General features: G+C 39.4%; 2 protein-coding genes across 17 annotated transcripts in view; one reads left to right on the top strand and one right to left on the bottom strand.

The window, feature by feature from the left end:
* GRIA3 (glutamate ionotropic receptor AMPA type subunit 3) overlaps nucleotides 1-7,250 on the top strand; it is a 433,486-nt gene extending 426,236 nt beyond the window's left edge. For 7 of the 12 annotated variants that reach the window (XM_021405730.1, XM_021405731.1, XM_021405729.1 and 4 more), the window contains 3 exons: nucleotides 3,181-3,295; nucleotides 5,291-5,538; nucleotides 5,944-7,250. In XM_021405730.1, coding sequence (XP_021261405.1) covers nucleotides 3,181-3,295; nucleotides 5,291-5,536 — 361 coding nt within the window. In that variant the 3' untranslated portion in view covers nucleotides 5,537-5,538; nucleotides 5,944-7,250. The other 5 variants (XR_002441456.1, XM_021405727.1, XM_021405728.1 and 2 more) reach the window with 5 other exon arrangements.
* Nucleotides 12,993-66,716, bottom strand: THOC2 (THO complex 2). Of its 5 annotated transcripts, none has more exons than XM_021405968.1 (39): nucleotides 66,538-66,716; nucleotides 60,760-60,818; nucleotides 59,811-59,902; nucleotides 58,013-58,064; nucleotides 55,883-55,953; nucleotides 54,118-54,239; nucleotides 53,113-53,246; nucleotides 51,345-51,511; nucleotides 50,409-50,501; nucleotides 47,849-48,004; nucleotides 44,384-44,556; nucleotides 44,018-44,213; nucleotides 41,391-41,432; nucleotides 39,279-39,409; nucleotides 39,087-39,188; nucleotides 36,830-36,914; nucleotides 35,905-35,998; nucleotides 35,388-35,468; nucleotides 35,070-35,166; nucleotides 33,159-33,276; nucleotides 32,199-32,378; nucleotides 31,400-31,564; nucleotides 30,453-30,728; nucleotides 29,510-29,651; nucleotides 28,725-28,882; nucleotides 27,370-27,498; nucleotides 26,714-26,845; nucleotides 26,448-26,632; nucleotides 25,522-25,706; nucleotides 25,133-25,235; nucleotides 24,349-24,785; nucleotides 23,452-23,510; nucleotides 21,917-21,952; nucleotides 18,400-18,537; nucleotides 17,982-18,051; nucleotides 17,742-17,899; nucleotides 17,075-17,148; nucleotides 16,928-16,975; nucleotides 12,993-13,893 (listed from the first exon to the last, which is right to left on the bottom strand). In XM_021405968.1, the coding sequence occupies exons 1-38, from the start codon at nucleotides 66,597-66,599 to the stop codon at nucleotides 16,948-16,950; spliced, it is 4,782 nt and encodes a 1,593-aa protein (XP_021261643.1). In that variant the 5' UTR covers nucleotides 66,600-66,716; the 3' UTR covers nucleotides 12,993-13,893; nucleotides 16,928-16,947. The 5 variants fall into 5 exon arrangements, 3 of the variants coding, with proteins under 3 accessions (XP_021261643.1, XP_021261644.1, XP_021261645.1); XM_021405969.1 differs by having other exon boundaries at nucleotides 17,742-17,896; XM_021405970.1 differs by lacking the exon at nucleotides 41,391-41,432.

Raw genomic sequence — 72,089 nt, 5'->3', positions numbered from 1 at the left:
CTGCAAAATGACGCTTTCCTGGCAAGGCTGGCAACGGAGATGCTCTTCTCGTAAACTAACAGCACCTTTTCCAAGGACCAGTTCAGCCTCAGCCGTTGTTCGGCAGCGCGCTGGCACATCGCTGCAGCGGGCAGGAATGGGAAGCTGGGCAGTGCAAGTGCCAGCCTGGCGGTGCTGGCAGCCGTCCATGGGGATTCACTGCCACGTGCTCCTGCAGCATGCAGAGCGACGGCACTGGATGACACCTGGTGCTGAGCATATGTAGGTGAAGGTAAAGCCACCAAAATGAACGTAAGAGCTCATTAATCAAATTAAAAACCTGTTGCGATTTATATAATTTGTGAAGCGCGTGCATTTTGCCCGCTAACATTTGGGACTGATGAAGAACTGTTCCTTTGATGATTCATTTACTTTTCTTCAACTTCAAATTCATTCTGGCCAGAAAGAAAAAATCACCATGCCACAGCCCTTCTTAACAGAACAAAAACGACTGCAACTAACCTGAAATGGTTCTGAGGCACTGCAGCAGGAGCTGGGCAAGTCCCTCACACAGGGAGACCATGTCAGGAAGAGAAGGAAGGAGAGAGAGGAGATGGGTTCTGTGTCAAAGTGTTCTCCATATTCATGGCACGAATGGAAAAATAATCAGATAACAAAGCAGAAACGCAATAGAAGCTCTGCAATTTGCACATAGCAGCTCTTCCTTCTGAGGGATTATCACACCTGTAAGCGTGGGGGACGTGCTCAGGCTGGAAGCCAGGCCGTGTCTGTGCCGAGAGGGGGCAAGGAGTTGCTGCAGTGATTCCGACATTCAGAGGGGCAAGTAGCCAGGATTTTAAAACTGAACCAGAAGCCCAAGGGACGCAGAGCAGGGGGTGGTTTCAATGAGTGTAAGTACAGCTCCCTTCAGAAATCACACCACCAGCACTGTCCTGTGCCCTGGGCAGACAGCAGCAGTAGGTGAAGCAGGATGTGGGGCTGGCATCCTGAGCCAGGAGGGGCTGAGAGGCGCAGAACAGAGCCTGGGGGCTGAGCCCCTCACGGCCGGGGAAGAGCGAGTGAGTGCCTCGGTGGCACCTGGCCTGTGGGGACAGACCAGCACCTCTTGTCTTCTGGCTGCAAGGGGCGGGTGCTCACACCAACACCCGCATGACCAGGAACAGGGAAACAGAACTGCTGGTACGTCAGTGAAAAGCATCTCTGTCCCGGGTGTGAAATAGTGTTTGCAGCAGACTCTTAGAAGAAGCGAAGGCTGCGAGAACGTTAGGCACCAATCTTCTTAATGGCAAGCCTCCCTTAAATAAATCAACCGTAGCTAATGGCTTACTTTGCCAGTGGGGCACTGGTGTTCAGCATTAGGCTGTTAGTACCATTCCCCTCGACTCAAGCCTTCCAGTCCTCAGCAACCAAACGCTCAGCAGCATTTGGGAAAGCCCAACAGCCCCAACCTCACGTGGTTACTCTGAGCTCAGCCAAATCTGCTTGTAAAAAACCCACACAATCAAACAAAAAGTCCTTCGGGTATGGAGGAAGAAAACCACAGCAAGTCTGTGCCCTGAGCACTGTCCAGTACCACGGGAACGCTGCCGGCATGATCCCCCCTTGCCACGGCTCAGTTTACTGGGAGAGCAGAGCACAGTAAGAGCAGGAGCCCTCAACCCCTGGAAATTTCACTTTGATAAAAGCAGCCAAACTAATCAGCAGCTGGTCTGGAAACCACGCGGGGAAGATGAAAAAGAATCCCATCATAAATTAAAGGCAGAGGAAAGGCAGCCGAAGCCACCAGGGAAGGGGCTAAGGACCTCACAGAGCATGCCGTGCAGCCCCAGAACAGTGACCTAATTAAAGCAGCAGCTGGAAAGCACAATATTATCCCAGGGAAAAGATGAAGAAATGTCTTTGAGAGAGAGACCCAGGAACAGCACGGGGATCCCCTGAGCCACCTGCGTTGTGCCCGAGGCTGTTGGTGGCTTGGATGCAGCCTGCCTTGTTCAGACGGTGCCAGGGCAAGCTATGGAAAGTCGCCTTCCTGCAGCAAGCACAGAAAATCCCTCCTGTGCCTTCAGTACCAGGAAAAACCTGAATCTGCCCCCAAATCCCAACCCTCTCCAGCACAGGGGAAGGGCTCTTGGTCCAGGTGGGTGCCCACCATCCCACACCCGCGGTGCTGGAGCCAGGGGAGCAGAATGCCCACCCGGGGCCATGACCAGCACAGACAAGTTCCCTCTGTTTAGTTAAGATAATTGTAGTTTACTTTTTTTTATATACTTCTTTAGCAGTTGCGTGCGCACAATTAACTGCAATCTTGGCTTTAAGAAAAATAATAAAGCGCCCTAATTAGCATGTTAAGCCTTCTCATTTCCCAATACTGTATAATGTTGTGAAAGCTAATTTATAATGTATTGGATGTTATGCAAATTCTCTGTGTTCCGTGAGGGGTTTATAAAGGCATGCAAATTAAAAATAGTGTTTGGAATGGGACTAGGGGGAGGGGGAAATTTGCACGGTAAAATATGCAGGGAGCGAGAAAGGTGCTTATAGCCTTCTCCCCATTGTTTGTGTATTCTCAGCCGCACGATGCTTTTCAGAGCAGGGGGATGCGTTGCATGAAACCTCTCCGAATGGGATCGTTTGCAAACGAAATCTCGAAGGAGAGAGCCGCCTTCCAAGCAGCGAGCCCCCCGCTCCCTGCCTGGGGGCTGGGGCCTGGGGCTTGCAGCGCCAGGTGACGCTGCCTGGGGATGCTGGGACCCAGCGGTCCCCGCGCGGTGTTGGCACATGAACTCAGCCTCCCCTCGGCCACAGAGGGGTTTGGTGCAGGTCTGCGTGCCCCGAGGCTTGCTGTCTGTTAGTGCCACCGAGGTGCTGCTGAACCGGGCCCACCACCGCCACAGAGCTACTGCCAGCGCTGGGACTGGGCAACGGGGCAATTGGGCTCGCTTTGTTCCTCCTACCCTCATTTAACAGTGAGTGCCGATTACTCAAAGCGATATGGGCAGGACCTGGTAATATAGCGTTGCTGTAGCATTAACTTAAGGGGATGATCCAGTTGCCTGCAGTGTAAATACTTTGTGGCCAGGAACCCTGCTTTATCGCTTTGTATAGTTTTAAAGTAGTTTAAAGCTTGAATAACATAAAATAACATAATATAATGTTATTTATGTTATTTCCCACGTGAAGAACTCCTGTAAACCTTGCAGTATTGAAACTCAGTGAACAAGGCATCTTAGACAAGCTGAAAAACAAATGGTGGTACGATAAGGGTGAATGTGGAGCCAAGGACTCCGGAAGTAAGGTCAGTCGCTGAAGGTCTTTTCGTACTGATTAGCAATCACGTTTTGACCCACTGTTTGTGTATACAGAGAATGACTTTCAAAAGTTGCTGTTTACATTCTGAAGGTTGAAAGAAAAGAATAGCAAAAAAAATTGTTAAAAGTCTCCGAAAATGAGCGCATTTTTTCTTACGTGCAGTAACAGACTTTAGTTGTAAGTACGTTTTGCTATTTAGTATTTTGCTGCAAAGACATGGAAGGAGAGTCCCCCAAAGCGCACGGAGCTGCCACCCTCATGTGAATTTGCAAGCTCCCTCTCAGTCAGTGTGTTTTATTCAGGCCAGCATCTTTTTCCTTATGTTATTTTCAGTTTGATTGAACGCCTGCATTTTGTTTCAAAATTATAACTGAGATCTGTAGGGGTCAGTCTGCAAACAGCCGCGTGCTTGCAAAGGGTGGACGAGTAGAGGCCAGGCCCCTGGTGAGGAAGCAGCGCCCTTCCCGCCCTATTGCCCGCCTCACTTGGACATGTGTTTAGCTGCATTTTGGAGCTGCTGCTGGCGCTGCTGTCTGCCATTCCCACTCCACCTGGACCCGTTTTGCTGCTGCACGGCTGCTGCCAGCCGCGTGCCCGGCCCCGTGGGGACACTGCGTGGGCAGGGCCGGCTGCATCAGCCAGGCTGGGTTTGCAGCAAACACTCATTTACGCCATTCAATTTAAGCCATATTAGGATGTCGTATTTTTTTTTAATGCCTATATAGCCGCTGAGGATAAAAACACCAATGTGCTGTGCTTGTTGGAGTGAAGGATGCTCTCAAAGACATCTCTGGTTGTCACCCCGCTGACATCAGCACTGCTCCCCTGGTGCCTTCCAAGGGGCAAAGCACTTGCTGTAACTGTTCCCCCCAAAATGCTCCCGATTTGGAGGCCCCTGCCCATGTCAGGCCCCATGCCAGGCGCTGCCCTGCTTTCAGCTGGGCTGGGGGCTGCGTGGGGCACAGCCCCAGAGCTGCTCTGGGAGACAGAAGGGATCTGAGCACAGTCCCGCAGCAATTGGCAAGAGGCAGAAATGGGCAATAGCTTCAGCTCTCAGTGCAGGCTGTTTGCTAAAATGTGAAACACAGACACGTACAAGGTACATCCTCCCAATTCTGAGTACACGGAAGGGTGGATGCCCCTGGAGGCAGCCACACACTGAGGTCTGTCTGGGCACACCTGGGCTCACTTTGCCTCTCAGCTCAGGCGTGAACCAGCAGCCCCTCCCGCGTGCAGCAGCAAAAGGGTTGTACTCTTCTTTAATCTGATCACAAAATCCTGTTTTTTAAAATGAAAGCCTTCCCCCCCCCCCCATGTGCCACATCCTGAGGGGATGCAAATCCCAGGCAGCATATTTTGTGCTGCAGTGATGCTTTTTGCTCCCTGCAGGTGCTGGCTTAGCTTAGGGCTCTCCTGCTGACCTTAACCTAGCTGACCATCTTCCTAGGACTGTTTTTTTTGTTTGTTTTTTTTTAAGACTGTTGGAAAAAAGGCAGAAAAGTTTAGCAGCATCTCACTGATTGTATCTACATTCACCAAAGCCAGGCGCCTAGTGGCTTGGGTTTTTCTTTTTACTTTCATAATGCAAGAACTTGCTACTTCACATAGCCCTGGCCTGTCTGATAGAGCTCCCCAAAGGTGCCCTGGCCTCCAGCTTCACCCCGGGGCAGTGAAGGCCTGGGGAAGCCAATGGCAAAAATCCCATTGACTTCCACATGGCTGAGGTTTTGCCTGGCGACCGGCGTGGGACAGAGCAGCTCCTGCTGCCCTCCCTGTCCCACGGGGCCAGCGGCACCGGTAGGGTCACACAGTGTGAGCGCAGCGGGTAAGGCTGCTGGGTCGTGGGGGGGCTGGGGGGATTTGGAGTTGATCAGAAAGTTTGTGCCGTGTGTGGTCGTTGTTAGGACTGAGTGCAAAGTAACCTGTTTTCTGTCTGCCTTTTTCTCACAGCAAAACTAACGGCGTGGTTCGTTTCTCTTAGGACAAGACCAGTGCTCTGAGCCTGAGCAATGTGGCCGGGGTTTTCTATATTCTTGTCGGAGGCCTCGGGCTCGCCATGATGGTGGCTTTAATCGAGTTTTGTTACAAGTCTCGGGCAGAGTCCAAGCGAATGAAACTCACCAAGAACACCCAAAACTTTAAACCTGCGCCCGCCACCAATACCCAGAATTACGCTACGTACAGAGAAGGCTACAACGTGTATGGCACAGAAAGCGTGAAAATCTAGGGGTATGAGTAAGGTCCAGTCAACTAGAAATCCTCCTCCTTAACTTCTGTGTGTTCTTTTAACTTCTGTGGGGATTTAAGTCAGCCCTTCCCTGCACAGGAGCGGGCTGCGCCGTGGGCTCCGGGCTGCAGTGAGGACACATCTCCCCAGCCATCTGTGGCTCACTCAGCCCACATCTTTTGCTAAGAAACAGCTGTGCAAGCACCCGGGGAGAAACGTCCCAGGGGTGAGAATGCCCCGGGCGCACAGCGCTGCGTGTGCTGTGTGCGGGGAAGCAGGACGGGGGCTTCCCCCTCTGGGCGCTGCCAGAGCTCCGTGCTGCCTCCTGTCCCGTGCAGGTTGGTTCGTTATGGTCTCATGAGGGCTCCTTCTCAGAGGAGAAAAATGAAGTCTTGTTTTTGTTACAGATCCTCGCTCTGACAGCGTGCAGGAGGAGAAGCAGCAGAGAATGTGGCTACTTCACGGATTCGGACCACCTGAGCCAGTCGCACTCTAGCCGAGGTGTCAGGCATGGCACGCATTGATGATGGTGCAATGAACTTTTAATAGGAAAAACTGATTTTTTTCCTTCAGTGCCTTATGGAAGACTCTGAGACTCACAACAATGCAAACCATCACCGAAATATTCTTGCTTTGCTTGAAAAAAGAAAAAAAAAAGAAAAAAAGGAAAAGAAAAGAGAAAAAGGAAAGAAAGGAAAAGAAAAAAAGGAAAAGAAGGAAGAAAAGAGAAGAAAAAAGGAAAAGAAGGAAGAAAAGAGAAGAAGGAAAAGTAAAAGAAAAAAGGGAAAAAAAGAAAAGAGGAAAAAGAGAAAAGAAGAAAAGGAAATAAAGTAGAGAAAAAGAACAGGAAAGGACTGGTAACAAGATCTTAGTATGTGAAAAAAAAAAAATCTTGTAAAAAAATCAGTGCAACAAAAGCCATTCTTTGATACCACTGCACAGAAACTGAACTCGAGTCCCGAGCGCAGGCGGCCGCGGTGCGGTGCTGGCAGCTGAGGGCACGCGGCTCCAGCAGCATCGCACCCAGCGCGGCCCCGGCACCCAGCGCCCGTGCTTCCGAGCCGCTCCCGGCTGCCCGGCTCATCGGAGCTGTTCTGTCCATCGGCGAAGAACACCTGAAGGAAAGAAAATGTGCGTTGAGTACAGCTAAGGTCACTGACTGTGAATCTGTAAATCCGAGAGAAAGCAATCTGTGGAACTGCATGTCCTGCTTCCAGACCAGTACATTCATTTCCTTGACAAGGTAGCTAAGTGCAGGCAGAAATATTGTATTCCTTTGTTTTTCTATCATCGGGCGTACCTACAGGTGCTTTATTAAAACAATATTGGGTGGCTTTCAAAAAAAGCAAAACAAAAAAGCGACGTGCTGTTTAGGTTCAGACCATAGATCTCTTTTCTTGCCGTGCGTTTGCATTTTAATTCAGTGTTTAATATCAAGCAAGGAAGCAGGAGCAGCGCAGGGTCGTTCTTCCCAGGCCTGCTTCTGCCTCGCGCCGGGCTGCTCCCCGCTGGCAGCGCTCCGCTCTCTGCTTCTCCACCAGTTCCAAACCGTGGTAGCGAACAAGCCCCCGAGCGCCGGGACACAGCGCGGCCCGGCCCAGCGCCCGCAGCCTGCGCCTGGGAACCGCGCAGCGACATCGTACAGCAACGACAGCCGCGACAAAAAAAGGTTAAAAATAATAAAAAATGAATACAAAACAACAGGTGAAACTTAGTGTCCGTCACACGGGAAGCGTTCGGTGAGATATCTGCGTACTAATTACCTCTAATACGACAAGGCGTTCTTTCTGTAGTTTACTATAGAATTTTGTTTCGTCGGTAACACACGGCGCAAAGAAGCTCATTTAAACCAGGCTGACCCGTAGGCGTTTAGTTTGCTGATGATAGAGTCGAACTTCTAATAGGATTTAAACAGCAACAAACACAAAGAAAACAACAGACTGTATGGGCAACGTCTCGCTAAAAATACGTTATTTCCAACCAAATGTAATATAAAGACCATTTTAACGGCTCATAGGAGATTAATTTATTGTTCCAGTTTTTAACGGGCGATCGAACAACACAGTTGTGCTTTCGGTTTGGGTTCTTTTTGTCATGAAACTCTGATTTTTTTCGCCTTCTGAGCGCGATCCGCCCCCGGGCAGGGCGTGCGGGAGCGGTGCGTTCCTCCGCTGGGCTCACAACAGACGCTTTTCGTCAAAGCTGTATAAAAATGTGTGGTCATCAAATCCATTTTTCCCGAGCGGAGGCTTCTCACCAGCGAAGGCAGTTTGGGAAACAGGTCGATATTTTTTAAACTTGCATGTAAAGCTAAAACAAAACGTGTTGATTGCTTACAAACCCCAGCTACCAGCTCCAAGCTATGGGACGTTCGGCGGTAGTCTCACGACGCTGTTCCGATTTATTCTTTTCCTTTGTTTTGCTTTGGGATCTCTTGGGTTCTTTCCTTTTTTTTCTTTCTTTTTTTTTAGTATTTTTTTCTGTTTTCTTCTTTTTTTTTTTTTTTTAATTTGTAATTTAAGTTCCTATTTTTGGTCATTGAAACTGCACTTCAGTGAGCAGAAAAATTGCCAAGCAAACTAATGGCTGTAAAAGCATAAACTGCATGTGTGGGCATCAATTACTGAGCCTCATTTTAATGAGGTGTTGTACAAAGAGTTTTAATACATTTTGTAAATAAAACTGTAAAGAAAAAAAAAAAAAAAAAAACCACGGAGAGTTCACTGATGTTTTCCCCAAGGAGAGGCACCACTGTGGCCACAAAGCTCTGCTCTGGCTTGGGATGCCCAACATTTGTTCTGTTTGGGGAAAGGCTTTGGGGCACATGGCTTAAATGAAGCACAGAGCTTCAGGGAAATAGGAATTTGGGGTTTGGCACCCTGAAAGCAAATGGTGCTGCCCAGAGCTGTGGGTTCCCATCCATGGAGGTGCCCAAGGCCGGGCTGGGTGGGCCCTGGGCCCTGAGCTGGGGGCAGCCAGCCCATGGCAGGGCTGGGGGCTGGGGGACCTGTAAGGTCCCTTCCAACACAAGCCATGCTGTGATTCTGTTGGCATGATGCAGGCAGGGTATGTGGGGGGCTGAGCTGGGGCAGTGCAAAACCCACAGGGATGGCATGGAGAGCCATCTACATATGAGACAAACACTGAGCCCACCAGCAGGAACTGCTCAGCACTGAGAGGGGGCAAAGCCTTGGGTTGGCATGGACATTGCCCATAGCCCATGCAGCCGTGTTCCCCAGCAGGCAGCACAGCTGGGGCTCAGCACTGTGGTGGCACAGCCCCATGGCACCCCACAGAGGGCTGGTGCAGAGCACCGCAACTTGTTTTTTTAAAAAAAATACTTATTTATGGTTATTAAAATAATAATAATAATTCATGGTTATTAAAATAAAATTACAAATTTTCCCTGGTGCTCATATTCATTGCCTCAGTCTGGAAAATTGATTCAATTTTGCAGGCAGCAAGACATAAACAAAGCTCTAGATAATGATAGCTCTATTCAATTAAACTAAGGGATTTAAGTACAGTGATAACATTTTCATGGATGTTATAAATTTCAAAGCACTGTTAATTCAGACCATGCCCATCTACAACTACTACTGGGGACAAAACCGCCTGCAGCTGCTGCCGTCCGCACCCGGCCCTGTCTGGGCAGCCGGTGCCAGGGCCCCACCACCCTCAGTGAGAAACTTCCTCCTCTTATCTAATCAAAATCTCCCCTTTTTTAGTTTAAAACTGTTTCCTCCTTGTCCTATTACTATCTGACCATGTGAAAAGTCAGTCCCCCTCCTGCTTATTAGCTTAAGTTCTGGAAGGCCGCAATGAGGTCTCCCTGGAGTCCTCTCTTCTGCAGGCTGAACGAGCCCAGCTCCCTCAGCCTGTCTTCTCAGCAGAGCTGCTTCAGGCCTTTGAGCATCTTTGTGGCCACCTCTGGACCCAGTCTAACAGCTCTGCATCCTTCTTGTGCTGGGGATCCCCGGCCTGGATGCAGTACTCTGGGTGGGGCCTCACGAAGGCAGAGCAGACGGGGACAATCCCCTCCCTTGCCCCACTGCCACCCCTCTGTCGATGCAGCCCAGGACAGTGTTGGCCTCCCGAGCTGTAAGCGCACACTGCTCTGCACCCCCAGGTCCTTCTCTGCAGGGCTGCTCTCCAGGAATTTTTCTCCCATTCTGTACACATATCTGGGATTGCCCCGACCCAAGAGAAATATCTTGCACTTGGCCTTGTTAAACCTTGGCATCCCTTCCTTCTGTCCTCTCAGCTGCACCACTCAGCTTGGTGAGTGCAAACTTGCTGAGGGTGCATTTGATCCCGCTGTCCATGTCACTGATAAAGATACTGAAGAGCACTGGTCCCAGTACAGACCCTGGGGGACACCACCTGTCACCAGCCTCCACCTGGACACGGAGCCATTGACCACAGCCCTCAGGCTGTGACCATCCAACCGCTTCCTCACCCACCGAAGCCCAGGAGGCCAAGGCCCCGCTCCGCAGCCATGTCTAAGAAGAGAACTGCAGGAGCGATGGGGCCGGGGCAATGTGCTGCTGCCAGCTGGGGTGGGGCTGTGCCGAGCCCGCAGGGCCTTGGGCTGAGCTGCAGAGCTGAATCGGGACTGCAGCGTAAAGCAGCTGAGCTTTGGCACTGGTCTGGCCCTGTGGGGCACAGCTGCTGTTGGGTTTGCTGCAGGTTCAGGTTGTGCCTTACTTTAGTTTCCAGCAGTGTGAAAGCAGCAGCAAGGAGCTGAACTCAGTGTGAACAGAGCAAAGGCCAAAGGGAAGCAGCCCTGGGCAAGGCCCGGGAGGCACGGGGCTGCGGGCAGCACAGGGCTGGATCTCCACGGCAAGGATGGGGTAAGGCCCGCAAAGCCTTTCAACGTGTAACATCTGCGTTAGATAACGTGGAGCATACAAATAAAGCAAGTGACCCATTAATGAGCGCGAGGCAGATGCGTGATTTGCTGTAAACAGGGAAAACAGCTGTGATATCACACACGGACCGGACCGGATAAGCTACAGGGGAGCTGCAGCCCGCGCTCACCGCCCGCTCCCGCCGCGGGTTCCAGGCCACAAGCGCAGGGGCGGGCAGGGCCGCTCCTCCCCACACGCGGGGCTGACAGGCGCCGCTGTTCTCCGGAGCAACACTGACATGCCGCGGCCAGCCGGGCCGGGCACGCTGCTCCCAGCAGCGAGGCAGGCGGCCCCGGGGGGGCTGAATTCCAGATACGGGCTGAGCAGCCTAATTACGGAAAACCTACAACGTTAACGTAAGAGCCGCGCTTTGAGCTGAGGCAAATAAATATAAATGGTATTTATTTAATATTCCCCTGCCCTTTAAACGGGGGAAGTTTGCCATCTTCAGCAAAACAGCTCGTTTGGAGCCGTGCGGTGCCAGCACCCAGCTGCTTGCAGGCAGCACAGGCCAAGGGCAGGTACTGGGCAAAGGGGAGAGGAGGGCGGGAGAAAGCACTACAGCTCTGACAGGACCTGCACGGAACCACCGCACTGAGCCCAGTGCCCAGAACGAACGGGCTGTGTAAGTTTCTGATGTCATTCATATTTCCTCGTGAGCTTTTAATACGATAGGACACACAGAGCACCGAGCGTTGAACAGAACAAAGCGCGTTTCCCAGGCAAAACATTAGCATTTGTGTGTTCTAACAGAGCTGCGTTTCACACGCCTCCCTGGCAGCAAAGGGCAGGGCAGGTCGCTAAGCACTGATATCTCCGCCCGAACCTGAGTTTCAGATCGCTTTCAGCACTAAGCACCACCAAAGCTCTTTCCCAGAAGTGAGGGGCAGCAGGAGCAGCCATGGGGAGGGCTGCTGCCATCACTGCACTGCTACGCACAGCTGAGCAGAACTAAGGCACAGAGATCAATAGGGAGCATGGCAGCAGTAACACAAACCAAGGAGAACACAGCTTCTGCTGCTCAGTCCCAAAGCGCAGCCTTGAAAATCACAATCATCCTTTTCTGTTAGAGATCACAATGGTTCAACATAGACGGCCTTACAAAAGCCCTAAGGGGCTGCCCGTGCAGGTGATGCAGCATTCGAGGGAATGCACGGCTCCTGCAGGAAGCTCTGCCTATGAGAAACCTCAGTCTCCGTTACAAAGATCACCTTATAAATCTTACAAATCCTCTGCTCCTCTCAGAAACTCATCTTAAACTGGCACAACTCCATCTTTTAAAATAATTATTCAAATTAACTATTCATTTTGTCTTTTTTTTTTTTTTTTTTTTAAAAAAAGGACAAAGATGTTTTCCCCCCGTTGCACAGCAGCTGCAATAGCTGGCAGTGCTTCCCCTGGCCGCCTGCTGGGGCTGTCAGGTTGCATCGCTCTGCTCGTGCTTGTCTTCAGTGTTGAATACTTCTCACTGCATCCAAGTCCTCTCCTCCACACCCAACTCTTATTGCAACAACCGAAAAGACAGCAGATCCTCGCCAAACGGACGAGGGACAGAACTGAATTGTAGAAGGACACAGAAGATGCAGTAAATACAAAGGCTGAAGAGGAACCATTCAGTGCAGCATTACAGTTCCACTGACGTGATGCACAGGTGTCACCAAAGGGGGAAGCGGGGACCTGGAGGAGGAGAGAACAATTTGTTCACCATACCCACTGGCTACCAAAGCAGAAGAGGATGGGTTACAGAATGCTGGGCACAGGGCTGCTGGTAAACAGAAGGAACAAGCACACTCACAGCTTCAGCCGGTCCAGGAGACTATTTGCTGCAAAGAAAACGTGACTGATGCACCATCACCAAAATTCAACACCAATCTAGTTGTGGCGTATCTACCTAAACTGCTGTACCCAGGCCAAAAAAGCTCAGCTTCCAAGATACCTCTTTAAAAAGCAAACAAGGCATTTGGGCAAGACATTGGAGCCACTCCTCCGAAGAGTACAAACTGCTATTATTTCACAATCCCTGTTTTCTAGCTGAAACTACTCATCATTTTCACTTTGGGACATCCACAGCTCCAGGGTGAAAAAAACAATTAGTCATTAATATGAAGCCTTCCTAACTCAAAGATTTCTTACCCCAGTGAACATCAAAGTGAGCTGCCATGCTATGTCAGAAGCCAGGCAAAGTCCCTTTTTCTTTGGTCAGGCATTCAACTAAACCACTGAAACTAAGACATTTTAATGTCAGCCTCATTTGACTACATTAGGAAATCGAGGGGGTAAAAAGTGCCAAAGATTCTTAGGAGCTCTGGCTCACAGACAAACGTCTCAAGACAAACTTGACTGAATTCAAGAAAGCAAGCCTTCAGCTTCCTGAAAACGCTGCAGAGCTAACACATCAGTCACCTCACGGGCAGCGTGTTACAGCCGGGTTGCTGCCTCAGGTAAAACACAGTGCTAGAACAGTAACCACTCTCCCCCAATTCCAACTCATGCACAGATCTCCATAGCGGTCATGAAGCAATAAAGCGACCACACACACACAATGATTTACGACCCATTGAGAAAACTATTGTTTATTTAGAAAAAAGGTTACACTGGTAGAATTCAGCAGATAAAAAAATTCTGTTTTTTTTTTTTTCTTTAAAAATGTCATTGTGAAACTTTTCAGACTAAAGTTTAGCGATAAAAAGCTCCTGTAGCTGTAATTGAAATTTTATTTCGTTTTTGAAGAGAGCATTTCCAATTAATCTAAAAACAACATGACAAACAAAAGGTGTGGCAAGGGACAACTGAGCACAGGTTTAGGTTGGGATGGAGGGATCAGGGTTTGGTTTTTTGTTTTTCTTTTTTAAACAAGCCAACGTTGTACACATAATATACAAATAATCCCTAAGCATCACATGAAAACAGTGCTCCCACTTCGTCTGGTGTTTTTCGTGTGTGTTTTTTTTTTTTCTTCTTCTCTAAGTCACTGGTATTAAAAACAGGCCAAGTAATAAATAAAAACTGAGTTTAAATGAGGTAAATTCAAAAAGGTTCAATAACTGTTTATTTGTGGTTTTCAAACATCTAAAAGAACGCATTTCATACTGAAAGAATTACTAAACTCAGGCAGTATTTTAGACAACCTAAAGTGGAACTCTGTACACATGAAACCTCCTTTGCACTATGGCAACTGTTTGTTTGCAGCACATTGTGCTAAAATATGGAATAGGTAACACTTTCAGCCAGGTACTGAAAATAAATGTGTAAGAAACTAAGCAACAAGTTAAAATACAGTAATGTACAACTCAACAATTAAATCTTCAGCATGGGGAAATAAAGCAGAGAACTGAATAATTTAAGGAGATGCAGATGGGTCCTCTTCATTCACAAATTTCTGTGCAATCTATACTCTGGAAAATACATTTCTGGTCACAGCTGGATATCTTCTCATTTCAATCTCACCTGCAATGAAGGCACACACAGTTGGAATTAGATGCTGCTCAAACAAATACCTGTCTCACAATGTAGTATTTTACTCTATTCACAATTCAAAGAATGTGAATGTGTACCCTTAGGCCTCATTTGTTCCCTAACTATGGTTGATTCCGTAGCAAGAACTACATTAACGTAAGCATTTCATTGTAAATACTGAAATACTCATTTAAAGACAGAAATAAGAAATAAGTAGTCACTCGTCAAGGGAAACTGTGGTGCAAGTACACCCTCCTCGAAACATTAGTCTCTAAATTAGACAAAAATAAAAGCATCAATCAGAAGTTGTTCATTAGGAAGGATGTTATAAAAGATTCAACAAACAGGAACAGGGCATTAGATTCTACAACTACAAAGGGCATTTTTCTGTACTTCTCTATGCAGATTACAGGGTGTGATTATTTTACAACAGATGCTCGGGTTAAGCTCACTGCATACTGGATGTTTCAATGTGAAACTGCATTCACTTATGCCCTTGTTAGCATGGTCACAAAAACACACTTGTGCTTTTGTTACTAACTACAGTTCTTCCTTGACGTTGAATTGCTGGTCAAGAAAAAAATTCTAATTTCTGTTCAAGAAGCTGCAAGTCCTCAGTAATGGGCTTCATCTGCCAGAAGTCTTTTTTTAAAAACTCTTTTAAAGAAATAAACCAGAGATCAGACAATAATGGCTATGAAAGAGTTCAAAAACAGTATCATGAAATCCCTTCTAGAGGCTGCTCTTTTTTTTTTTTTCAGTTTTTAAGCTACTCACAAAAGCATATTCTATTATTTCATCAAGATAAAACAAAACTAAATACTAAGCAGCAATAACCTTAACTCCTACCATTCTTCTCCTACACCAACACCCTCCACAGAGTGCAAGCAATCACTGCAAGCTTTCTGTTACCCAGAACCCCTCTACACATTTGCATTCAGCTTCAGCAGCAGAGTAATGGCACCAAGTGAAACTCTTGAGATCTTTTTCCCAAACAAACAATCCCCTCAGTTCTTCTGCGAGGCCACAATCCAAATGAGGAGAGCATCTTCAGGAGATGCTTCTGGATCAGAAGATTTCAGGAAGTTTCTTCCTCTACTAACTGAAGAGTTAATATTGAAGAAGAGAAAGCAGCTTTCCTGAGCCACTGTATTTCTGTTTCCAAAGCAAAAAGCATTTGTCACCCTAGCAGAACTTCGCTTTTATTGTTTTGGATTTGGGTTTTGCTCATGGTGGTAGGTTTTATCTGTTGCTTTGTTTTTAAAGACCCAAGCAAAGCACAACTGCAGTCCCTTGCAAGGAGCCTCATTTACATTACTCCAGCCACAACCCCTAGGCCTCCTGAAAAGGAATTCTCAAAGAGCAACGCATTTGCACCATTCAGATTTGGTCTCTGTTGTTTTAAACAGTCGGATGCAAACAGAAGAACTTGGGAATATCACAGTCTCTCTTTGATGCCTAAAGCAAATACAGCCACTCCAAAAAGCAGTGTTAATTCAAGAGTCCACAACCAGTAAATACCCACAGTAAGTTTTGGCACAGTCACCTTAGGTACAGATATTCTCCAGCATTGCCTAGTCCAACTCCCCTGCTCAAAGAAGGATTAATTACAACAGGTTGCTCTGGGCTGTGTCATGCCAGGTCAGGTTTAGAATACCAAGGCTGGCAACACCATACCTCTCTGGGCAGCCTGTTCCAGTATTTGACCACTCTCAAAGATTTCTGTCCTTATTTTTAAATATAATTCTTATAAAAAGTGTTTGTAAGAGGTTTCTCTGCTTTCTAGACCAGCTAAGAAATAGGACAAATTCTCAGCCTCATTAACCCTTCTTCAAAATCTGAGACCAAGAAGAACCTGTACATCTAAAAAATGTTCTCCTACCTCCCTCTGTAACCATATCAGTTTGTTTAATAAGAAAAACCTGTTTGCCTTATGTACTTTTCTGCAGTCAGAAGAATATTACTCTGAGAATGCAAATAGCTCAAACTGATAAAACATGCAGCTGAAGAAAATGATACTTAATTTTGTTTGTAGGTTCTGTGAGCTCTCAAAGTGAACACAAGGAGAAATTAAACAATTCATCAGTTCTAAATAGTGAACAAACGTAGGAATCATAAAGCACTTAGATGATTTGGAAACAGAGAGAAGTCATTCTTTAATATTTGTTGAATCCTAACTGGTTATTCTCATATTTACCCAATATCTACACACTTTATAAAAATACCTTACTGGTCTACACAGAAAGATTGGTAGCGATGCGTGGCTCAAGTTTAGTAGGTCAGGTGAACTAATTTTAAATTGAGCGAGGCACCGTGCTTCTCAAACTACTGAAAACAAGATTGTGAGACTGTCAAAACTGCTAGACACAAAAGTGAGAATACCACCCTCATCTCCCTACAGCTAACTTTAAGTCTTTGCATATTTGTAGAAGTATTAAAAAAAATCAGAACACTGACTGCTTCAAATCACTATTTATTTTTCTAAGCTACAGTCACTCCAAATACTTGACTATTTACCAAAAAAAGGAAACTTCAGACAATGCATTTATGGCTTCTTCCTCCTCAAATAAAGTGGAGATGAAGAACTGACTTACTACACGATAGCAATTTGATTTAGCCAATGCTCTCTGTACAGATAAACTGAAAGAAAGGATCTGAGGTTTCCAATGCATTAGGCAAGGGTATTCTTCACTAACAAAGTTGATTATCAAGGCTGGCAACTTATTGGGATCACAGTGGTTTGTCTTCAGTGTTGCTCTTGAAGGAAGTGCCCAACAGTTGACACCATAACCACATCACCCTCCCCCTTTTTTTTTGCCAAATAAGTTTAAGTACCTGCTCCAGTTCTGCACTGATGCTGGGGAAAGCTACTTCCCCCGGACAGAATTATTTTTTTTTAATTGTGTAGTTTCAAGCTTTTACCACTCAGGCTGGTGTGTGAGAGTGTATCCTTTACCAGTCAAGAGGAGCCACAGTAGCTATCTATTTAAAGAGGACAATCAATTTTTTTTTTTTTTTTTTTTACCTTGTCTGGAACATTCTTCATTATCTGTGCTTGTCTGAAGATTTATGAGTAGATTCAGCATTAAGGAAAAAAAACATTTTACAATATGTAATAAAAGGAAGCTACTTTTTTGTATTTTTCCTGAAATGCTGACATGTAAAAGGATATTGTTTCTTTTCTTCTTTTCCTCCAGTGCTGTCTCGTTTTTCTTTCTTCTCTTTTTCTTTGTCATGTCTCGATTCCTTAAAAAAAAAACAGAAGAGGTTACACTAGAAGTAGTTTATTACAGTATATGCTGTACAGTCAGACTGTAAGTATTATATTGCCCATGCCTAAAAATTGATCAGAATACCAGTAATCAGCTTTTAAGATTGTAACTTTGTCTAACAGCTCTGTGATAGCCTCTATCAGTGAAGAATTACAACTGGAAAGTAGTTACAACATACTTATCTGGTTTCACAGAAGTAGTTGTGACACATGCACTCGAAAACAAGCAGTTTGTATTTAAATATGCCCTGCTTTTACGTAGCTGCAGTCTGCAAATATACTTGAAGTTCTGAATACTCTAGCATAATTTCTGAGTTTTCCTGGCTATTGCTCAAAGAGCTATTCCTCTAATTTATCTTATCAGGAGTGACCGCTGAAACATTTAGAGCCACAAGAAACTCCAGAAGCATTTCCCTACAAATTCAAGGCATGTATTTTCAGGCCATAAACAAGCATTAAAATGAGGGAAAGGTTAGCTAATTCTGTCAAAAGCAAACAACAACAAAAAACCTAACACAGGCAAACAAACCAAAAGGAAAAAAAAATGAATAATAGTAGCTTACTTTACCTTTTTGCTACCAGAGGAGCTCTTCTCCATCTTTTCTGCTTTAATTGAATCACCTTTTTCTTTTCCTGAAGATTTTGATTTGCTCTTCTCCCTCTCTTTTTCATTTGAGCGAGGAGAATCAGAAGGACTTTCGCTTTTACTATGTTTTGAAGAACCTGCTAAAAAAAAAAACACAACAGAAAGTTTTAATTCCCAGTGAGTAAAACCTTAGCATCCATACACACAAAACAAAACACGTACTTGTCCCATTTTCCTCTTTGCGGCGTTTGGTTGAATCCTGTGGCACCTCTCGGTCACTGTTGGAATGATCCTGGCACCAAACACAATTATGCAGATATTAGCTGATTAACACGTACTGCTAAAGTAGGCACCTGCTAACAAGGTTATTCTGAATAACTTTTTTTGAATACTTAAAATGTAATGGTGTTATTACAGCGTGTGTGAAGTTTCTTAAGATCAGTTTTGAAGGGGAAAAGTTGAGTCAATTACTCTAGATCAACCTTTGGAAAAGGTAACAGAAGCAAAATCAACCCTGAGATGGATTGCTTCTATTTGGATAGGCTGTACCACCAATCATTACTGCTAAAACTTGAAATAAAAAGCTTCCCACGTATATACCAAACCTTCTATACTACTAGTTCATAAAAGTTTCACCAACCCTTTTTCGATCTTTCCTGTCCTTTTCCTCTTTCTTCTCTCTCTCTCTGGATCTTTCCCTTGACTTGTCCAAATCTTTCTTGTCCACTTCTCTCTCTTTACTCTTGGACAGTGTTGGAGTAGTGTGGTTAATGTAGTGCTGTTAAATTAAGGCAATATCACCAAATATTAGTATGTATTCCTAGATGTATAAATAAGAAGTCTTATTCTAACAAAACAGATCTAGCTCAAAAAGCAAGATTTATCATTACTACTTTTACTGACAGAAGAAGTGATTGAATGCACTTTTGAACAGGTCATCTACCATTTAACCTATTGCACTGAAAATTCAAGAACCTTTCACTTAACTGGAAAGTTTCTATTACATAGATACAGGTTTGTTTACCAGTATTGTTTGATACATCAGAACTAATCAGCAGTACTACTGACACAGGACATGCAGGTTCTTGGACTTAGCACTTGCAAATTCTGCCTGGAATGAATGAATGGAGACAGTTTCTAATTCATTTTTTAAAAATAATCTTATTCCACAAAATACTTAGAACAACTTTGAATAATGTGTTTTTCTGCTAAAGCAATACAAGATCCCACCTTAAACCTGAAATTTCACGTGATAAAAGTCACTCAACATGCAACTGTGTGTTTGCTTTGTAACACGTTCTAGGTGGTTATTGCGCTCCCTCTCCTAACCCATTTTAGTAAGTTCTCTAAAACATACTAGTTTCACAAAGCTGAATATCTCTAACATTAACTTAATAGGGAGAGAGGGGGACAGCGAGAAAAGGTCACAGTAGCATCAAGCATAACACCTGACAAAAATAAGAGACTATAACACGCATACATAAGGTAGTACACTTAGTTATTGGAGTGCATTCATGTTTTTATAATGATTATGTATTTTAAGCATAATTGTATTTCTTAAAAAGATCAGATTATAAAATGCTTCTCATAAAAAACCAATTAAGAAAACATTTCAAAATGAAAAATGTCTTTGTGGTATTTCATATCTTTAAGTTACAGCAACACACAGAATGAAATTAGTATGCTATAGCATCTCCTTTAGCTATCAATTTTATCTGAAAAATATTTTCATTAAAATGTTCTCTGTACTTCTTTTTAGAGAGGCATTTTGTTTTAACAGTACCGCAAAAGGAAAGATAAGCACAAGATTCCTTGAGAACAATCTAGAAACTATTAGAACCAACCAAGCCAAATAAAAGAACAAAACTATTTGAAACAATATTTCAGTTAATCCTGCCCTTCTACAATTCTAGTAAATGTTTAGCCTAAGATCAGCAAGCTCAAGTTTTGATGAAAGCCACCAGCAGCATTAGGTCCCTTTTCCTTTCAGCATGTGCCAGGATGCTGTAATACATTCCCAGGCCAATGCTCCCAGGAGCCCTTCCTTTCTGCTCTCTCCCCTCACTCATCTTCCCGTGGCTTTTTTTCCTGCCTTTATTCCCCAGGTGACTTTATTCTTATTCCCTGGTTTGCTGTCACCTTTTAATAGTGACTTGCAACAAATACATTTTTTAAGCAGCCTCATTTAGCAGTTGTCACCCACAGATACTTTCCACACTTTGCTCTGCTTTTCCTCTTACTCTGCTTCTTGCATTCAGATGGTTGCTCATGACAGATCCCACTGTTCTCCTACCATTCCAACGGAGAGTTAAGGAAAGTTTCATTCCCTCCACCTCTCCTTACAAGAAAAGCCAAGATCGGCTTGTCAAATTTTATCAGCTGGCTTCTAGAAATGCTGCTAGCTGAAACCACAGGAAACCTGGGGCACTGCCATATGCTGTACAACTTGGACAAAGGCCAAAGAATAACACAAACCTAACTCAAGTCTGACAGCGTGTACTTTACAACCTGCAACGTAAAACATCATTTCAATGGTCTGCCCCATGCCCTCATCCTCCTCCTCAAAAAAAAATATCAGCAAAGTGAGAAATAAAGAAACTTTGTCAGCACACAACAACACTTGACTTTTACTAACTCTCAGTAGGAGCTGAACTCAAATCTTACAAGCTTCTGAACATCACATCCTTTCCCTCAAACACGTACGTGAAGTTAAGAAAAGAACTTAACTTTTGTTATATCATATACAGGGAACACAGTCAAGAGTTATAAGTTCAAGACAAATATTATACTTTTCTAATTAAAAAATTAAGCGCACAAAATATATGACAATCCAATCTAAACACACTATCATTTCATCAATTTTAAGCCTAAGAATCAAAGGATGCCTCCTGTGTGCAAACCCCACACAAACAGGCACAGCTGGTACTGGACAGATCCAACTCAGAGAAGTTAGCAAGCATCCCTTAAGCAGCTCAGGGCTATTCTGAATTGAAACAAGCCAAGTGTTCTCAATGCTTTGTTTCATAAAAGAGAGCTACAAGTAACACATAGATACCGAGTATAATAGAGGCTAGAAAGTGATAAATCCTTTGTGTATTTTAAATGTAATTTTAGATAAACCTACAATTTAGCCAGAAAGTCCAAGTGTTCAACAATTTCCAAGTGATAAGCATTTGTGCTACTTGCATACTATTACTGACTGCATGACCCAAAATCTTAACAGCAGCTTTAGAAGACTTGGTCCATTTCTGACTACTGGTCAGATACAATTAAATATATTTTAACCATGTCCAAAAGAAACAGCCAAAAGCTATCTTAACATCAGTTCACAGTATTTGTGATTGCCACTATATATTGAAAAAGCAACACAATAGTTGCAAAATCTGCCTAAAAATTTCATATTCTGAGATGTCACTAAACTCTCAGAAGTATTCTTTGGCACACATTCTTGTAAGATACTGTATCTGCAGTGTGTTTACAGGAAGCAAATGCAAATATGATTATTTAGAAGGTTGCCTATCATATGATATAATAGTAGCAAGGGGAAAAGAGTACTGCTATACCAGAGGTAAGCATCAAATATGTTTTTGCTTTAAAATAACTATTCTTTAATTGGTATAAAAAATAGAAATAATACATCTAACTAATCTATTATCTCTTAAGTCATTTACCCAGCCTATGGACTTTTTCTTTTAAATAAACATACATGTTTCCATGAGGACCACTAAAAAGTTCATTTTGATCAGAACATCCAAAGTCAGCTTTTACTTTTTTCAGCTTTAATTGACTATTCAGATGTATAATTTTGTTTACTTGTCTGGAAATAAGTGAAGCCAAAGACACTAATGACAGTTGTGCTTCTTTTTCATTCTTTTAGCCTTCTACAGGCTAGAACTGAAGGAGAAGTTACCAGCTATGAAATAAAATCTTTAGAATATTGAGTGAATGTTCAATTCCAGGACTTCCTTAATGTTGCTTTCACCTAACAACTCTCCCTATCTCTCCTGTACTGAAGTTCCACATCCCTCTGATACTATACTAGGATTTATAGGACTGGAATTTGAATTTTCTGTTGTAGTTTGCCACAATACCAAGGCTACGCTTTCTCTGCAACAAAGCACTAAAGTAAACTTTGGTGGTTTCTAAAAGATTCAAACCTTTGTCGAAGAGTCCTTGAGTTCGTTGAGATTGTCCTGTAGAAAATGAATGGAGATGACACGTAAGCTGGAATAGTTTTCAGAAACCAGAGGAACTTTGGGAAGCATGGCCGCACCCTTGAAACAAAACACAGCTACTCCTTCTGGAACAAATCTTAGGTTAATATTTCACGCAGAATAAAAATCTAGAAACTGGTTTTTTTTTTAAAAAAAGGAAGAAAAAGGACATATCTATTCTCTACCCAGTTATTAACTACAAAACGTGTTCATACCCAGTTCTTCATAGAACACTGAAAAACCACTCCCCCACCAAGATAAAACAAAGAAAAATAGCCTTAATTCTAAATACTGCTGCATCACAGTTGAAATAGGCTTAAAATGCTTTTAAACCTGTATCTTCTCCACTTTCAGTTAACTGTGGCAGAATTCACTCTAGAACTTTACGTTGCCATTTACAAAAACAGGCAAGAAAATTTTTAATTCTGTTTCAAGTAGTTATCCCTGCCACCTGCTTCCTCAAAATTAATAAAAGCTACTCCAGTTCTTCAAAATTAGTCTAAATCTTTTAAGCAAATCTTACATAGAAAAAGATACACTCTTCTGGGAAGAAAAAAGAAAGAAAAAAAGAAAAGCTTGTTCTAAAGTTGGTAAGACGATGAAGTTTAAAAGCCCACATAATCCATCACAGTGCTCTTGATGAAGTATTAGTAACTTACAGTTTTAAATGTTCAACGTACTGCAAATTCAAAGATTCCACGAACATAGGTGGTTTAGAAATAAAACAAATATAGAGCAAGGAATGGCTACCCTGAGTCTTCAAGTAGGCTACGCCCAAGGTATTGTGCTGCGCTTGAATGCTTGGGGTTTCTCTTTGCTGGGTAGTAGGCTTGGTTGCCACATCTGGTTTTATCGTACCGCAGGGCTCAACATGGTGGGAACCCATTGGAAATAAACAAACCTCGAAGGGAAGGTACGACAGAAGCTGCATGCTCACTGATTATACACAACTACAGGAGAACTGATCACCAAGGAGACTTTAAAATGGAACTCCTTTCAAGACTCCTCCTTAGAAGGCACATATCGGTATGACGCTCATCAAGAAGCCTGATGAATTCAGAGGTATCGTACATCCCGTATCATCCAGGAATCTTCAGTGTTATAGATTCTTCAGTGAAGTGCAGAAAAATATGCTCCACTCTGCTGCAAAGACTCATTTGCTTGTAGCTACCATTGCACTCCAAAAAAACTGACCGTTTAAAACAATGAGGCACTTCTGTGTAAAAATTCTCTTGCAATTTCCAAACAATTTAGGAAATTTGTGCTAGGTCCTTGAAGCTTTACTTTGGTTAATAAAAAATATTTTAATAGAAAAAAAGACAGTCCGCCAATAAAGAAAAGGAATGCATTTTCTAATGCAATATAAAACCTCCAGTGGTTCCAGTGTATACTTGGCACAAAACTTGAAGGAAGTCGGACATTGGCATCCCAAACTTGTGAGCCTAACATGGGCGCTGCCTTCCTCAGGCTATACTAACCTTTACTGTTGAGGAATGTGATGGAGAAGAATGGATATCAACTTTGCGGCGTTTTTGTTCTGAAAAAAGGGAAAAGAACAAGAGCGTTATTAAAACACATTTAAAAGAGGATACGACTTTCTGAAATACTGACGTGATCTGAGTTAAAATTAAGTTTCATCACTAAGCAATATTTTGTTTTGAAGGCGCCAGCATGCCTTTACCTCCTTATGCAAGTTTGCAGGAAAATAGCTAAATATGAAGAAACTGCTGCAAAATTGTGCTCAAAACTTTTTTTTTTTTAAATCTGTACCAGAAGGGGTGAACTGAACAAAAAGCATTCCAATCCAATTGCTTTGCCAGAAGAAATGCAAGTATAAAACTAACATCGGCCTCAGTTTATGTGAATTTTAAACGTGACATTAAGGACCTGAGTTCTTTAATTTTCAAAGGAACTAATAAAGTTTATTCTGTCCTTAAGGAAGCAAATGTTCCACATCTTTTGTTTTCTTTCAATTCAAAGGTTAAGACCAAACTCTCAGAGCATACTATTCAGGAGGTTTGCATTACATTTTTTTTTTAAAACAAAACTTGTAAGGCCACAGTCACATAAATGCATTCTAGTAAACAACCATTTAGAATAATTCTTAACATGTTACTAATATGCATACAAAGGTTCTTAATTGATAGGCTTTACAAAAATGAGCAATCACTGAAGATGTGAACTTTATACATTCACATCCTTCTCATTTTGGAGATATCATGAATACTTTAGGCACTAAAAAGTCATCACTACATAACAGCTAGCCTTTCTTCTCTCCGCCAGGGCTGAGGCGTTGCAAATATTGGCATTCAGTGATTTTCTAATGATGTGTTCTTATTGTTCTAGAAAAGAAAAGAATATACAAACAGACTTACCCCTCTCACATTCTGATGCTTCTGACCGGGGAACAGGAGACTTCAAGGACCCAGCTACTGGAATCTTTTCTCCTCCTTTAGTATTTTCCTTGGATTTCATATCCTTTGCTACATCTTTTTCTCTCGACGGCTCCTTTTCTCTCTCCTTTTCTGCAACTGACTTTGACTCAATGGTGGTAACAATTGTCTTGGATTTTTCTTCCTTCGAAGCTTTTTCTTCTTTCTTGACCTTCTCCTTCTCTTTGTCAGATTTTGGTGTTTTCTCCTTGATCTCTCTTGGTTTATCATCTTTGTTTGCCCGTTCTTCCTTTGGCTTATCTTTCCCATCCTTCCCAAGTGCCTTCGTCTCTGGAGTGGTAGCTGGAATCTTTTCTTTCTTTTCTTTATCTTTTTCCTTCCCGCTTTTTTCTTTATCATCTTTCTCTTTAATAATTTTGCTGCATCAAAAACAAGAAGGCCAATTAGCAGACAAAATACTAGCCCTTGTGTTATAGGAGAGTCTTACTCCTGATTCGATAGAACTTCCTCAGTCACTGCCAGATTATTTTGCTATCACTTCATCAGAACATCAACAAGCAAGAGCACTAATTTGTTTTTCGTTATTTAACTAAAACAGAATGCATTTAATAAGTGTGTCAGCTTAGGACAGCTATGCATTTTGGCAGAAATCTTATTTATTACACTGAAGAAATGGGAACAAGTCAAACAGCACGTGAAAGGACTGAAAAGATAGGTCAATTTCAAGGAAGACAAGAGAATATCAAGGAAGGAGTAGATTTCTCACCTATTAGAAGCACTGTTTCCATTGCTTGTTGTCACCTTCGGTGCAGCGTTGACAGTTTTGTTAATGACTTTCACAGTACCCTGAGACTTCTCCTTTAGTTTATCTGTTTAAAGAAAGAGAACAACTTTATTTCAATAAAATACATCCCACTGATTAAAACAAGTATCACAGCACACTCATGCAAAACTACGTGTAACTAGTACTTAAAATAGGTGATTAAATGCAGACTGCACTCCTGCAAAACTAAGGACCAACTACATAAAGAATACATAGCACATATTGACGTTACTTAGGCTCACACATGATTATTTTTCTTTTTAGTTTAACAAGCCAAGTTTTGAGACAGTAGCCAGTAAATATCAATTCAACTAAGAATCAAGCTTGTTTACCAGTCTCTTCAGCAGCGTTTTCCTCCAGTTTCGCTGTATTTATTGTGAGAGATGTGGGCATCCCAGCACCACCTGGCCCATTTTGTACTGTTGCAGCTACAGCATTCCTGGCAGGTGGGTCTTTGTGGTGGAATTCATTTTCAGGTATCATAAAAGGCTTCCTACTTTTCAACTGCCCAGAATAGCTGCAAGTCGCACAGATTGTTAAATATGCACAAACATAAAGCAAAATATGGGTTGAATTTTAAATGAGGACTTAATCTAACAGTTCCGTCTGTTATTTTTCACAGTTTTTCCCAACTGATATGCAGTTTCTTCCCCCTTTATCAATAAACTCAAAATAAAAAAAATAAAAAGGAACAAACAAAAATGAAAAACCTCACAACAGAAGCAGCCCTACCTCAAAGCCCTGTATGTTGCTCCCACCAACACACACACACACTCCTGCCAAACACACAAAAAATAGCCCACTGTTAGCACAACCTTAACTACCCCTCAAGCATCCGTGGATGATTCTGCATTCAGACATATGAAAAACATAATTAAGCATTTTAGTTTAACATTTTAGATTTCTATGAACTTCTATAAAATCTACGCAATCTTGCAACAATAGCCCTTGGCTTTCTCCATTTTACTCTCCCTTTTGTCTACTTGCTGTTATACTATCTCCCTACAAATAAGCTATGCTCTTGTGAGTGAAAATCTTTACTATTAAATGTGTTTTACTAGAGTCTTGAAAAGGAAATTAGTGATCATCCAGCACGACATGAAAGTTTTCATTCACAATGCCAGCCCTGAGATGCAGGATAGTGAAATCTTCTGTGATAAGGTAAAAATCAAATATGTTAGGACTGTAAGAGTTCCAAGTCTTTAGAAGCCTTTCATGATCCACTTTTAACCACTTTCTTAAAGTAAGGTGTTGTTACCCCATAGCCAATGCATATAGATCAGGTCTCTTCTCTTTCTCTTCCTGACATATCTTATGCACTCTTCTTTCCAAGGCTTGGCCCAGGTTCAACACTTTCGGATACCACGGAAGGATTTTGGTCAGCACAATCAGGATATTTCTGATATGTGTATATTCACCAGTTTCAAGGCAGTGTACAGAAGCCTAGAACACAAGTTAAATCTAATCAATTCCTTTTACTAAAGACTCAAAAAAATAGCTAAGTTTTTCCGCCTCTTTAATTACCTTAGTTAATTTATAGTGCCATTTGTGTACCACATGTCTAAAATTCTCATAATCCAATTGATCAGCTTTATTTCCACCATCAAATCCAGTTGCTCGTAATATAGTTAGGAAGCCTGGATAGTTGCCACATTCCTATGTGTGCACAAAAGTAAAAACAAAAATTTACAATTTAAAATACTAATCTTTTCCAGGATGCATTAAAAAAAACCAAGAATGTTGTAATAGTTAATATAACCGAAGCACTTCTTCACTGACTCTGCTACAGACTAAGACAAGAGCAAACTTTGTAAGGCTGGAATATTTATTTTTTAAAAGTTAATCTATGTTCAAGCCTTACTTGTGGGTGAGGAAAAGGACTATTTGCAATTTAACTAGCTTTTGCAAGGAATTCCCATATGCTACCTAAACCTTCAAGAAAAACTGTAAAAAAGGTCAGAATTCATTTCTTTTACTTTTGACAGTATACCAAACTAACTCTGTTAAAAGTACATTAATTACAGAATCTCGTTCTAACATGAGGCCATCAGAAAAACTAAATCACAACATTTTTAAATCAAGTTAATGATTTCAGTGAATCCAGTTTTATTGGGCTGTATTATACAAGTGGTTATTCTATAATGTTTCACCAGCAAACATGTTTCAATAACTTCACATACCTTTTCATATATGACTCTGTCACTGTGCCATCTAGTCACAGTCTCCAGCATACAGCATAAAAACCTGCCGTATCTACTAGCTTCATTTTCAGTACAACTTGCTACTGTATATATAATATCAGAGAAAACCTGTGAACAGCAGCAGTAAAAAAGTTACTTTGACTTCATTGAATTACAAAGAAGTATCATCAATAATTTCAAGTTGTTCTCATCCAAACTACTGTTAGTAGGGTTTTTAAATTTAGAGGAGATTGGATTACAGAAATATCTGGAAGCCAAATCAGGTTTACTCAGAGAAACAAAAAAAGGCTCTTCTGCTGAACCTGCTTAAGAAATATTCTGTTTGTTTTCAGGTCTTTATTATCCAATTACTAGGCCTTCATTCTTAGCCCAGAATCCAGGTGATGCACGTATCTGCCTCTGACACAGGGTCTTCCACAGTTATATTCCAATCATCCAAGATAACTGTTATCACTCTAAACTGATAATTTACTTGAGCAGGCAAAAATAAACACAATACAAATTGTACCTTTGAGTAAGAACACTCTTTTGGACCCATGAAATCAGAGCAGATCCCTACTTCAAAAGTCTCAAAGGAAACCTGACAATTTTTAGTGGAATGTTCATATAAAAACTATGGGGAAGAAGTCGCTTTTTTTTTTTTAAATAATAAAACCCCATATAAATCCTCTTAATAAAAGGTTATGGCACAATCTGTTGCAACCATACAGATGATGGTTAATAACTAACAAAATAATCTGGCTTCTCACAGCAGAAAGTGCCAGAAAGGTTCTGACAGTCCAGAATGGTGCAGTCACCTGGTACTGTTGGAGCTGTTTGACCCAGAAAATCACGCTAGTGCAAATATCAGTACCTTCTATGTCATCACATTTCCACATCTTAACAGTAATAAAAATTAATCCTGTGTCTGTCACCAGGGTCAGAATGTCCCAGGGATGATGCTTGTTAGGGCAAGCTTAAAGGAATTTGCTTCTACAGCAGCACAGCACACGCAGCTGAAATTGGAGGGTTAGACAAAGCCATAGAAATGCAGAGCACTGCAAGGTTGTGAAACGGGAATGTAATTCGTATGACTGCTGACGACTTTCCCCTAGTTTAGCTGTCTAGGATAATTCAGAAAAAAAAGCTTCTTGAAAATAATCCTCAGAAGCTCTAGGAGAACTTCATTTGTAGAACAGGAAGCAAAAGGGGACCTTTTGATTGCCAGGAAGATTGTAAGATTAAATATAAGTAAAGATTTTGTTGAGATCTCTCTTGGAAGGCAAAAAGGATACTAGTTTTGAGTGCTTGTAGTAATTAAATACATACCCACATACAGAGCTCTAAATACTTACTCTATCATAACAGAGAAGCGTGGAGAAGTTGGGTGTTTTCTGCTGATGAACCAGTTCTACAAAGTGAGCACAATAAACCGCATCTATCGCCGAAAAAATGCAGCGAGGAAATATACATAACTGCAAAAACTTTGTGATAGTCTCATTTTTGGTAGACTCTTCAAAAGCAAAGAAATGGAGAGAGAAAAGGAGAAAATCAGTACATTAACAGGAAAGCAATTAAACTGCTTCTCTCAAGAAATTCAGTTATTTCACATCATGTTCTCCAGTTTGTACTCCTGACATTTTTGACGCTACTCAAGGTCAAAAGCAGCTTTTTGATTTCTGAGGAGCAGGCCAGAGGGTAGAAATAGGGAAAAGTCTTTTGTTACAATGGAAATAAAGCTCAGAAAAATGATCATGAAGTGCTTCAACTATTCAGATTCCACGTATCACTGTGCTCAAAGTTAACTCCAATCACTCACTGGGAGTTTACATTTCCACGACCTGCACCACAGAAACTGATGTGCAAACCATCTTGTTACTACAACCTCACATCAAATCTGTCAAGCTCTTATTTTCTAAATCAGCAAAATATTAAATAGGCCTTGCCATTGCAAGAAGCAAATAAAACATCTCCCTAAAAAGGAACTACTCTGCATTTGCAAAGACACATTCTAATGAGAAGTTTCTTCCTGACAGACCTTAGCATATCAAGAAATCAAATTCTACAAATCAGCATTTAGCATACTAGTGCAAGCTGAACTTTTACTTCTGGGGACAGCAGTGACTATACACACACTTACTTGCCAGCAGCCAGTTATCCTTCTCTAATTTCAGTCTCTGTAAAACTCTTTGCACGTGCTCTAATTGTTTCTTCTCCTCTTCAAGGAGCTTGTCCTGAAGAGCAGTGCAACGTTCTTTCTCTTTTTTCTTTTTATTTGGAGGCTGTAAAATGTCAGCGCAGTTCATTTAATATTACACTAACACTTGTGACAAAGCAATTGAATTCCTGGTAATGCTAAGAAGTACGCAAAAAGCTATTTCACTAAATAACATTCAGCTCCAGTAATCAGCTGATTTATTAACACTGGATAACTAATGACGTAAGTGAATAGCAGAAGTACAGATACAGATGTCAAAAGACTGTCATCCGGAAGATAGATTTTTCCAGTAATTTTTATTCAGTGGAGCTACTGGTACTGTTGAAGTTGTAATTACAAGAACTCTATATTATACAACTGAGAAATCAGAATGGATGAATCAGCTGAAATAAACCTCTCTCCATGGACCGACTTATACAGAGCTAACATGGGTTTAACTTTGGTTAGCTTAACCCAAAAATATAATTACACAAAATAGGTGAAACTCCAATTAAATGACTAATTCAAAACAGTACTTCAGTATCCTGCCACACACTACAAATCAGCAGTTCATTCTTCGTAGGTTTCTACTAGAATAAATGCCCACACACCACCACAGAGGCTACCTTACTCTACGAAAGAGGGCAAAGTTTAAAATGCAAGTTATACTGGCACATGCATAACTCGTAGCTGCAGGAAGGGTGTAATCTCTGCTGGGAGACAACCAATAACGGTATTGGAGATATCACCGCACGCAGATAACACTCTCTTCCTTAGCACAAAGAAGTGCATGCAAAAAAACTTATTTACTTATATCTTAATATAGGATTTCACGAAAAAAAACTCTTTCAAGGTGAAACTGGAGCAAAATATTTCGTAAACGTACCATTTCCTGATTGTCATCTATGGCTTTCATCTGGATTTTAAGTTTATTGACTTCTCTGTCATAGCTACTGTGTGGGACAGCAAGGTCATACATCGTCAGAGACCAGAATGTGGCATAAAACTGAGGACTGATGTCATCCCAAACCTTGGGAGGGTGCAGTGAGATCACAGCTTCGTGAACAGGAGCCATCACCAGTTCACATGCTGTAATGTATTTGTGAACTTTGTGTTGCTGTTTATTTCCCTTTTCGGCTTTTTTAAGTTCATCATACTTCGACTGCGGATAAGAAAATGAAAAAACAAAAATTTGTCATCTCCGTACATGAACCAAACATAATTCAGCCTCCCAGAAACTTTTCTACGTAAATCTTCACATAATAAATTTTATTTATGTACATAAAGCGCCTGAGAACATCACAGTGAACTTTTAGTATGCATCCATGCTGGATATGGGTCATCCTTCACTGATGACATCTTTCAACTCATCTCTTCTCACAGCAAGGTATTATACTATGCCAACTGAAAAATTGTTTTCAATACTTGTCCCTGCAACTAAAGTAAATTTATCTTGACACTTCCTTATACACCTCACCTTTTGACAGCTGCAACATTTTCCTCCACAGCAAAATAATCTAAAACATCCAAAAAAACTTACAGACTTGGGGAAATCTAGGTGGGAGAACTCTTGATCACTCCAATTATCAGAAGAGATGAAATCATTAGCTACAACTGCTATCACTTATGCAAAAGCTGGCGCACAGACTATATTTTCAATAAAGATAAAGTAGAATCTCTTCCAAACCACAGCTTCTGTTTCTACCTCAATTCTTCAAAAAGCATCTAGAACTCTTATTTAGCAAACAATCTTTGCAGGAACCTAACACTTACAGCTATAATATGTAGAAGGGCATCTCTTAACAGCAGAGAAACAAAATGAGTTCTACTTACTGAAATCTGGTGTGCATACATGGGTCTGGAGAGGAAAAATGCAGCATCGTGAGGTGTGTGAAACTCATTGCAAAGAACGTCAATTGAAGGCACTCGCTTAATGTAATCCTCTGTGCTCAGATTGGATGCTAAAAACCCACCAAACTGTACCAGGGTGTCATGGCACTATATGAAAGATAGAAGTTAGAGAACAGGGTTTTTTTGTTGTTTAGAAATAAAGCTTGGGAAGGCTTGAACAATCCTAGTCGTTTCTTTTTGTTTGTTTTGTTTGTTTGGGTGGGGGCTAGTGGTGGCTGCTTGTTTTTAAAATGGAGGCATTAACACACTACGGCAAGAAATACAGCCTGGAAAAAAAAACTTTACATGCTACATAGTTCTACCACTCATCAATGCTGATGCAACTGCATCCAAGGGAAAGCCTCATGAAAGCCAGCAGAACTGAAAGAGCATTCTGTTCTACTGTAATTAAACTACTTCCTATTCCCTAAGGCAACAGTGCAATTCAGGCTTATCCTTAAAACTTTCTTCTAACAAAAGAGTTCATCTAAAAAAGTAACATCAGATAAACATGATAGCCAACATAAAAAAAATTAAGCTCTTATTTCTGATGACAAAGGACCTTTCTATCTTAGTCAGAAATATTAAGTATACATAATACATCAATGTCAATTGTCAACATAATAAAAGTGAGATCACTGCAGATTTAATAAAACGCGTATACTGTGCTCATATAGAATACTGATACATTAGAGGTTACCAAAGGAAAGGATGAGTTCTTATAAATGTGTTCTTAACTTACTTGATCATACAGTTTTCCCACCAGCTTCAGATGTTTTTCCCCTCCTTCTTGGAAGATCACACCATTTCTCTGTTGAGCCATAAGCAGGCATAGTGGAAGGGCAAGATCGTGGTCCAATAACGCATCCTTCAGTCTCTGAGAAGACTTCTTTGTATTCCTAATTTGGCCAAAGTATCCACCCTGCACAGTACAGAAGAAAGTTGCTTAAGTTTGGAAACAGTACATTAAAAATGTAAACCATACGTGCTTCTGACTGCAGAATTTCTGACAAATTAACATCAATACAGTTTCTTGTCTGTTAATAAAATCTCTGTGGATTTTATGCTGTTAGTAAGTATATTAGAATCAAACAAATTCATCTTGCCTGCTACTAGTCTTCTACACAGTATATGAAAAGTGACTTCTCTCATCATGAGCATCACGACACTACATCTTAGATCTAAGTTTGTGATCTGTGATCTGCTCAAAGTCTCTTTCCCGTTCAATAAAGAAACTTCTGATTTTTGTTCTGAGCATAGCTACTCATCTGCCTAGGGAATTATCTAGGTCAGACTCATCTAAGGCTTTGAAGCCAAGGCTGCAACAGCTTTAACCATTAAGATGGCTTAAGATGTTACTCCACTCAACAGGGAGTTGCCACACTCCAAGCAGACCTGAAACAGCAGGACTGCACAACATACAAGCTCGCTGGCTGCTATAATTTGCAACCTGTCATGGAACAGCAGATAATGAAAGCAGCTTTCATTAATATGGGATGCTGTGAAGCACAGCCACTAGGGCTCAAGTATACTTTGTCTTGGCTGCCTGTCTGCAAGGTTTGTAAATTCAATGGAGTAGGAAGTTCTGTGATAGAAGTAGTAACACCTCTCTCAACTATACTACCAGAAGTCATGAATCAGAGTATTAAAAGCACTATCAACAAGCAACAGCTATTATTAATTAAATTTAACATCAACACACCTCAGCTTTCAGTTGTTCTCCACCAGTCATGGCTTCCAACTGTTCCATTGTCATTTCTTCCGTAATTTCTATCCCTGCCATTTTTTGTACTACCTCTTTTAAAATAAGCAAATCAAAGCTGCACAGAAAACAGAAAAGTGGAGTAAAAACAAGAAAATTTGTTTAAGAAACAGAAGCTATGACATTCAATACACAGTAGACAGTAACAGGGTGATGCATGTTAAACAAAAATCACATTTTAATTATTTTGTGGGGAAAATAACAGTACGCTGTTGCACACAAGGATTTCTCTATTGCAGGTTATTTTATTTAAAAGCAACACAAGCATCCAGGAGTTGACCTTCAGAGTTCAAACATATTTCAGCATGTTTAAAAATACTGAGTGTAGTGCTATTAGCTTTAAGTATCAAAAAATCACTCAAAATTTAGAGCTCACTTTTGTTGTTTCACATGCCGCATACTGTATCTATGTCATTACTGTATCTACTGTGACCATCGAAATCTCAGAAAATTTTATCTTATTCAAACTTCTACAACACTGCAGACTTAGAAATTGACTGGCAAAATTAGTCTAGAGAGTTGATTCAGAACACAGCAGACATTTTCCACTTAGAACAGGGGAATATGCAACACACTCCAATAATCATGCCCTCCAGCAACTAAGCTTTACTTCATGCTCTGAATTCTCTAAGGGTGATGACTTATCCTCAACAGAAGTACACAAGTTGTATCACAAACATTCAAAAAGGCAACTTTTTTCTAGTATCTGAAATTTGGGTCAACATCTTTTTCTAAGTAGGTCACAAAAAGTTCTGAATTCAAATATTTAATTCTATTTATATATTTTTGTTTGTTTTCCAGCTATAAGTATGTTTTCTGTTTAGGAACTGTGCAATACCAGCATATGCTCCAATCCAAACACTGGAATATTCCAGTCAGTGGTAAGACTATTATTTCTACCACCCCAAATATTAATTTGAATATAGAAATTGTTTCCTCAAAACACTTACTCATAACATGTAATTCTTGGGAAAGACAAGAAATACTACTTACCCTCCTCTGCAGCTCAATGTCATTGTACCATCATCAGAACACAAAACAAATTGGGGACAGGGGAGCACATGAGACTGAACGTCTACATTGCAGGGAAGGGAAAAAAACCTGGAGTTCTCAACATAAATACCCTAAAGTAGCATGCTGGGTTATCTCCTGCTGTCTTCCAGCAAGCATACCAGGGTTCATAATAAAATATAAGTCAATACTCACCTATGCAATAAGAAATAGTCCATTACAATTAATTAAATAAGGAAGCAGTAATACTAACTGATGATGGTGGATGGACAAAAGAACATAAGGAAGATTCAAACTGCAAACTTTGTTTAAAAAAATTCCTTGTGTACGGTCAGCACTGATACACAAAAAAGCAGTTCAATGGTCATTAATCAAGACAAAGTAGTTAAAACAATAAAAAAACACTAAGCAATCCCTGTAGAAAGACATGAGAAAAAAACCTAGAATTTTGAACAATTTTACCCTCTTTTAATCACAGGTATTGTTAGTTTATAGTTTATTTTCCTTCTTTGAAATAAGGTAATCTCTATGACTGACAGTATTGCAGACTGGTAGGGATTTTTTTTTTGCCTAGTTAGTTAAGAAAACTGTATTAAAACAAGTTACAGATGAAAAACAGTCTTTAAAATAATAATATGCCACAGCTAAACAATTACAAAAAAGTCCAGCAAATATGTTACTCTTTCTTCTTTTCAAATTTCTTAAGCTTTCTGGTAAAATGAGTGGAGGATGATCACAACTAGAGTAACTACTAATTGGGTGCTCACATACCAGCAGAAGAAACAGCCCCCCAAAAATGATGGGAATGGAGTTTATGAAGATCAGGTGTGCAAGACTTACCTTTTCCCAGCTTTCAGTTGGTTGGCTACGTATTGAAGCAGACCAGCAAGTTCAATTGGGTATTTTCTGAAAACAGCTCCACAAAAGCTAGCCAGACCTAAAGCAAGGAAAAACAGTCATGATTGAACCTCAAGGCATCAAGTGAAAAATAAATATTAATCAAATACAACGCTAGCAGCATGTATATTTTTGTAATATAAAGAAAAATATTTTCCAATTTGTTAAACTTGCCAGCTCTCTGTTCAAAAAATGAGCCAGCAGATCCAAGTGGAAGATGGAGCATTTTATTGTAAATGTTAATGTGACAAAAATACTAACTCTGCAGCCAGCTCGAGATCGTAGTGTCGTCATGCTTCATTCTCTCCTTCTCGGGGTTTGCCAGAGCTTCAATGATACAGTCTTCAGTGGAGTTAAAGGGAATATGTTTCTATTTGTCAGAACAGAAGCTATACAGAACTTTTTTTCCCAGCTTCAAAATTTGTAACGTATGAATATAAGTAAAGCAAGCAAGATACAGAGGATCTAGTATAATACAGCTCTGCGTCTAAAAAGTATTGAACAAAATGGTTACTTATTTAATCTACAATTTGCAGGTTCACTCTGATTTCAAGAGCGGCGTAAAAGCAGTAAAACAACTTAAAGAATAATTTTCATAGTGCGAAAGTAGGGAAGAGCAAAGTGCTCTGTAATCCAATAAGAGTAAAAACTTACTTGCAAATTCACTAAAATTTCCAGCAAATAGCAGCAACAGCAAAAATGATATTTACTGACAGAAGAGATTTAATGCAGCTCCAACTACATCAGTACCAGATGCATTATTTACACTAAAGGATACATGCCAAGACGTCGTAATTCAGTGAAGTGAGGTATTTCAGTGAATCGACAACCGGGGTTATTAAGTTATCGTATTTTTGGATTTGTGATAAAATCTGAAAGTAACAAAAAGATGTATTGAGCTGAAAAGAGAACAGCACATCTCCTATTTCACATAACAAACCAAGACAGTTAAACTACATTTGTCTTTAAAATCTACAAAAAACACTTCTTAAAAATAGCTTTAGAAGGCCCTAAACCACTTCCAAAGTAAAGGCAACCTCATTGATTTACGTAGTACCTTTGAGAAATCAGTGAAACACGTCTCTAAGGTCTAAAAATAATTCTACACTTGTATTTTCTTTAAAATTTGCAATTACAACCTTAAGAAAATCTGAAAACAAAAATCACAAAAATATTTCACTGTTTTTAAGACCTCTCATGAATTCTAAGCCTTACCAATAAGTCTCTGTTGCTGCTTCGCTACAATGACTACTAGTTCAGGAAAGAATACAAGTGAGTTGAGTTGCGTTAAGTTTCATAATATTCCCTTTCCTACATGATTCACACACACATGTACGCACATATGCTTAAGTATTAATTGCTTCAAGTAACATCTGAATGCTAACAGGTAGATTATTCCCCCATAACCCTATCAGCACATCTCTGTACCCCAGTCCCATCTCAGCAGTCTCAAATTAAATACTCATATATAGAAGCAGATGCAATTTTCAGAGCAGTTTTAGTTATTGGATAGCTATTGTGACATTTTCTATCTCAGATTTTTGTTTCTATACTACTAGCAAGTTACTATACTTCAAAATTTGCATCACAAAATTAAAAAATTCTGAAGTTAGAACTGTACTCACTTATACCACAGGTCCCTTTCCATACTTAAGTATCTACAGTTAGGATAAAATAGTATTTAATTACATGTAACTACATACATAATCAAATAAAATGGTAGGATTGGCATGGCTGAGTTTCCCAATTTGTCTTCCAGATGGTTTCACATTTTCCTTAGTTAGACGTCTGTAAAAAAGAACATTTTATTACAAAAGTCAAGCTAAAAGAATACTAGAATAGGTCAGCTCCAATGAAGAACTTTGGTAGCTGCAGAGATTAAATCCTCACTAGAGGATGTATTTTTTAAGAAACCTAAGTATAGAAACATTGTTCCTCTAGGAACCTGAAACTTATAATCTTATACAGAGGGTAAAAAACAAACCCGACAACCTCATGTTACTATGGACTGTATTCTAGTTTCAACTCTGAGCACTTTCATTTGGAGTTGTCACAGAAACGATGTGACATACCAAAATGGCCTGTGATGCTGTTAGCTCCTTGTGCAAATCTAGTTTAGCCACAGCTCAGTCACTTAACACTTGTTCCACTGTTTATTGGAGGGGAAAACGAGCCCCCCCAGTGTTCATTTTGTTGTGTTGCACTTTCACAGCATCCCCCAATGAAGATAAAAGCATAACATTAAACCGGAGGTTGATACACACAATTGTGTGTGCTGATATTACAGCAGAATGTCGAAGCAGGATGGTGCCACCTCAGCAGTCTTTGCTTCGCTTGCTTCCATTTTGTAACACAAAGATGTTTATGTGCAATTTCTGCTTCAGCAATCACAGCAATACAACACCACCACAACCACTAGTCATTTGTCAGAAATTTCTACAGAAGAAAAATCTGCAGAACCATGCTGCAACTATTTCTTGCAGTATGTTCCGGAATGATTCATTTTGTCATTTAAATTGCTTATATCAAAATAGAAAGTATAAACAAAAGTAAAATGTCTGCAAATGAAAAAAAAACCTCAAGAAAACACACCACCACCCACCATCACCCAGACAAAAATGAAGGCTATTTAAACAAGAAAAAAATTGGGAGCAGGAGAAGGCATTCCACTGTTACAACTATTAGCACAAAGAATTCTTTTCAAGTTAGCATCACCAGGGCTGGTAAATAACAGCCTTTCTTACTGCCCTTCATACTGTCAAACTTAGTTAAACAGTGACTAATTCATCATATTGTATTTAAAATGCAATAGCATGTTTCTTGAATATTTAAGCTCAAAGCATTATAACTTGAAAGTACAACTTAATTGTATCAAAGCATTTGTGAAAAAATTTTGCCAATTATCAAACAGTCTGGGTGGAACCCTTGGAAGGAGACTATATTGGGCTTCCAGTTCCCATGAGCACCTCCAATATCAGGATGATCATTGGAAATGAATCCGGACTTCAGTACTTCACAATGATTTATAGAATAAATCTAACAATGCTGTTCTCTTTTAAATTGTACTTCAAACTTTCAAATAATGACAGTGCCCAGTCTCAATTCTCTACCTGGAAATGGAGCAAGACTTTAATTAGATAACACCTTTAAACAAACCGGCCAATAACACAGTGAAATGGCCAATACAACCACAAACAACTGTACTTTTCATTTACAGGATTCTCATAGCATTAATAACTGTCAGCATTGTGGCTCATCTGCACAATAGAAACCCACTGTAGAAGAAGGGGCACAAACTTATCATCTACTCTAGCTATGCTCCAAGACAGAAGAGAGGATCATAATCCTTTCTAGATCTCACATCTGCAGTCCAAAGCCTCTTAGGCTATTTCTGTCTTGGCCATGTAGAAAAGTTCTAATTAACTGCATTAAAAAAAAAAAATGAAAGCATTTTCTTTTGGCCCAAACTACACAACAAAGAGAATCCAAATCCCTGACAATGATATTACAGAGATGTCATATTTTAAGATAAATCTCAAATTGTTCTGAAAACAAACCACTCAACTCAACTTGCTGTCCCTGCTGTGAAAATTACAGAAAATGACACAACTTTTCACTCTGTTGGGACTAAAGAGTCTCCATATCCAGAGAGAAACTGTTGCATTCCCATAAACAAAGCAATTCATCAACAGCAGCATATCCATGGAAGTGTTTTTAAACCGTTTAGTGGGTCATTTTTTGGATGAAGTACCTTTATTGGTGGCCAACTACTCAATTATTAGTAATTTGTCAGTTCTTAATCACAGTACACCAAATATTTCACAAGCAAGGATTATCAATGAAATTATTGAGTCATTAGAAAAGGAATATATTTGTCAAGGTTTTTTTTTTTTTTCCTTCAGTTGGTAAAATACAATACACTGTGCTACAGCTGATAGTTTATGGAATTAGACAACTTACTTCATAATATACTTGGCTCGGTCTATGGTTTGAGCTTTAACCTTCACTAGAAGCGGGTGACTATTGTATGTTTCGTTCTTCCACTGTCCATAAAGACGGTACCTTGAACGATGATGAAAGGAAAATTACTTTTTATACTGTTAGTTTGAGATAGACCACTTCCAAAGAACAGAAACAAACTATCCTACTCACCGGTACTGGTATGGAAAAGTTTTGAACATTCCCCATAATTCTTCAGACATGCACGCGTTGCAGTCCATCAAAGAAAGAGAAGGAAGGAGAACTTGGTCGGTAATACTCAACACGCAGCTAAACAGTGTCTCCTGTGACAAAGACAAAAAACCTCAAGGTAACTATCAGATATTAAAAAAGCAACACGAATTGCAGATCTTAGTAGAATAAGAAAATACAGGCTGGCCACAAGATTATGACTTCCTTAAACAAGGAAAAACAAACCAGAAAATACTAAAAGAAATTTGAAAATGTCCCATCAAATCTTTTATTAGCTAACTCATGAACCATATACGTCGTCAATATTTGCTTATATGATGTAATTGAGCAATGTAGCTATTTTCAGTGCATTATATTGATATATTAAAATAAAATAATTCATAAAAAGATACACTACAGACTTCTATGAAGTGCAACAGCAGAAAATGGATTTAATTTGGCAACTACCCTCAATGTATTAAGGTATTCTCATTACTTCTACTTTCAAAATTCTGGAGTTAAATCTGAAAGCATCATACATGTTCTCAAGACACAGAGCACCAATTTTCTTTTTCTCAGTATCAATTTTTTTTTTTAAAAACATTTCCGTTTCCCACTGAGTACACTAGAATAACCACAAGGGAAAAAAGAATAATAATAATAAAAAAACCACTTATAATTACTCTCAGCTTAATCCCTTAGAGTCATTTTCTTAGCACTAAATGAACATTTTCAGAAGAGCGTAATCTTTAATATCACAACCTACACCATAGTATGCAAACACTAAAAGATTATCTTTGTCAGTACATAATTCACACTTCCATGTATGAGCAGCTACTCGTGTCTCCAGATGAGATACATTTCTTTGCAATGAATGACTCAGCCATGGAAACAACAGTCCCAAGAGTCACAACCGCTTCCCAGTTATGAACTCTATTCTCTTCCAAGCAGCAGTTCCCTTCCAGCCAGGCAAAACCAACCAGTCTACCCCTGTCTGGGGGTTTGTTATGAGCGTCACTTCACCTTTAGGACAACTTCCTGCAGGACACAGACAGACTCAGTCTGACGCCCTGAACCACATGGTTATCTTTCTAACCCAGAGAAACTTTCTCAAAGGTCAGAAACAGCAAGATAAACTATATCTACAGAAGAGCAGTGACCTGCAGGCTGTAAGCTCATAGTAACTACGGGTGACATTGGACAAGTTACTCAAGATCTCCAGCGATACTACTAAAATTGAGCTCAACTGCCCTAGTTTAGAGTTTTTAGTAACATTTCAGAAATGTTATTTCCCTCCACTGTAACTACAGTAGTCAGGAAATCATGACAAGTAAGAAACAGAAGCAAAAAGAACTTGCTGAAAACTACACAAACTTCATACAGAAAATTTGCTCGTTCATTTAAAGAACAAAGCAACAGACTTTTTATTAAACAAGTTAGAGCTCAACTGGATACCCAGGTTTCACTGAGGCCAATCTTGAACTGGTCAGTGAAGAAAAGTTACCATTAGTATGAGTACCTTCCCTACATCTAATTTCTCCTGTTTTCTATGCTTTTCTGCAGTAAATTATTTAAGATTCAAGACGCCATCATGAGAGTCTCTTTACATGACAGAGGTGTTCCACCTGATTCTGAGCCACTAAGTAGTAGAAAGCACTACGTTAGAAGAACAAAATTAAATTTGAGGAATCCAAGGGAGGGGAGGTGGGATACACCAACACACCACAGTAATGCAGAACTGCCCAAAAAGACAAGACAAGTCTACAACGTACATTTGGTAAAGAATTAAAATGGTACAGAGAAAGAAAGGCTGCACAGATATTAAACATTTAGTCTCAAACACTCTCAAGAACTCCTTCGTCTAAAATAAGCTCTCTCCTCAAAAGATAAGACTAAAATTGACAACCCAAGTTTACCTCCGTGAATAAAAACAGACTGCCATTTCACTGATCTAAAATATATAATAAAAGCAGCACGTGGGAGGGATGAGATTACGAGAACACTTAGAACTCTGCCAAGAAATACATAGGAATTAGCTCTGCTAGAAATACTATGTTCTTTTTTGGATTTAAAGTCTTTAAGAAACTCACTCACCATTTTCTCTTTATCTTCCTGCTTGCTTCCATCAGACTGAAACTATAACCAAGACAATGACATTAATTTTAGAATAATTAACCTAACGGTTACAGTTTCAGAACAAGGCTTTCTCAGCACAAGCATACACCTAAAGGGTTACATGCCTAGCAAATGTTTAATTTTCCAGATCTGTTAGCATTGAAATAGTTGCAGGCCTAGTGGGTGGAAGGGCACCTACACAGCTACGTGTATCCTCTCCAGCTTCCATTAGCACCATCTGCTGCGGTGTATGCTCTCAGTTCTGCACGCTGCAGAGCTTTCATCTGTTTAGATATAGCCCTTTTCTCCTCCAACCAAGTCTTAATATCTACCTTCATCATCTCAGAACTGTTCAGAGGACACAAGTAAGCTTCATGCATAAGTATCTTGGATTCATTACGTTTGCGCAGGCAGCATTTGCAACCCCCAATGAAGTTTTAAAATACAACAATCCATAGGATAATTTTTTTTTTTTAAAACCGTTTTTTTTGGAAAAAACGATTCCGGGGAAATGTGACCCCCTCTGACACTTTAGAAAATACCATCAGGCTTATAATATTCCTTGTACTTCATGAATCTAAAGATTAATTTACCACCCGTGAGCACAGAATTCATTACTGTGCTGACTGTTATCAGATAAAAACCACAAAACCCTGACTCCCCTCTAATCAAATTACACACTTGCACTTTGCCTTCTACCTTCTTTGAAACATTTTTATCTAGTTAAATTCATCACTAAAATTATGTTCTCCTGTTAATTTCAGTATTAAATACCATAAAATACCATTAAATCACATATTTAGATGCACCCTAAGAACCCCAAAATCAGATGAGATCCTGCTGGAAAGCGTTTTGTTTTTTTCCTGCATCTCCAACAGCTTTTAAAGCGATGCAGAGTGGATTAGTGTATTCTCAGCAGTACACGTGTGTGGCTCGTGAAATGGTTTTGCTGATACAAGGCATTCTGGTCCCCATCAAAACCCTGAAAAAGGAAGACTGATCTCCTACAATCCAAGATCAGCAACTTAACTTTACAAGAGCAGAAGAAGTAATAAAAAGAAGTTTGGGTTTCATAAGGAAATTTGCTGTGTTTTGTCGTACTTGTTTTCACGCAAACAAATGCATTATCTAGAAATACATCTTGCGGTCCATTACAGAACAGAAAACACTCAAACCTCCAAGTGGTGAGCAATTCAGTAACAGCACATTGCACTATGCTGTAGTATAAATTTAAAGTTTCTGGCATACAAGTCAATGCACAACATTTTATCAAGAGCTGATAGGATTCACTGTCATTAATAAAAACAAAAAGCAAACTCTGTCGCTAGCTACACAAATTCCAAGATGAAACTGGAAGTTACAGATGGAGTTTACCAAGAACTTCTACAGAAGTAATATTAATGCACTTGAGAGCTCTTTAATTATTGTGAGCAGAATCAATAGAGAAATAGCAAGGTATTTTCTTTATGTTTGAACTGAAATTCAAATGCGTAAATAAAATGCACTGATTACATGTGTAGTGATTCTGCATGCTTACACTGAGAAAAGAGGTAATAACTGAAGTATCAATGAAACTTGATGCGTACATATATACACACAAACATATGCACATGTGCATATAAATATACATTCAATTTTCTTACTGGAGAGGAGGAAAAAAATGAACTTCAACCTCTACCTAAAGAAACAGGACTTCCAATTCAATTATCAATAGTCAGATTCCTTTCCCCATCTTCCTCTCACAGTAATACCCTCTCAAGATTTTAGTCTTAATTGTGAAATTGCTTTTTTTTTTCCACTCACCATAAAAAAAAGCTTATTAAGCTAACACACCAGTAAGTGCAAAATCATCTTCAAGCTGTGCTTGAGCATGAAAGCTGCAATGCAATGTTAGTAGCCTAACTTTAAACTACTGTATGGGTTACACTTACAGTCAGATCACCTCCAGTTGTAAATACATCTACTGCGTGTTAAATGGTTTAACATGCTGCTGGCAATAGCACACTAAAACTTTCCCTATGTTACCTTAACCATTCTGTCACTGATGAATTTCTTCGTAGTTCCAGCCTAAAGCAAATAGCTAAGAGTTGCTCATCCTTGTCATAAATACATTAAGCTACCGTTTCTATATTACTTATAAAGAAAGCACATATATACATTTATCAATATGAACCAAACTACAAAGTAATCTCCATTTTAATGTGTGTATCCACAAACAAACAAGGGCTCTCTCACAGATCTTCAGTACTTAACCTTAATCACAAAGTAGTCCTGATAATCTGCTGACAGAAGTAAAACAAATTACTCCCTTGAAATTATGATTTCCATATTAACTGCATTTTTAGTGCAATATAAGGCATCTTTCAAATATCAATACCAGTAGTTACCGCTACATATTCCTAGTTATAAAACCACTATGTTTAAGCTATTCAAGAAATGCTGGCTTATGTTCATTGATCGTAAGATTGTTCAAGAACTAAAATAAGATTCTCCAAAATTTTTTTCATTATTTTAATACATACATAATAAGACTCGAGCACCTTCTGACATGAGGGGCTGGGCTCTTTCCCTAGGTTCAATAAGCTGTTTTGTTTTGTCTTACCAACCTCTTTCATAAATGCTTTCCCAAGGCGCACCACTTTTGCAAGTAAAATGGGATCGTGGGAGAGATGGGGACCAAGGTAGCATAGCATGTTGAACACTTCCTTTCTCAAGTCTTCAAAGCTGTCTGCTTGTTTCGGTGCTCTCTTGTTTGGTAAAGGAGAAATTGGTGAGCCTTTAGCCCCTTTTGGTACACCAACCCTGAAAATAAGATGCACACCATTTCACATGAAACAGAAGTGAAAGTTTTAAGAAAAAAATTAACAGACAAGTCAATACAGCTAGGCTTATTAGTGAATTTAAGCTCGTAAGTTCTCCATAATATTGCACTATTTGGTGGAAACTACTCTTTCAGTTACTTTTCTCTTTACCTGCGGTACAAAGGTTCAATTGTCACGTGTACAAGCTGGCACAGGGCAATTGCAATGGGCTTATGTGAAGTAGCATAGAATGGAGGCATCTGATCCATAATACTTTGTGCGTGCTGCCAATCACCAATTTTTAATAAAGCTTCCAATAAACCAAGCTTCTGATTATCTGGAGGCTGCAAGACAATAAACAATTAATGAAAGCTTATTCATCAAATCTAATACTTTTCTTTCAACAGTAGCCAGCTGTAACCTACAAAAAGAAGTCCAAGCAGAAAACATACACACACACATATATATACACACACATAAAATATAAACTTGGAAAACAAAATTCAGCTAGATGTTTACACAATAAGGACACTTAACAACAATAATAAAATTAGTCCACACAGAAACTAACAACTTCTTGGAAGAAAAAAGTTAAAAATGAAATTAAACGTGTCTGGTCACAAACTCTTCAAAACCTTCAGTCTAATGCAGCTTATCTCCTTACATGACATTTTAAGAACAAAGCAAGCATTTAAGAACTCTTGGCATAACATGTTCTTGATTCAAAAACATTAATTTCTCTCAACTTTTTCCCATAGAATTTATTCTGCAAAATCAGATCTAAAACTTCTTTCTCTCTTAATTTGCTTGTATCCCAAGTTTCACATTGGCACTTAGTCTAGTGAAATCCAGCTGTAAGGCTACAGAAGTCTTCCCACATATCCCACTTTGCAATATAAAGGGAATAGGAGCATACAATCAAAACTGCCTTAAAGCAGCTTTGCATGGGCACGTTACTGTTGTATTATCTTGCTAGCCTACTATTAAATGACTAATGAAGTGAAGGAATGTAGCTAAGTGCTGCAAGTTTGCCATCACTCTAAACCGAAGCTAACATCACACTGACGGACAGAAGATTGCAAAGTCTCGGTCAAATCATTTAAGCATATTAAGGCCCCCAAAAAATAGTTTTCTTTAAAATCATCGAAATAGACGTGAAAAACTGACGACAAGAAGAACCACAAGCTAAATGCTTCTGCAGTTCTGTGGTTTGCGTGGACTTCTGATTTATTTTAAAACTACTTTGTAACACTTGTAACTCTATTTTTCTGATGGTTGTGGAATTAGCAAACAGCCTAGTACATAATAAGAGGACATTTTCAGAGTGAAAAGATACACAGCTCCGCTCAATACCCACGCTGAAATCACAGTAATGAAATTTCAGGTTTTCTTTATTCAAAATATGCACGTGCACATCAGAACAAGATCAGCCTCTGAAATATCAGCTCCTCTGATGCCAAGGGTTGTCTTTTTAAGTCACCCTATAGTGTGCTAACAAAAGGGTACACTGATGCTTTACTGAAATTTTTGAGAACTTCACGTAAGTAGGAAGCTTGAAATCCACTTCCAGTATGAAAGATTTACTAAAAATCATGTTGCTTAAAGACAATTGTAACTTGTCATTATTTAATTGGTACAAACATACTAGTTAAATATTAATGATCAGATTGCACTTGTGTGCTATTTCATTTCTAAAGCAGTCACTGCTCACACATACACACTGCTGACTGCATGTCCTCAACGAAGCATGCTCTTCTGAAATACACCCTCCAACAGCAAAAGCACACAACACAGAAGAGTCAAACTGGACTTCCTGTCAAACCTAATCATACTGCTGAGTTGTGACCTCCATTTTTTTTTAAAACTCCTTATTCATCTGTTTTAAGTATAATTTTGTTATGTGTTAAACACATCTCAAAAGGAAGAGAAGATAACGCATTTGCCAACACTAAATTATTCTTATTAAGAGTCAATTGTGATACAATAATACATTTTACTGACAAGAAATAGCACTAGATGGCTTTAACAGAAATTAAGTTAGGAACTGTTAAACGTTTTTTCCCCAGTTACCCACATACGTATTTCATGGTACCTTATCTAAAGTTGTCAAGTTAAAACTGCATACTGGATTAAAAGCACTCAAACTGAAACTGCCAGCAGCTTTGACATGTAGTTCCTCTGTCAATTGCTATGAATCGCATGGCTCATCGCATGCGAAAATATTCATATAGAAACAAGCCTCTCAAGAAACAGTATGCACTGCACAGCAGCATGCAGGGAATCACATGAATTGTTTAAGTACAGCTCTTCATTTTCCCCGTCACACAGGCTCAGACTATGCTACCTGTCATCGTAATCCTTCAGAAAGCTGTAGCAGCTTCTGGTAGAACTTAACATTCCCTAGTTCTTAAATTTAAATCTTAGCCATAGAAACACTCTTCATCTAATATTACTTAAAATATGTATGCTCTTTATGTCGAATCAGGAGTTTATCCTTCCATCACAACATTGTGATGCGTGTGCTTGAGAGGATACCAGGCAGCTCATCTGAGCATAGAAGGGATGGACGATAACGAGGTGCTAGAATAAAAAGCTGTGTGGGACACGGAGGTAAAAAAATTCAAAGTTAGTGAAAGGAATCAGTTTAAGCAGCAGATTACGACTGCAGAGTGGAGCCAGAGAGCAGTGACTGCATCAGCAGCTTAAGGGAAGAGAATGAAATTAGGTTTTTCAAGTTAGTCAAGAAAAAGTGGAAGGAAGGTCAGAGATGCTCCACCTTATCTTGATTCTGTACAAGTGGGAATAAGTAGACAAAACAGCTGGATAGCATGAGTCAGAAGGATACAGAAAATTAAGAGCAGGAGATGTCAATACTCATGGATTACTCTCCCCTTTCCAGTACAACTATATAGTGCAAATAGTAAGCAATTGACTTTTGTCTATTTTATTTAAATAAGATATTTGAGTAGCACTAATCTGAAATGAAGTGGGGAAAAAAGTCTCTTGAGAACTTTTCTTTTTAAAACACAGCTTGAATACTCTTAAGCAAGTTAGACCAAGGGCAGCACGAACAAGACATGACACAGCAACACCTTAAATATAAAATATGCAATTACACCAAGATACAGATCTTACTGAAAGTAAAGTGGACAGTTTTGACGTAACACGTATAATTAAAACTTTTTTGTACAATGCAGAATAACTATATTAGCATTTTTAAGTCCGGTAATTCTTGTTTTTGACTGAGAGAAATAAAGATGGCAATCTGTGTCTGCATTTTTAAGGCATCAAATAGGATTATACTATCACAAGACCTAGAAAACACAGCTGTCAAAAGACTAAAGGATATGAACGCTAGGATGTACTTAGTGGAGCTGATACAACAAGAAAGGAGGAATTTAATTAGTTAGCCAAGGAACCAAGATCCTTAAGCCTAGAGACTAAATCCCAAAGAATGCATGTTGGCACATTTCGCATAATGGAAGTGGGATCAGCACAAAGACAAAGCCTTCCAAGAAGTACAGATGCTTGGATATCTATGTATTTTTTTTTCAAACAAATACAAATATTTTCAAAGTCGATGACTACACTCAGTTTACAGCTGTTTTCTTGGAAACTAAACTCATACACACTAACCTTCTCAGTTTTCTCCTCCTCTTTTTCTTTTTCCTTCTCCTTTTCCTCAGTCTTCTCAGAGGACAGGACGACCATGGTAAGTTTTCTCACAATTTGCTTAGCTTCCACTATCTCTCGCTTGTGTTCTTCAATGATGGCATTATCTCCTGGAAGAAGCTAAGAAAGAAGAGCAAACACTATTAATTTCCAGAAACAAGTGACCTATTCCTTCCTGACTTCGATCAACTGAGCACCAGGCAGAACTTGTCTTTCCTTGACACTAATCACAAACTTACCTCTTGGAAGATTATTCTCCTTGTTACCATAATTCCAACAGAAAGTACACTATTAACAAACTTCTGAAATCAAGGACAGATTAAGAATAATGTACTGTTCACCTTCCTACCCCTCACCATCACCAGTTCAACATTCAATATTGTGAGAACTGAGCACGTGATTGATAATAACATTAAACAAATTAAATGCCTTAAAATAAAAAGAATACTCAAAAGCATCATAAATTTTCTTTTAATCATGTAAAGAAAACTGTATTTCACCACTAAGAAAAAACAGGTAACCCACACAGATACAGTTTGATGGCCCTTCCTTTTAAAGGAAGGCCATTGAATGCTTGCCACTATTTCCTATTCACTAGCAATTTGGGTTAAACAAGTGTAACATCTGCTCCTTCAAAAGGTGTTACACTAAGAGACCTCCGATACAGTAAAGCATGAGCATAATCTTGGACTTGATTGAGTGAGGAAATAATTCTACATGCAAGAGTTAAAAGTTCAAATTGTGAGAGAAAAGGTCTGCTCCTGACAGGGACAAATGACAGTTTCATTCAGATTTCATTCTGAAAACCACGCTCAAAATTTTAACAGCAAATAAACAATTGTAACTTACTGAGGAGTCGGGATCTCTGATAAAATAATCTCCTGCTGTTTATAAACATGGGATTCTTTTTATTTTTTTAAACTGTTCTCTCTTCTTATAGACTGATAGCAGAAGAAAGACTAATCATCAACATCAAAGAAAAGCTAGGAGAATTCTTCCATTTCTTAGAAGTTTGGAGGAAGAAAGAATCCCACTTGGAAAAGCAAAACGTTAAAAACACAATCTACTAAAGTTCACCAAGAAATAGTTTGTGAGGAAAGTCAAGGAGTAAATTGCATCTTCAGGATCCAATAGCTATTATATACATGTCTTGGTGTGAGCAGAAAGCAGTTCTTACAGGACTGAGGGGTGGGGGAACAAGGGCATTCTTAACGTGAAGCATAAGCACAACAATCGTTGTATAGATACAATATATGCTACTCAACACTTGTGTTAGTTAATTTCATGAACCTCCCGTAAGAAGTGAAATTAAGCCTGACTGAAAAAGAAACGGGGAAAAAAAGGCATGTCAAACATGCAGTCAAAGGTAAGATATGCAGACTGGCAGAGAACTCTGGAAAGGAAGTAGACTGCAAATCAGATTAAGAATCAACATGACAAAAGGCAAGCGGTAGGAGTAAATGGAGAGGCCATTCCAGCTGTGAGACTGTCACAAAACATGTGCATACCTATACAGGTCTGGGCCCAGATTGCACAGGTTCTTAATTCTGACTCCAAGAATTCATCCTGTAACCTTATTAACATTTCCTAATAAACTAAAATTCATCATCATGCATTCCTCACTCCACATTCATTATCTGAGATACTGACTCCTGTTCCTGCTCCACCTGACATAGTTTTAGCCAAAAAAATCAGGAACCAAGAGACACTAATTGAGACAAGTCAGATTGCGACTGACGCTATTAACTGCCACACAAATTAACAGCACTACTACATTCCAAAATTTCCATAGCTTTAATTAGAGCTCATTTCCTTGATTTCAGTGGAAGATTTAAGAGTCTTGAACTACATGGATATTCTGAAATTAAAATCTGGTGCATAATGTAAAAATATTTTGATAACTGTACCACTCCATTTACCATCTGTCAAATTAGTATGCTGGTTGGACGACGGAATGCCAGACTCCAGAATAAATCTCTCAGATTAAATCAGAGCACGTAACTTCATTTGGCTCTTGCAGGCTAACATTTCAGAACTCTTGTATGTGAATTCACAGACCTATTCAGGAATATCTGAGAGCTTTTTCTTGAAAGCCAGCATTAAAATAAAAGGTGAGCAGCTGATCGTGCTATCACTTTTTTCAAAAACCAAACTTAGAAAAGTATGACACTCACAGGGTCTAGCTCTTAGGGGAAATTACTCAGGGCACTTAATGCCTACTTCCTATCACTTAACTCTTATCTCCTACACAGGCTGGAGGCAAACAAATCTGGAGGATAGTACACGGGTAACTCAAAGAAAGCATATCAGTTTTCATACTTCAGTGTGTCCTTGGTTGAGTATGTGTCATTAGAGAGTGCTGAGAAATTGAAAAGACACTCAGGGTACATACACAGGTATCAGAAGGCACGTCATGAGGCTTAAGCTTTAAGGACAGGATAAAATATCTGGCTTTCTGTTTTTTAAAAAAGTATTTTCTTTCTTTTTGCGTCTGACCAAGTAGTACTGTCCCTTTGTCACTTACATGAACATAAAGATCCTCCAGATCTATGAGATTATGTTGCAACAGGACAGCAGCAACTCTGTATAGGGAGGAAGGTGTCTCACCACTTGGATCCTAAAGACAAGATTGCAAATTAAAAAAAAAGTCATGAAAGAAACGAAATTACTTAAAGTTCAGAGGTACGTTAACACAGTTCTCCTTGCTATCATTTTATTCAACTGCTTCTACCCCAAAGGCTGATTACCATATTGCTAGAATTAACTGCAGTACACAATCAGAAATTTTCCAGAAAAGACAAAATTCAACTATATTCACACCTTACAGCGCTTGTATGCAATTCCTCACATTAAAAAAATACTTGAATATTCTCTGAAAGAGTGGTCAGGAATGGGAGCAGGCTGCCCTGGGAAGTGACAGTCACTGTCCCTGGAGGTGTTCAAGAAAAGTGTAGAAGTGGCACTTAGGGACATGGCTTAGTGAGCATAGTTGGGATGGGTCGAGTTGGACTAGATGATCACTGAGGTCTTTTCCAGCCTCAATGATCCTATGACTTTCTCAAATATCATCCACAACTCCCTTGCAAACATGCTCTTCACTCCAAATGATAAGCCTTTTTTTTAAATAAGGTTTATAATATACAATTATAAGGTTTATAATAATGAAATAATATTACTAACAGTGCTTCTATAACTATGTAGGCTAAAGTGAAAGCTGTTCACAATCAAGACTGCTGACCACTTTCCAGGATAGCCAGATGAAAATATTCTGCTCTAGAATACATCAGAGAACTCCACACAAGTCATGAAATTGTTGCTTTTAAAACTGGAATTTTACATCAGATTAATTTCTGTATTTAAAAAGAAAAGACAACAGCAAAAATCTGTTATCACTGACTCAAGTTCAGCACTGACTACAACCAATCCGCAGAAACAGTAATTAAGAATGCAAATACATTACCTGATAAAATTTGAACTTGAACCCAAGGATGTGGCATAGAGTTTGAGGTTCACACATGTACATGTAAGACTCTATCAGTGGTACAAAGAAATCATCATACTCAGGCCTGCACTCATAGACTTCTAGGATAATATCCAAAACTCTGTTAGGATCAAGGTTAAAACATCCTAGGGCAGAAGAACAGAATAGAAAAGTTCACTATTGCTACATTTCATTTACGTTGTTATTAATGCACAAATGCATTTGTTCTTCAAGTTAAATCCAGACTAAATTTTAATAGAAAAGAATTACCTACAGCAAAATAATCTAGATTACCTTTAACAGCGCTTTGTTGACTTATACCTAAAATTGAATTAGGCAAAGATAGTCAACAGGACTCTTAATTCAAATTACACCAAAACTATGAAATACCATCTTAAGGCCAACATTTTGATAGATACAAAGCAAACATCACTAATCCCACTGTGCTACCAGAAGGCACAGCCTTCCTCCTTCCCCCTTGTGTTGGCACACATTCATGCAGCAGTACAAATGAGCCACGTGAGCAGAGTACATTATTCTACACTCCAAAAAAGGGGGAGCTGGATTGCAGCTAGATCCTGACCCACCTAGTTGTGTTGTCACAGCAATTCGGTATTACTGCTAGCATAAGGGAGAATGGTTCATTTCTTTGAAGGGAGCAGGAACGAGAGCAAGGACACAGATCATCCTACGCCAATGTCGATAATTTATCTGTATTTCAGCAAAACTCCAGGAGACACACCACAAAGTAAGTGCTATTACTTATAGCAAAACAATCTACATTTAGACTGATTTCATCTTTGTGCCATGACAAAATTTTATCCAGGCACATCCACCATGCAGATATCTCATTAATCAGCTTTTCTTTCCCCAAAAGCTATTTCTGCTGTATTCGGACCTAGTACATTAGGAAAAATGACATTTCATAGGAAGCATATCTGCAATATCTGAAACTCCAGGCGACAAAACAAACAAAAATGAAGAACAGCCATCTTCTCTAGCACTCCTCCAAAACAAGTAGTGTTACTACAGGGATTTGGCAGCCTCGAGCAAAATTCTGTGAAAGGTGGCAAATTATAGAATACTAGCACAGCTTCTGGACCAGGACTGCAGTGTCACTATATAAAACAAGCAATGGTGCAATGAGTACATTACATACAGTTAGTCTAAAATATAGAGAATTATAGGCATGTCCTGTTTTAAATATATTTCATGCTTTACAGTGCCACCATTACCACAGATCAACTAAGAAATACGGGGAAAAAAAATCACAAACTGTACTACATAAAAGAATAACATTTGTCCCTTCATAAAGAACCACTGTTCAGCTTCTCCAAAACCAGAAAAATATTCATGCAGTGAATTTCGTAAAACAGCAAAAAACATTGTTACTTTCTGATCTGCCTGCTAAAAGATGTCCGGCACATCCACAGAAGATATTACTTCTGAGTACCTGCTGAAATGAAGTCACAGCAGGTATGGTCTGGACTGCACTGAAAATACAGTATTTACATTAATTGTAATTACACAACATTTGCAAAACGCAGTTTTCTCAAAGAAACAGGAACCTCCAAATTTCATTTTTCAGTCAAAGATGACCTATCAATGTGTGTTATTAGCACAACATGCCTGCATCACATATTATTTGATTGCCAGATGATCTCAAACAGCAGCCTAAGGTCACCCTCCACTGTTGTAAGACCACTCAAGAGAATCAATGCCCCTATTCCTCCAACAAATTCCTTACCTATTAAAGATTTGATATTTTCAAGGATTAAATCACTAGTGATATTTCCAGATAAGTCTTGCCCCAGTTCTGCAATCAGCTTTGCATAACCTTCATTCTCCTCTCTTAATAAATTAAATTTCTGTTGCTTGTAACTGCAAATAAACAGAAATCAAATGTTATCAACACACCCATAGTCAAGCTTGTTTGTGATCTTATAAATATTAGATTTCCTATATAAATTGCTAATTTTGAATAAATTTAATCAATTGCAAGTTTTATCAGCTATTGGAAAAACTAGAGAATGCAGTGCAACAAATATCTTCAAAGGAACAAGAATTCTCCAAATAAATCCAGTTCTCCTTTCATTTAAAATTAAGATCATTTAAAAACAAGACTGATTGTACTAACAATAAATCCTGTTCTGGCATCCCATGCTCAGTGGTCCTAGAACTGCTCAGCACATTAGCAGCTCGTTCATTGGGACCATTCTAGTTTTAAGTGTTCTTTGATACAGAGACTGAAATATTGCATGCACAAACAAATAATCTATATACATACATAAAAACATATATTATGTTGCTAGAACTAGCGTAACCACATTTACTTATTTATGGAGACACCAAATGCCTATGCTTAACAGATACAACAGCAAAAGTTTGCTTATATTTTGCAAATTAACATTTGTCACTAATAAAATGAAAGATTAAGTATTTAATCTACACATACAGAATCACCGTAGCAAAGAGAAGGTCACAGCAATGGGTCAACTTAAAATAGCCTTTAGTTTTCCCACCCTTGAGAAATAGAAGCAGGCTAACAAGGTTCTATTATTGTCAGGGATTTCTTAAGAGTGCAACAAAACATTTTTCTTAAAGAAAACTGAGTATTTTTATTAAAGTAACATTTTTCTTAACAAACACTGTTACCAAATTAATTACCACTGCCCTCCTTCCACCCACCCTCCAAGTAAAAAAAAAAATAAAAAACACCAAACAAACCCCAAACCCTTGCCTCACAACTTACAACAGTTTTGTCTTTATTTTAACAGATTTCTGATTGAACTGCTGAGATTGCTTGATAAGTCCTAATGATTCCAGTGTTTCTGGATCCAAACGCTCCTTTAGGACAGTATCAGATACAAGATACTAGAAGAAAACCAAAAACACACATCAGATTTGTCAGTTATTAAGATCTAGACATATATATCATACAATCATATTAATTTTGAAACAATGCTTTTAGAATAAAAACGGGAAACTACTTAACCCAAATTGGAATTTCATAAGGGTAGACTTCAAGTACAAGAATACCTTGAAGGAACAAGCTGGAGAGCTTAACTGCTGGTTACAAAGTACACATTGCTTACATACTACAAGAACCACATATTTGTAAAGCTTACGCCCACTCTCCCATCATTCTTAAGAAAAGCCTGCATTTCACATGACGATTTTTCTTACAAGCTAATCTTATTCTAAATGGTTAGGAATGCCACTTCCATAGACAAGTGGTGGTTGCATAACGAAGTCCAACAACACCAACTTCAGAAGCAGAGTTTCTGTTTAACTGAGAGAGGGAAAAAAATTAAGCTCTCTCAAAACGCCTTGAAAGAATTCAAGGGACAACTATGTCACATCACCAGAATACCAGAAATAAAGGCACTTAGAAAGCAGTAAGTATTAGATTAGCTAAAGTAGTTGAAAAATGTGAACAGAGGAAAAGGTAACAAGATTTTAACCACGTCCTACTTAATCAGCTGGTCTAATAAAAGATGTGATTAGCAGCCTTCTTCCACTAACGCTCTTCTATGCATTTTGAGCATTTTTACAATTCTCATTGAAGAAAAAAGAAGAAAAAAAAGGAGAAAAAGAAACAGAACAAAAAGACATAAGCATAGATGCCTTTAGGAACTTAAAGTCTCCATTCAGAATGCAGGCCACAACTCTGGATGAAAATTCCTTGTGTTTCCTCTCATTCCTGAAAAATCTATGTTTGTTTTGGATAGCACTTATGATACTTATAAGTGCTTATTTCATCATTTCTATGCTATATTCTTCCTCCATCCAAAAAGCCCTTACTGAACAGTAAGTAAACTTTGCTGCATGACAAGGTTGTTTGGTCATCCAACTCCTCAAATCCACTAAATGTTTAGCACTGCATTAAAAACAATGGGAAAGTAAATGAACTATTTGTACACAAGCAGCTTTGCATCTTACATTCTTGAAGATTACACTGCGGGTTCACATTGCTATAACATTAAAAATTATACTGAGTATTCTCTAAAAAACAGAAAAATAAAGCTGTGACATAGGTTGGGCTGCATCTTTATTTTTTTATCTGAACTCATAAACTGCAGCTAGAAGAAATAGATATCTAAAAAAGAATCCAGACATCTTCCTCACCAAAGGGTAACTACAACACGGAAGACACACATGGAAAGTTTCAACCCATCTCAAGGATGGAACTGACTGCAGTAAAGTAGTAGTATAACATGGCAAAGCAGCTTGAGTTTTATTATGAACAGTAGTCAATAAGAAATGGTACGTATACACTCTTCTTCTGAAATCAGATACAACTACAAGCTCGCTCAGGCTCAGTGCAATAATCCATTTAAACAGGAACACGACTGGTCAATCTGATGACACTTTTCTTCTTCCCGCCCCCCCCCCAAAAAAAAAGAAAGGAAAGAATCTACCCATCATAGCCCCACACCTTTAAAATTCTCCAAATCACTTTCTCAGATTTTAGCATATACTTTTACTACAATAAATAATTTCTAAATGCAACTTACCAAGCAGGATAACACCAGCTGAGTGAAATTATCCCTTTTAGCTTTTTCTTCTAAACAACTTGTTTCAATATCTAGAACAAAGGAAGATGAGGAAGGGAAAGAAGGAGAAAAAGAAATTATTACTTGTGAAAATTTGCCTGTCAACTTCAACTTCAAGCAACAGAGAGATTTTCTTCCTTTTATTACTATTCTGATAAATGCTATGACGACACAATGCAAAGTAGCATGTTTGTACCTCGCCAGCTTCCTGCTACATTTTAGTTCGCTTTGACGCCCATGCAATATTTTGATGACAAATCTCACACATCCACAAATCTTGTGAAAAAGTAGAAGAGAAACCAGAGAAATACCATAACAATAATTACTTTCCCATTCTCTCCTAGAACAAGGTTTATAGCGAGTATTAAGAATCAATAAGCCAGAAAGAATAGAAATACACATTGCTGAAAAGACTGGGTGGTCCTAGCCTTAATGTCATGATGTTCTAGTCTCTTCTGCCTGGACTTCAGAGTAACTGCTGTTTGCTGCCCAGTCTGCAGTCTTTTACTAGCTATAATTCTGTATTTCGGTTCTTTCTTTCTTGTCAATGACTGGATGCAATTCAGCAATTCATTCCTGCGAGGAAAGGCCATAAAACAACAACCAAAGAAGAATGCCCGTCTACAACAGCTGAAAAAAGGAGTGGAAAACTCAGTTAAATAAAAAGGTCGGACTGTAAAACATACATTACCACAAGTAAATAAGTGTACACACACAGAGAAAAACAAGACCCACAAAGTGTCAACAACAAAAATCTGAGAAAGAGGCCCCAAAGCAAACTGGAAACCAATGATGTATGATGTAGAAGGGTTTCAGTGAGGGGAACGTCAGATCAGCAGTGGCCCTAGCACCCGAGCCATTAAACCATAAAGAATCTGAAGAAAAAGAATCAGTACCAAAATTCTCACGTATTGAAAGATGCTAACTGGAAAGTTACCTTAAGAAAAAAATAAAAAAAAAGAAATCCTGATTGTAACGGATACAACTTGGAGGGGGGAAAAAAGCATTAGAGGAAACTCAGGAAAAAAGCAAGAAGTTACATTGAATTTCATTTTGTCTCTGCAGCTTGAAACATAGCTCCCACTCATACTATCTCTCCGCTACTTGCAGATGCAAGGCATTTGGCTACATAATTTCAGCACATGCATACATTAGTTTCAGTTTTTCAAGCAGTTCAAAGAACAACCCAGTCCAGCTCTCTACCTCAGCTGAGAAGTAAAGGGTAACAGTATAGCACTGCAATACAGAAATTGACCATTGGAAAGATAAACAATGATACATGCAGAGTAACATTTTGAATGAAATAGCCAAAATGTATCAGTCACAAGTTGCAGAATTCAAGCTACATATACAAATGTAACTGATTGTGCACAGCCAGCCTCAGCACAGAACCCAGACTCCTTCAAACCCACATCTATGATGAAGACTGGCAACAGAATGCACTGAGATTTGTGGAGAAGAACAAAGAGCCATAGAGCAAGATGTTAGAAGTATGATGTGAAAAAAGCATATGAAAATTCCAAAAACATGATAGAAACAGCTTTGGATCAACAAAATACAACATAAAAATCTAGAAGTTATTAACAGAGTAGATTTTAAGGATGTGTTCCTCTTACTAAGTTTGCAGACATTAACTTGGCAAATGATTCCAGTCGCCCTTAGGTTTCTGGACAATTAGCACAAGCTCCACTTAACTAACAATGACAGTGAAGATAAAAAATATTTACAGAACACATCCTGAGATCAGAAGACTGCGTACCAGTAATGCAATTTATTTAAAATACTTGTAACTACGCTAAGTCACTGGTTACACTAGCTAGCATCCAGCAATCTTACAAGCTAGCTCCTTTAACTTTTCTTGGCAGATAGATTTCCGCTCCCTTTAGTAGGTAAAGATATCTAGAAACTATAACAGAACAAAACAGAATGAAAAGACATTAACAACTTAGAGAAGCACTGAAGAAGAATCAACACATGTTGTAATTTTAAGTCATGCTTTGCAGATCAAATGAGATACCCTGCAGAAATGAACAATTAAATGCACAAAGCACATAAATCTGTCACAATGCCAAAAGGAAGCTTACAGCTTACCTAATATGCAGAATGCATCAGCTAAGATGGAAGGCATGTCCTCGCGAAACTCCTAACAAGGGAAGAGGAGAACACACATAGTAAGTACACAATTTACAACACGTATATTTTGATAATCCTCACTCTACTGCATAAAAGAATATTTGATCAAGATGCTCAGATTAATAATGCATTAGTAAATGAAGTGGCTCATTCACCACTATCTAAATAATGTGCTAATTATTGATTGTAGCGAAGATGTACTAAGAAACCTAGTAAGAGTATTTGGGAAACACCTGAAATAATCCCAACACACATATTTGAGATTTAAAATCTGAAAGGGAGCTTGTACCTCTAATCAATTTCTTTCATTTCTATATGTGCATAGCAACCAATTTCGAGAAATGTTCCCTGCCTTTGCTTATGAACCCTGTGGGAGAAAGGAGGGGAAGAATACAGGCGTGTGCACGAAAGATGTTCCTTTCCCCCCTCCCCCCCATCTACCCCATTCTCTCAGTCTGGAATATCAAACAAAAAAAGTTTAGTCTTTATAAAAATTCATAATACTTTTCTTAAAGCACCACACACAATTTGCTGCATACCCTCTGTAATTACATATGCCAATAAACAGCAATAATGAAATCTTAAATGCCCAAATTACAAGACTGTAAAATAATTATTACATTAATGTAGGATTATTTGCTGCTAATAACTGTGCATACACATACACACGCTTTCATATATGTCATTTTGCACACATTACAATTACTTATATCCCTACAGCCCATTAAGTATTTCCAGAAAACAGAAATGCCAACTAACAGTTGCCCTGTGAGAAGCATCTTACCTTTGAACAGCTTCCCACTTAATATCTAAGATGGAGTGACTGACTCATAGCATTAAAGCTGGCATCAAGCCAGCAGTAACAGCCAGCCCAGCCTGTGGGGCTTTTTCTTGAATTATATATGGGTAGTTAGCATTATCCCTATCACACGCCTGCATTCTTCCAGGAATAACTAAATGGGAGAACGGTTCTTAGGTATACTTGCCCTTGTCAAAGTCTAAATCTTAAACAGAAAACCTCACAAGTTTTAAAGCAAGAGAGTTGCAGATAAGTGAGAGATTATAATCAAAAAGAAAAAAATATGTATGACACAGCGCTACAGCTCCTCTAGAAAGCCTGTCTTTCCGTCCTGCAATTTCCAACACCCTTCAACAATAAACACGTAATATGCAAAAAACTAAAGGGTTAGTACTCTAGAAATAGGAAAGGATCTTTAAAAATTATGAAGTTTACATTATGTATGTGTCTGTGCACACATATGACATTTATCTATTCCATACACTATATACATATCTCAGTATATACTAAAACAGTAGCATCAAACAGGAGCACTGTTTCAAAGGTGGCTATGGGACCTGGTCATTTCAACTGTACAACAGTAAGTAAGCACACTGTTACACTAATACACAAATTACAAACAAAACAGTAGGTGGCATCACTGTCATGCCGCATAAATAAGTTAAACCTACTTTTAGCACTTACAAAAAACTTTAGTCTTCACATCGCCTTAAATTACTTGATTTGTAATTTACACTAACATGAACGTAACTACTCACCACAAAAAACAGGAGATAAACAGAAACACTGAGACAGCCTACATATATTACAAGTGACAGAAATGAAGAAAAAGGATTTGACAACTTTTTAGACATGAAGAACTATCTTCTTGAATATCATCCATCTTGATTTTCATTCAGACTTAATAACAAACTAAAAATGTATTAAGCAAGCAAATTAATACAAATATAAACTTACTATAATATCAGCAAGAACACCAGAAGTTTGATCATGCTTTAGGTTTCCTCTAACAACATGAGATGAAAGCTCATACAAAGCCTGTTGGATATCTGTTGAAAGAAAGCAGGTTATTGGAGCACGTACTAGGTAGCCCTTGGTCCACCTTCTAAAGCCATGTGAATGATACTGCCCTAGACTTCAGGTACTTGACAAGCAAAGAGACACAGCTCTTCATAAGAGAGGGATTATTTTACTGATTCTGACAGACAAAATTTGAGCATCAATGTCTACGACTTCACATAAGCAGAAAGCAGAAGACTTATTCTATGAACTCATGGGAATAGATAACAGTAAAACGGGATGAAAAACTACAGTCCTGAGCAAAACAGCGTGAATCTTTGCAGCTGGTTTAAACAGACACCTTTAACTTATAGTCCATACAAGTACTGTATTTTATTTCAGAACATTCTCTTATCTCATAACACATACGCTTTCAAAAACTGTTTCAGAAAGTAAAAACTGAACTGGAGAAAAATGCCTAAGAAGGACTTCTTATTGTTATGAAAGTCTGGCACAACTGAAGAAAACTATTTTACAAAAGCTTACGTTATGCTGAAATATTAAACACAGGTACTACATTTGAGAAAAATCTTGCAACACTAAATGTGGTGGTTGCAAAAACAGCTATGGTCAGCTATTAAAGAATTGTTCTTTAAAAAAAAACCTGCAACATTGCTATATTTTTAATGTACAAAAAATGTTAAAATTCCATGCTTCCAACTTGCAACTGCACCACACAGTTTGCTCAATAAATAGTATTTTCAATGCATATACATGTTGCAGAGCAAACAAAAACTGTTTCTTTAAATTTCAAAGATTTCCTAAAGCAAGAATTTAAAATTCCAGGCTTTATTTTTTTCTTTTAATGACGGACAAAGGAAAACAAACAAAAAAGAACACAACTTACCTCTGAAACTGAGACTGTCATGGCTTTTGTCCTCACTGAGAGCGCGACATAGTTGCAAACTGGAGTAAAGAAAATATTAAAAAATATTTTAAAATAGTTATATAGTAGGAAATTAGCATTAGATAATCCACAAATGTTTCAGGGCTGTTGTTCTGGCTAAAATAATTTTAACTCAAGGCAGTTTAAGCGCCTAACTACATTTTTGTTTCCATAAACACTAATCCAGAGAAGTAGTACAGCAAAGAAATACAAAGCTCCTAAGGCATCCTATGCAGAACAGGATTTTGCACTTTGGAAGATGCGCTTCCTAGCTTTGCACATGCTTACACCTAGAAGTCAGAAAACGACGTGATGTCAGTAAATGAAAGGAGCCGTGGGATTGCTAGGACTAACCTACTGTTAAACAACGAGGAAATGCTTGTCTCTGAAAATGACTGCAAGTCATAGAAAAACTCTGAGCTGCAATAATTTTTAAATACCAACACAAGCATGATTTCCCTATATGCTGCTTTAGCAAGGATAAAACAGGTTTTTACCTGTAAGTACATATTCTAACCACTGAAAGGAATCACTATAGGCTACAAAGGCCTGTTCTGTTACGTTTTCTTGGTCACTGTCAAGGTCTCTCCTTAAACAAATCAGCCACGTGTAAAAAGCACACTACATTCCATAGAGACCGTTCCATGAAATAAAATAATAGTTCTCCACATTATAAAATAAATGTGGAAATGCAGGCTTCATGACACCGAAGGTTTAGAGACAGACATGCAAAGCAAGCGTCCAAGGAAGCTTCCACTACTATGTTCACTTCAGGATGAAGCTGCAAAAACAGTTTCACCTTTACAAGCATCAATACTCAAAAGGTGGTTATCTACCTCCTTTACTGCAGCCACTAAAGGATATCCCCTAATAACCTTCTTCACACTTGCAAGTTTTCAGTCAAGTTTAAAATCTTCCCATAAGAACTTTTATACGTAGAAACTGAAGACAGTATCAGAGTTACACAGTATTCCTATGTAAAATACTAAGTCTACAATCTCCTACCTGAGTAATTCTTGAATATTATCTAATGAGACAGGTATGCACTACTGCTGCAGTGACTTATCATGGAAAAAATAAGTCATAAAGAAGGATTTGGTAGCAATCCATCACTCTTCCTATTTGCACCCTGCACAGATTATTACCTCTCCAGCAGGACTAAACAATTGCTCCAGCAATCAAAGGATAACACTGAGCAACTGCAAGGCATCTGCACCCTTTAAAGACAACTGGAATATTGTTAGCTTTACACAGAAATATGATGTAACCATAAGAAACATGCAACCTGAGCAAAAAGGGATGCTATGGCAAAAATATCTCTAATGCTATCGAACAAAATGTAATATATTTCAAAATTACCAGAAAAGACAGTGCAAAGTAAAGGGCAATATTTTATTTTTCACAAATAGTAAGTGGACTTCTTATTTTTGAAGTGAAGATGGATTTTGTAGCCGTTCTCAAAGACTGTATCAATTTAATTCAAGTCAGACCTTCTTAAATTTTGCTGCTCATCTACGCAGCAGGTACCCTAAAGGAATCGTTTTTAAGCTCTGGAAACAAATCACAGTAAGGTGGAACCTCTGATTCTACAGAACTATCAGCTTACCAAGAAGTCAGACACCAGAGTAAAGGGAGCAGTGAGGAAGGAAGACAAGGCACAAGCCCTCCCATCCAGTACCAAAAAGCCATGAGATTAGTTCATCTAGTCTTAGCTGAGTACAGAAGTTAAAATCGAAACATCAGCCTTTTCACAAGAATACAAACCATCAATATCTGCATGATCAACCAACCAAGAAAAAAAAAAAAACTACAGCATTTTCCCCACTTAAAGCCCAGAAAATGGAAACTTATCAGGTCCAGCTTTCACTTCAACAATCCAAACATCAAATGGTTTACGACTGACTCTACTGTAGTTCATCTCTGCAAGGTCAGGATAAAGAACTTCCCTATTCTACCACAGCCTACATCCCACCTGAGTATAAACTATGTAATAAATCCAAAATGCAATTTGAGTAGAGAATAACCCAGGAAGTAAGCATTTAGAAGTGACAACAAACAGAATCTGCTGAAAAAAATTATATTAAAAAAAAAAGCTGTTTTGGATTAAGATGGAATGGGGCACGTTCGCTTAAATAACAGCAGCTCTGAAGTTGTGTTGAGCACCTACAGAACAAGTTTGCACAACAGAGCCAGAAATTGAACCTAAGCCTCCCGACTCACACGCCACGTCCTGCTTACACAATTACACTCTCACACACAGCATATGGCAGGAATTATCAAAGTGCATGTCTGCAGATATTGAGGTATATGCATAACTTCACTGATGCAGATAGTTCTTTTGTTCAACTAAAACACAAACAATCGCATTTTGCAGTCAGGTTGGCAAAACTAGAACTGAAGTCTGCTCTCCTGACTCTCAGCCCTTTAATTGCTACTCAACATTATGACACGCCTCATGCACATAAAATAACAAACACTTTGGGAGGGCCAGAAAGATGGTGTCTCAAAATCTCAAGTTCACAGAACATTGAGCTTCTTCAGTTTATCTTGAAGTTGAACATACCGTGTGAATGGCCATGCAAGCACACTACTGAAGTCCTACTTCTCCCTCGAAGGGTCTTTGGTGTGTTTGATCCATCACACAAAAAAGCAACAAGTAAAGGCATTCCCATAAGTGCTTGCCATCGCACGTGCATGATCAACGTTCCTATGAGCTACAGCCACAGACCAGCATCTTGCTGTGGAAGGCACTACAGAAAACAATACAATTCAATACAAAAGGACAGTATATGTATACACAGATAGGATTCTAGACTGATCGGCACGATAAGCAGTTGCTCGCACACGCCAACTCAATCTCTGCACAGTATCTGGCAACAGCAAAACAAACATACAGAATTTAAATAATGTCTATTTAGTCAGCGAAGGATCTGAAAAAGACAACACATGATGACCAAATCCTGATGAACCTCTAGTTTTGGTAACTAAGAAAACTCAAAAAGAGCACATTATCGACATTCCTGTATCAGTGTTAGATATTATTACACATTGGTAGCTGGGTTAATTAAATTGGAAGAGCTCAACAGTTTCCAAGAAGTGCAAGGTCTCTACTACACAGGCTCCAGAATGCCGCCTTAGCTATTCACTTGTCATGTTCTAAGCCATATACAAAACCCTCATCTTTTGGTATTTGGCCATTACTGCCAAACTATGAGGACAAAGCAGTCACATCAGTAAAAATAAAGTTCACTATTTTCCATAGGAGATAAAGAAAATACAGAAGATAATCAGTTAAAAACTGATTTTACTACTGCATTTCCTTAGAAACAACTCTGTATTTCATTTTCCTTAAGAGACAAGTAAACTTCTTCTTTTGTTAATGACATAACCTCCAAAAGACTACAGTAGTACTTTAAATTCTGCACATTTTCAAATATAGGCAGACCACTACCACACTACTCAGGACTATGTAAGAAAACATAACAGCAATCACCTTTAGCATTTGTTAGTAACTGCAGTGCAAGCCAAAGCGCTAAAGGCAAATCATTTACTTGTCTCAATACACTGCCAAAATACTAACTTGGGCTGATCTAGTCAGACCCTGGATCATATTCCAGTAAAAAAATATTTCTACATAATCATTTATATATTTGGGTCTTTGTTTTAATTAAGCAATTCACTAAAATAAGAAGTATCACTACATCTACTTACCTTTTACTGTAACATTTAAAACTATTTCATGTGTTTCCATTTAGGAAGGGAGTATAACTGTTTAATTTTCATCCCGTTAGAAGAAATGAATACGAGATACGAAGTTTTGGAAAAAGAAAGGCTAAGTTCAATACCCAGAAGTTACCCCCAGCAAATGCGGTTTCTTACAAAGTTTTCTAGGATAACCGCTACCAATGCATTCTTTTGCTTCTAGAAAATAATTTCATGCACACTTTATGTTTATAAAGCTGACAACTCCTATCCAGCTGTAATCATATTTCCTTTACAACCAATGGCTTCTCTTGCAAGCAGCTGTTAACATCATCTTTGAAACAGTGCATTTCATTTGGCATAAGGGCCACGGATACAGGAATTTCACCTATTTTCTTGTCCCCAAAGCAAGTTAACGCTTTCTTCCTAGTTATGTTTAAGACGTACAGCTGCAGGTGAAAGGAAATACCATGAAAGGTTTTACCATGGCCTTTCCACAGCTCAAATTCTGAGAATTCAGTTGAAACAGTGCAACTGTCGTTACATGATCAACTGTAACACTGCTGTCCTCGGACTCCATACAACCTCAGTGATCATAACCGGGAAGTTACAAAAATCATCATCTTATTTGACGACAGAGGGCAAAAATGACTTAAGGACTACTACAGAAAAAAAATTGCAAGTGGATCTATATGTACATACCATTGCATATAAAGACACATTTTATTAGAGCTATTTGTGCACTTTCAAAATACCTCCATGTATGTTTATACATTTTATCCTTTGTTGTTCATGCTGAAGTTTGACCAAGTTCAATAAAAAGTCTCCATATTTACTGCCAAAGGATTGGCCAGCTGGAAGTAAACACAGCGATTGCTATGAAGTTTTAAGCAGAAGAAAAAAAAAAATCACTGCAAACTTCAGCATCATCTGGGGGCTCCTGAGCACATAAGTCTTCATTGTTCAAAATTCAGGAACTGAACAGACTTCCTTTGGCCTTGTATCACGCACAAGGAAACACGTTAACTCCAGCACAATTCTAGCACAGCAGCGACACAGCTATAAGAGGGTCCCTTTGCTACAAAGCAGAGGGTCTGGTGAACAGAGTTCTGTGCAGAGCGCCTACATGCTTATTCCTTACCCTGCTATTTTTTTTTCCTCAAACATGAGGATAATCGTAACCCTAGTTGCAGAATCTTTTAAAAATACATGAACAAAATAAAATAACAAAAGGAGTGAAAATACAACTGAGTGTTTCCCATCAAGCGATCTCCCAAATGCCTGTATTTGAAGCTTCAGGATTTTTTAGTTATAACAAAGAGCTAAAGGAAATAGAAAAACTAAAATATCATTGAAGAACACATAGTAAATCGGGCACCCTTGTCAAAACCGATGCAGTAATGGAAAACTGACAACCTGGTTTATAACGTGTGAGCAAATGGCCAGGCCAGAAATTGCTCAAGACGGATAGATGGAAGTCTCTGAAAAGCAAGCCCGCAACACACCCGGATTGATGTGGGAAGCTGCACCCAGACCGTTCGGTGCTCAGAAGTTCCTTTCCAGGATAACTGGGAACGGCTGACCCTACCGAGCTTGAACTAAAGCGGCACAACTCCAGGCACCTGGGAACGGGCAGAAAGACTGAAACAGCTGCCGAGCCCCCCACCAAGAAGGTCGGCACCGCGGGGCCGGTGAGACGAGAACGTTACGAGGCGCCCCACAGCCGCGGCCCGGCCCAGAGCAGGAGGGGGCGCTCAGGGCCCGGGGCCAGCAGAGCTAGGCCCGGCTACCGGGCGAGTCCGGCGGCAGCGGCACAGCAGGCACAGCAGGCCCAGCCGCGCACAGCAGGCCCAGCCCGGCCCCCGCCCGCGCACGGCTTCGTCCCCGAGCGCCAGCGCCGAGCCGCGGCCCCGAGCCGCGTCCTCCCGCCCGCTCCCACTTCTTCGCCCCCTCCGGCCGCCCGCGGCCGCCCAGGGCCCCTCTCCCTCCCGCAGACTGGCGGCCCCGCGCCCTCCTGCGCCGAGCCCCCGCACTCACAACTCGTTCCTGCCCCCTTTCTCCCAGTTCTTTATCCACTCGGCAGGGAGCATGGTCGCCATCTTCCCTGTGTGGCGCCGAGAAGCCCGGATGCGGGAGCGACGGGCGCAGGTCAGAGGGGACTCTGCGGCCCGCGAGGCACGACGGGACGGCCGCGCCGTGCCCTAGGAGACGGCGCGCGCAGGACCGCAACCGCGCATGCGCCGTAAAGCCCCGCCCCCAGGCATGCTGTTGGGGCACGGGCCCGTTAACGGCGTTCAGGCGCATGCGCTGTTCCTCGCGGCGGCTCCTCGTGCTGACGCCGACGTTGCCGGTGCGGTGTCACAAGTGTAAATTTCAAAACTCCGATTTTACTTCAGTGTTATAATTCAACGGACTCGGACAAAACATTGCGTTTCGAAATATGGGCTTGCATAATTTCAGTGTGGTGCTGAAGCGTGTGGGTTATTCAGGAGGAGGGGCAAATGCTCAGCGCTGCATGTACATAGTTTGCGTAGTGATTGCAGTAATTAATGGCAGAAGCAATTTTAAAAGATAGTAAAAATGCAGTTGGGACTATTAAAGTACTTTGCAAAAGTAGGGGACGTGGGTTTTGGCAGCTCTTGTATCTGTCACTGAAAACAATTTTAGAAAATCTGTGCAAGTACTGTATGTCAATCATTCAGTGGTGATTCAGCAAGAACATTTTGTTATAGTAAGGGTTGGGCTATTAATTATGTAGCTTATTTAAAACTTAATTATGAAATAATTAGACCTGCAATTAAACTACGGTCAATTATCAAACAACTTTACCAAGTCAGCATCGCTGTATCCATTATATTGTCTATACATTTTGTTTAAGTGGAATAATGAAATTTTGGTGAATGGCACAGCTCTCCCTGTAAATAATATGCTTTATTTGTGGTGCTGATGTAATGGGATTCCTTTGAGTGCTAAGTGCTTTGTAATACACTCACAATCTGTTTAGGACCTGTTCTTGTGAACATCAGTGCTAGTTAGTGATACCTGCTGAGACTTGCCGACTAGACGTGAGCAGAGTTTTCCTCTTAGGTAAAGGATTGCAAAGTCAGGTCCCGATATATGAAATATTTTCTTATGTAAATATTGATCTGTAGCTCAACATTATTCAGGTTTCAAAACACTGCAATTTTCTGTTCCAAATTAGGTTTTTTTTCAATTTTTAATAAAATGATTAAAATTAATTAAATACTTAAAACAATGGCAAAAAGCGTAGAATAATATACTTCATAAATAATTTTCTTATAAATCCACATGAAATGAAGTATTTTCTTGGAAATTATAATCAAACGGAGGACCATATTTTTCCGGTTACCTGCTTATAACTAGATCACAGCAAAAAGAGGTGGGAAGCATATATAAACATATAATTAGGACTTGTGTTTTAGAGACTAGATTTGTTCTAGGCTCAGTCTGCTTTCCACTACTTCCATTAGCATCACTGAAACTATTGGCTTTTTCCAGTTTAATATAGATATAAGGAAAAAAAGAAAAGCCTGATACAAATCTTCATAAAGGATCTAACTAAACCTTATCTCTCAGTTGGCTAAACACTATTTTACATATCGTTTAGAAATTCTCCTGCTGATAATGTAGCTATTACATGCTTCCTATTATCTATTATCTATAAATATGTATGCATTTATATCATCCATTTATATTTTTACAACTTCTACAATCACAGAATCATGGAATACTTCAGGCTGGGAAGGCCTTTAGGTAGCCGCCTGCTCCAAGTACAAGTGAGTTGCTCAAAGCCTCATCTGAGAGTTTCAAACTCTTCTAAGGAGGTGATTCCATAGCAAAGATTTTGAGCACCAAGGAGATTTTTCCCGAATTAAGTTGGAATTTCCCTTGTTGCAACTTCTGTCTGTTCCCTCTTGTTTTGCAGTACTCTCTGAGAATGGCATGGGTCCATAATATTTCTGTAGAACTAAAGCGCTTTGTGAATGTGTATGAAATTTGCTCTACTTACGATATGGAACTCCTAAAACATAGGTGTTTGCACATTTGAATGGATACACAACAACCTCTAATGTTTTTTCTCCATCCATTCTAGCATTTTGTTTCCTTCTGTAATTTTTACAAGTTTGTATTTACCTCCCTAAATATTTGGATAAAAAGAAGTCTTAAAAAGAATGAAAAATAATGATGACTTCAAAGCTGTGACACTACAGTCTTGAGTCACCTACTGTCCCTCCTGCCTGAACAAAGAAATCTAAACGTTTTTTCCAACTTCATTAAAGAAAATGCGTCAGTTAGGCTCTATGGTAACAGCTGGAAAGCAGTAGGTTGTTATTTAGCTTAACTGCAACTATAAGGCTTTCAAAGCTGTGGTGTATTATGCAGCAAATACACAGTTACAAGAAAATAAGTGTTAATTTAATCTTAAAATAAAATGTGTGTGTTCTTGGTTTTCTAAATAAATACTACAGGTTCCAATTAGGATAGCTGTAAATGTGCAAAACCAGAAGAAAGAAAATGTCTGAGCAGTTCATTCCCTCTGTAATAGCCTTCTGTGTGAATTTGTGTGACAAGGCACAACTTTATTATCCTCTCTGAGGGGTAAACAGCAGAAGGTTTTGCTTTACTTGCACAGATATTTACAACTAGCAGTTTGGAATAAAATGTCTTTTAATACTGTTGTTTTGGGTTTTTTTTTAATCATATTCATGTATCAATTAATTACTCTACATTTCTTCAATATGCAATATATATGTATTTTTTGATCAGTTACAGTTTGGTGGTTATTCCTGGTTTGTTTGTTTTTTTTCGTTTTTTTTTTTTTTTCATTTTTTTTTTTGTTTTTGTTTTTTTTGTTTTTTTTTTTTTTTTTTTTTTTTTTTTTTTTTTTTTTCTGTGAACATTTCCTGAATTCTCACACAGAAGAAAAAGGGTACAAAGAAGGCATGATTCCACACTTTCCAGATGATTTCCATTTGGTAAATGCTGCTTACACAGATTCCTAATAGACATTATCTAGTACAGCCTGTTTCTATTCAACTGGGCAGTTGAAAAGAGAAACATTCACACATAAGTGACTGCCAAATAGATCTTCTAACACGTAGGGTTTTTTCATAGCTAAACTTAGTACCCGTCAGCCATAGATTCAGGCTCAATTCCCTGACCACATTGGCCTGGAAGTGGTCTGGTCCAGGTTTGAAAAAGTTTCATTCCACTTCTTAGCTTTTTGGTTCTGTGTATGTTCATGCATCTGCCCATAGAGAATGGAGGGCAGAAATACTTATTAAGCTCTCTTCCACAGAATACCTGTGAAAAAGTGGCTAATTTTATTAAAAATGATGCTGTTAATCTGGAAAGCACTTCATCATCTGACCTGAGATTGAGATTGTGTCTGACAGGAATTAGAACAGTTATTCACTTGAGAGCATTTCAATCTACTTCAAGGTAGTTTGGTTGTTTGGGGGGTATTTTTCTTTTTCTGATCAGCATAAGTAAGCAAAAATAAGAACACTGGTTCAGCAGTGGAACTGAGAAATCTAGAAATACAGGAAAAAAGAGAATTGTCTTTTTAATCGCAGTTTCACTATATGATAAAATGTTAGCAGTTAAGTGAAGATCGGCAAGGCAGTTCCTGCTGGGATTTCCCTGAAGGATGGGGACAGGCTGTTCTGATGGGATGTGCTGCCAGCACCACTGAGAGCATGGATGATCCCTTCTTGCCTGCTTGAAAGGCACAAGGAAGAAATAGTAAATGCTTTAAGAAACATTTTGTCTTCTAGTAGTGCTCTATCAAAGTCCATTATTAGAATCTCATATATTAGTATTTAGAGTTTGAAAATATGGACAAAGTTAGGAGTTTTGCAAGTTTTGTAAGCTGAGCAGTGACAGTATCAGTGACAAGGCAGCTGAGAGGCTTGCAGCATCACCTGGGTCCACTGCTACAGACAGGTGGAGTACAGCTTGCAGAACAGGTACTCCTGACCTCACAGCTCATCTCTCACTGGATTGGCATGATAGCTGGGTGTCCTGCAGGATGGCCCTACATCATTACACTTTTATGTAGCATACACCCCATAGAACACTGTATTTGACTTACAGGAATTTTCTGGCAAAACCCCTTCGTTAACTTCAGTACATCATCAGCCCTCAGCCCTGCATGTAAGAGATGTGGTGTAGCGACTCTGAGGCAGTGGCCATGCTGGTGTATGAGGAACTCGGAGGCTGAAGTGCTACAGTTTGTGCTCCTGTCCCTCCTGTCCGGGATGTGTTCAGAGAAGACTCCAGATGGCTGGGACGTCTCTGGAGGGTTGTTTGGGTGCTGCTGGAAGCTCAGGGAGCCAAAGTCTGCAAAAACAGCCTCTGCTTACCAGTAGCTGTAGCTTGCAGGAGCTGATTGGTGCAGCTACTACTGATGTTTGTGAGCCCTTACCTCTGGCACATGTGGGCAGGTATGAGTGTGAACACTATAGTTGCCTCATATTTGTTAATTGTGAGAGCTAAGGGTATTAGCATACTGGGAAAATATGATGGTTTGAAGGTCAACCCTGCATTTGGTGAGTCAAACTTATCAACATGGTCCACACACTCATTTGTGTTGTGTACCCCAGATATCAGGTATGTTAAAATGGAAGTGTCTGTGCCTAATGATAATTATGCAAGAGAAAACCTGAATTCCTGAAGTTGGAGCTTACAGACTGTTAGACAGTCAGAGAAGCTACTTCTGAAACTGTCAGTCCTGATTCCTTATTCTCAGTCTCACACCAGAAAGCACTCTCCATTGTTTCTCTGTTTTGCTGCTTCTTTTCCTTCTGGTATCTTGATTCTGATCCAAAGGCAATGTATTCTTAAATAAACTTGCCTTTGTTATGAATAATCATCTCATATATTGCTTGCTTACACAGCAATATAAGGCACTCAAGAACTAAAAAAAAAATTGCCCTTCTAAGATTTAGACAGCCATCTTGAATTTCCCCCATTTACAAAAATTCTCAGACATCATCAACAGGATACGGGACGAATGAATGACCAAAGTGACCAACTAAAAGGGATGTGTTTGTTCCCTATAGCGTCCCTCTTCATGCCTATCTTCCTCTTTTCTCCCATTGGGATAGCCTGTGTGGAACACAAAGTAGGGGATAATCAAGCACTGCCTTCAATGTGGCCTTTTTCGAGTTACTGTTTCACTGACTTTTAATATATAGTACCTGTAAGCCAACACTAATGTTGCAGCATGAAGGAGTTATGGACAGAAAACCACATGTGGCCATATGCTGAAATGCTTGCTAAATTCAAATCCCAGCTCTAGATAGTTATTTATTGCATTAATCAGTTCAAACAGAGCTAAAATAAATCACTAGTTGCATGTTTACCATTTTCCTCTCCATTTGGCATTTATCTGTACTCATCTGGTCAGCGAGGTTTGAAGGAAAGTAACTACTCCGTGCATCTTCCTAAGTTGACACTAGATGCAAGTGAACTTGGAAGTAGTTTCAGCTAGCAGTATACCAAAACACCCAAAGATGTTTTGTTTCATACTTAAATGCAACCTAACCTTTTCCATGGGACATCTA

Source organism: Numida meleagris, chromosome 8 (assembly GCF_002078875.1).
Source record: "Numida meleagris isolate 19003 breed g44 Domestic line chromosome 8, NumMel1.0, whole genome shotgun sequence".
Taxonomy (NCBI): Eukaryota; Metazoa; Chordata; class Aves; order Galliformes; family Numididae; genus Numida; species Numida meleagris.
This window is presented reverse-complemented; position numbering and strand designations above follow the sequence as displayed.

Excerpts from the sequence above, each read along its gene's own strand:
- THOC2 (XM_021405968.1), bottom strand. The coding sequence starts at position 66,599 with ATGGCGACCATGCTCCCTGCCGAGTGGATAAAGAACTGGGAGAAAGGG. Across the intron at positions 50,502-51,344 it reads TCAAGTTCAAATTTTATCAG|GATCCAAGTGGTGAGACACC; the intron begins GTAATGTATTTG and ends TCTTGTCTTTAG. Across the intron at positions 41,433-44,017 it reads GGAAAGCATTTATGAAAGAG|TTTCAGTCTGATGGAAGCAA; the intron begins GTTGGTAAGACA and ends TCTTGGTTATAG.